At 39.3% G+C, this 63,632-nt stretch overlaps 5 protein-coding genes across 7 annotated transcripts; 2 read left to right on the top strand and 3 right to left on the bottom strand.

Moving 5' to 3' along the window:
* Positions 1 to 3,497: 3,497 nt before the first annotated feature.
* Positions 3,498 to 11,368, bottom strand: pgap4 (post-GPI attachment to proteins GalNAc transferase 4). 2 transcript variants are annotated; one of them, XM_085409144.1, is made up of 2 exons: positions 11,237 to 11,368; positions 3,498 to 7,712 (listed from the first exon to the last, which is right to left on the bottom strand). In XM_085409144.1, exon 2 carries the CDS (start codon positions 7,464 to 7,466, stop codon positions 6,261 to 6,263), a length of 1,206 nt encoding a protein of 401 aa, XP_085265270.1. In that variant the 5' UTR covers positions 7,467 to 7,712; positions 11,237 to 11,368; the 3' UTR covers positions 3,498 to 6,260. The 2 variants fall into 2 exon arrangements, with proteins under 2 accessions (XP_085265270.1, XP_085265269.1); XM_085409143.1 differs by having other exon boundaries at positions 11,231 to 11,363.
* Positions 11,369 to 18,306: 6,938 nt separating this feature from the next.
* On the top strand, positions 18,307 to 23,398 carry LOC146667424 (myelin and lymphocyte protein-like). The gene is made up of 4 exons (XM_085409151.1): positions 18,307 to 18,574; positions 19,732 to 19,899; positions 20,823 to 20,966; positions 22,141 to 23,398. The coding sequence occupies exons 1-4, from the start codon at positions 18,485 to 18,487 to the stop codon at positions 22,213 to 22,215; spliced, it is 477 nt and encodes a 158-aa protein (XP_085265277.1). The 5' UTR covers positions 18,307 to 18,484; the 3' UTR covers positions 22,216 to 23,398.
* A 3,515-nt stretch (positions 23,399 to 26,913) lies between these two features.
* Positions 26,914 to 33,575, bottom strand: LOC146667423 (galectin-related protein-like). The gene is made up of 6 exons (XM_085409150.1): positions 33,470 to 33,575; positions 32,375 to 32,422; positions 31,308 to 31,391; positions 29,278 to 29,366; positions 28,295 to 28,478; positions 26,914 to 28,042 (listed from the first exon to the last, which is right to left on the bottom strand). Exons 2-6 carry the CDS (start codon positions 32,414 to 32,416, stop codon positions 27,899 to 27,901), a joined length of 543 nt encoding a protein of 180 aa, XP_085265276.1. The 5' UTR covers positions 32,417 to 32,422; positions 33,470 to 33,575; the 3' UTR covers positions 26,914 to 27,898.
* A 1,400-nt stretch (positions 33,576 to 34,975) lies between these two features.
* Positions 34,976 to 44,816, bottom strand: LOC146667422 (equilibrative nucleoside transporter 2-like). Of its 2 annotated transcripts, none has more exons than XM_085409097.1 (13): positions 44,576 to 44,816; positions 43,171 to 43,244; positions 42,979 to 43,060; positions 42,425 to 42,561; positions 41,349 to 41,488; positions 40,922 to 41,056; positions 40,684 to 40,781; positions 40,448 to 40,517; positions 40,222 to 40,313; positions 39,754 to 39,859; positions 39,451 to 39,536; positions 38,638 to 38,834; positions 34,976 to 35,694 (listed from the first exon to the last, which is right to left on the bottom strand). In XM_085409097.1, the coding sequence occupies exons 2-13, from the start codon at positions 43,200 to 43,202 to the stop codon at positions 35,583 to 35,585; spliced, it is 1,287 nt and encodes a 428-aa protein (XP_085265223.1). In that variant the 5' UTR covers positions 43,203 to 43,244; positions 44,576 to 44,816; the 3' UTR covers positions 34,976 to 35,582. The 2 variants fall into 2 exon arrangements, with proteins under 2 accessions (XP_085265223.1, XP_085265222.1); XM_085409096.1 differs by having other exon boundaries at positions 43,171 to 43,222; positions 44,576 to 44,812.
* A 3,004-nt stretch (positions 44,817 to 47,820) lies between these two features.
* Positions 47,821 to 63,428, top strand: LOC146667421 (E3 ubiquitin-protein ligase pellino homolog 1-like). The gene is made up of 7 exons (XM_085409095.1): positions 47,821 to 48,021; positions 55,260 to 55,420; positions 59,896 to 60,025; positions 60,357 to 60,458; positions 61,518 to 61,715; positions 61,798 to 61,986; positions 62,317 to 63,428. Exons 2-7 carry the CDS (start codon positions 55,335 to 55,337, stop codon positions 62,893 to 62,895), a joined length of 1,284 nt encoding a protein of 427 aa, XP_085265221.1. The 5' UTR covers positions 47,821 to 48,021; positions 55,260 to 55,334; the 3' UTR covers positions 62,896 to 63,428.
* Positions 63,429 to 63,632: the final 204 nt, after the last annotated feature.

The following is a 63,632-nucleotide window of genomic DNA, read 5'->3' as shown; positions in this document are numbered from 1 at the left end:
CAGAAAGTAACCACTTTAGCGACTGCAGGAGTTCTCGCAGACGAGTATATGCTCACCCATAAGTCCTCTTTTCTGGTTAAAGAGAAGTCACAGTTTAGTGCTGTGCAGCAGGCTCGCACTGTTAAACCCTTGGGCTCTAAAGAGAGTCGAGAGTGTTTCCACTGTCATAAACTGGGACATGTCATTGCGGACTGTTTGGCCCTGAAACGCAAAACAGTGAATTCTCAGCAACCCAAAGGTGTTGCCTTTGTGAAAGCAGCGTTCCATCCTGAGGTGCTTGATTGTGGTGGTAAGGTGCCAGACCCTTGTTGATCCATTTATCTTTGATGGTTTTGTATCGCTAACTGATAAATTCACTGATCTAAAATCGGTGCGCATACTGACACCGGAGGGTCTCAGACCTTAATCCTTTCTAGTGCTTTACCTTTCTCAGCAGACAGTGCGTGCGGATTTAATGTTGTGCTGCGTGGAATAGAGATGGGTTATGCTCCCAGACCCGTTCACCAGGTCTATATCAAGTCAGAACTCGTTACGGGATTTTTCCCCGTCGCAGTATGCCCAACCTTACCCATAGAGGGGGTGGCCATGTTGCTAGGAAATTATAATGCGGGCGGATTAGTGCGTCCTAGTCTGGAGGTGCTGGATAAGCCCCTCAGTTGTGATGCCCCAGATGTTTCTGTGACCCTAAAGCTGTACCCAGCCTGTGTGGTTACTCGTGCCCAAGCCTGTAAAGATGGTGACGTTACCCGCGCTGATTCTGTGTTGATGACCTCATTTTCTTAGGAGGGTGCCGCGTTACCTGACGACAACAATGTTTTGTCTTCCCCAGACTTGGTGAATCCTGAGGAGCCTGGTCCATCTGTAAAAGATATTCCACTGCCTTTGACCAGAGAAAACCTGTCGACAGCTCAGATAGCTGGCGAATCATTAAAGCCATGTTTTAAGCATGTGGTAAGTGCTGAGCAAGCCAACCATGAGCAACAAGCCTATTCCATAGAGCAAAATGTGCTAATGTGTCAATAGTACCCACCTGGTGCAGGAAGTGTGGACTGGGGTCAGGCCAATGCTCTGGCTAAGCAGCTCATTGCCGTTTCACAAAGAAAAACGAAACACACTTATGATAAGGCTTCTCTAAAAAGACACCTCAGAGTAAGTGATAAAGTACTTGTCTTACTTATTTTACTCACTTACTTATTTTTACTTGGTTACCTTAAAAGTACAAAATCCCTGCTATGCCACACTTCTGTGTTAACTGCACCCGACTTGATGCAACCATGCAAGTTAGAAATTGACGCCAGTGCTGTTGGGGCTGGAGCAGTACTGTTGCAAAAAGACTTGCAGGGATTGGACCACCCCATTTGTTATTTCCACTGCAAATTTAATCAGCATCTGTTAAGTTACTCCACCACTGAAAAGGAGACATTGGCCCTGTTGCTAGCTCTTCAGCACTTCCATGTGTACTTGGGGTCTGGCACATTGTAGCGTACACTGATCATAATCCACTTGTATTTCTTGCCCGAATGTTTAACCACAATCAAAGGCTCATGCGATGGGCCTTGCTGCCACAAGAGTACAATTTGGAGATTCGGCATATAAAAGGATCAGAACCTGTACTAGCTGATGGCCTCTCCCGGCTGTGAGTATGACTTGTTTTGTTGTCTGTCACGAATATTGAAATCTGTGTATACAAAACATAGTCTTGTATTTTAAGGGGAGGGGTGTTACGGCCCTGGGCCTTGGAGAGAGTGAGACTACCCTTTTGTGCTTATGCAAATCTAAGTGTGCCAGACCTCGCGGACGATTGGCTGCCTGGAGATCCCATGACCACTCCATGACCAATTGACTGGCTGATTGTCTGCACCTGGGAGTATAAAAGGCTGAAGATCCTTCACACTAGGGGGGAAACTGCTGGTCTGAAGTGAACATGCAGTGGCCTCCTCGTCTGCTTTGCATGTTAAACCTGTTTGCTGTGTTGCTCTTTGTTTAAACCTGATATACAGCTCAACTTAGTTTCATTAGAGTTTTGTGATCCTGGCTTGCCTTAGTTACCCTTAGCTTTTATTTTGTGTGCCGCCAGCCTGCTTTAGTTGACCCTTAGCTTTTACGCCTGACTGTTTCGTTTGTTCTTTATGTAATAACTATATGCCCAGTGGTCTGTTGAACAGCCCTGTCGGTTTTCTGTTTAAAGTTTGACATTAAAACCTTTTACTTTACTCAGTTTTGTGTGGGGGGGCTTGTGTACGTTACTCCTCCCCTGACACCTAGCAGAGGGGGTCGTAACACAGTACTCTTGCTGCATTAGAAAAAAAGAGGCTTTCTCTTTGCAACCCTTCCTTGCATGACGTACTTGTTGCATGGGGCTTGTTCAGTATTTTTCCAACTGTGCTGTCATGATAACTGATGCCTGCAGAGTCTGAGATCTAGCTCTTCTTCATTGCCTCTGATTCTCTGTGATTATCGACCTTTGGGCATTTCATCTTGGGTCTCCCTCCTTCTCCTGCTGAGGTGGAGACAATTTGTCAAGATGTGTGGCTTCAGGTCTTTGGTACTCTTGGGGGATGCGGATGGCCCAGATCTCATACATACACATCATCTCTCTCACTCACTCACTCACACACAAAACACAAGGAGATTGTTGATTTGTATATTTGTATTTCTATTTGTACTCTATCCATTATTATATTTTCTTCTTTTTTCCTATTTGTCTTCAATTTCTTTGTGCTTGTTACTTGTGCGTGTTAAGAGAGGGTGTGAATAAAGTAAGGCAGTAAGACAAAGCAATGATTGTTATGCCTGAGCAGTATATTAGCTATGCTCAGCAGAGGACCAGAGCCAGGAGGCACACCACAGTGCTCCAGACCTCTCAGCTCATTTTGTTCAGAGCACAGAGAGAGGGGATGAAATTGAAAGTTTGGATGACCTGGAGTTTAAACGCTTTAATCAGACACCAGCAACAGATCACAGGATAAAGGGAAGTACAGGAAAAACTATGAACGCTCAAGAAAAGGTGGCTGAAGGCGAGTGATAAGGAAAGAACCCCACTAAATGGCATGGACACTGTTTTTGTTCATCACCACTGCTAGAGGTGGAGGGACGCAGTGCAGAGGTGACATCAGATGACAGCACAAGACATCCTGCCTGCCGAGAGTTCATGGACGATGTAATCATGATGACTTCATCAATCCAATTGATGAATCTGACAAAAAACACCTTCAGCATCCAAAGGTCAGAGATTCTAACCCAAGAACAAGGGATCCGATGTTTTGGGAAGAATTATGAGAGCTCTCTGAAGGACACTGCTAATCTCGGGGACACCAAAGCTCAGCTAAGCACCTGGCTCATGGCAACAGCTTGGATGGTTCAGCTTCAATGTTTGTCTCACCGTGTGCAATGAAGTCCAGAACTCCCCATCTTTAAAACCCCATCCAGCACCTTATTGGGTTTATCCTGAACAGTAACAAAGATGGTGCTTGAATACAAACACCCAGAGAGACAAGTAACTCAAAACTCAAAAGATTTATTGTATTAATTGTAAAATCAGTAAAAGAATCACAGTGAAAACAAGACATGTGAAAATCCAAATCAGAAGTGAAAATTGAAATACAATTTTTCAGCTTACTAGAGTAAAAATATCAGTGCTTGAAAACAAAAAACAAACAGCAGAAGTAGTTAAATGTATCACTCAGTTCAGGTCATTCAATAATTCTGACCAACATCCATACAGAAGAGAAGCATTAAAGAGAAAATCCTTTAAATCTCACACAATTTTAACTCAAATTAAATATTTATGACAGTGAACAGTCACATCAATATTGATGATTTAGAAATGAAATACATCCAGTGTATATATGAGAAAGCCAAATAACCCAAATAAAAACCGAAGCAGTCAGCTCTGATAACTTCTCTTGTACAGCCACAGCTAAAGTGAACATCTATCTTCTTTTAAACAAAATATTAATAATTTTTCCAAATCAATGATTTGATTTTAATGATTTTCTTTTATTTAAAACTGATATTCTGTCATATTTTAATTTATGTTCTAAATGTGTGTGGTGTGTATTAATTAATTAATAAGTGTTCTTTATAGGTAAAGAAAAAAATCAGACCAGTAATCATAGATAATGGCATTTACTCAAACCAGTCACAAATAAAATATAACGCTTGTAGATAAATCCGGTTTGTCACTTAGCCCTTTACCAAATAAATTATCTCCTGTCAACACAAAATAATATAATTAAGACATTTTGTGCTTTCTAATATTTCAGTCCTTAATGAATTGCTAACATTCACTCAAATTTAGAAAAAAAAAATCTAACAAAAAACGAAGATTAAAATAAGGCAAATTTGTGATGTATGTGATGTGATGTGTACATTTGGCAAATTTCTCATTTTCCCGTTTCTGGCCAAGATTCACTTTGATACTCTCTAACGAGCTTGCAGCCAGTCAGTAAAACAGAATTTCGGTGTTTTTAGGAAGAGCAGGCGGTTTTTGTTTCAGAATCAGCAGGAAGGAGTGTTTGCTCAACCAGCTCAGCATTGGATTACAAAACAGAAAGCGTTTCTGTCTACTGAATGAACTCATGGGCAGTGTGTCAACAAGTACTGTGCACTTCAGTGATAAATGTGCTCTTATCAGTGTAAGCCTTATAGGAGCCACATGCAAAAGGTTAATAGCAGTAACTAAGAAATCCGATGCTGACGGGGATCAAGGAGACCAGCAAACGTCTAATTCGGCTGTCTCTCACCCTTTACCCTCCCCTGTTGCTTGTCATGTGTTTCTTTGGTGTATTAAGAGTTTTTTCATGTGCAGAGGTGGGTTTTTTTTCTGTTCTCAAACTGATCTCCCTGTTGGAGGTCAGTCTGGGGGGGGGGGGGGGGGGGGGGGGGGGGAGTTATTTTTTTCTCCTTATCTTTCCTCATGTGGTGCATTTTCCATTGTTATACCTCTCTGACCCGTCTTCCCCATGTGATGTTTTTTGTAATGTATGTATGGTCGGAGGGTAAGATGGCGCCACCATTGCATGCAATAGGTCGGAGGCCTTATGAAATTTCCCCTTGTGGGACTAATAAAGGTATATCAAATCAAATCAAAGAGCAGGCCTGAGCTGAAACCAAAATTTTAGACTGTTCATTGTGAGTGAACCGCCACTAGTGTACATTCTGTTACATCACTAAACCTGTTAAATTAAAACAAAGAAATCCACACGCAAACCAGGAATGTCGTCCTCAGACATTAGTCTTTCATGAGCCAGGGCTCATGTTTCATCACCACATGCAAATACACACACAGGCATAACTAGAGAAAGAAAGCGAGTGTGAGACAACTGAAAAGAAAATCTGCAGCAAACAGCAATTAGAGCTGACTTCTGAATGCTCGTACCATTTTGGAGGAAAATCCCAGGTGGCAAAATACGGATATGTTTAGCTTTTATACAATATTAAAACCTATTTCAATCTAAGAGTACAACAGCCAATGGCTCTACCCACTTTCATATTTGCAAAAGGTTAATGTAAATATGTAAACACGACAGGCGACTAAATCAGCTATCGCTCTCACACACCAGTTCCACTGTAACTTAACTTTAGAAACTTTAGGCATAGTCTGGTGAATTGGTCTCTCCTTACTCTAAGGAGTTACATTTTATTTTACTGTGGTTATTGTATATAAAAAACGAATAAATCCTTTAACAGTCAAAGGACAGACAAAGGAAAAACAGGCATTCTGGCAGCATCTGGCTTCTTTTTTAAAAAGGTAAACAAAGAAGAGAACCGTTTACATTTTTTTTTTCAGAAGGGTCCCACACAGCTCAGTGAGAGTGGGTTAGATGATTTGGCAATAAAGAAGTGGCAGAGGCTTTCAAGGTATGGGTCAAAGTAACATTTTCTGCCATCTAACATTTCTATATAAAATAATTTAGGACATGCTATTTTCCTGCATTAATTTGTGTGGTTTTCAACCTCTTCTGAAGAAAAACCATCACCACCTTTTACACAATTTGTGCAGGGTGGATTAAAATAAATGTATATCAGAGAGATGGAGAACTAAAAACACATGTGCGTCTACAAGCTGGAACGTAGACATCTACTAATATATCGATCGAATCCCTTGATAGTTTTCAATGCAAATCACCAAACCAACATTCACTGAGTAATTTGTTAAGATTTCTAAAGAGTCTAGAAGATGGTAAAAAAGCAAAACCCAGGAAGGAGAAACCAGATTAAAGTGAACCTTGCAGTCAGAAGTTCTTCTTCTTCTTCTGTTAGAGGAGCTTGGGCCTGGATGGGTTAGCTCTGACTGAGGAATAAGCCCCAATGTGACTGATGAGGTTGGGTTCTACACTATGGGACCTCTGCCCAGGGACTGTCCTGGCCATTTGATACAGAACAATGTCTTTAGCATGCCCTTTGTAGCAGAATGAACTGTCTAGATACTCAGCCACCCTTAATGAGGCATTGCCAGGGAACAACATGGCTGGGGTGCAGCACTCGGTAGCTGGCGAGACGGCATACAGCTGTGGGGAAATTCTCCGGACTTCTAGAAGGTAATGCCGCCCCAACAACTCTGCAGCGGTCATAAAGTATAGAGTGAAAAAGAGGAGATGGGTAGCGGACAGGGTGAACGAGAAAGAACAAGGGTTCCAGTAAGGAAAGCTGAGGAGGAGAGCCGTTGCGCCAACCAATCCCAGCCCCACCCACTCCAGAATGCGGTATGGCTCAGGGTTCCAGTAGCGTTGTAGCCTTTCAGGATGATATAGCTTGATGTAAAGAGTGTGAAGAGCAAACCTACGTGACAACAAATCCTTTATAACAATGAAAAAGTCATTTCTTGGCAAAGCATCATCTTCTAGAACGACAATATTTTTAGGCTTCACCAGATCCCAGCCTCTGCGGAGACAAAAGACATAATCCCTCTTCTCCTTTTCAAAGGTATTAATTCGCTCCTGTATGCTCTGCTGCTCCTGAGGTGAACGCCGGACCACCCTGAAGTGGCTCTCCAGCACCTTGGCATCTTGATTTTCCTGCGGGCCACTCTCCACATCACAGACCAGCACCTCCGCGCACTTCTGCTCCCCACAGCTTCCCACAATGTTACTCAGCTGCAGCATTACCTGGAGCAGGTAGTGGTAGTCCCGTGCCTCCTTCCGCCTGGCTGTTACCACAGTGACCAGCAGTTCAGGATGTTGAGTGAAGTTGTTGAATCTGGACGTTGCTGCAGTTGAAGAGCTCTGCCAGAAGTGCAGAGCCTCCTGACCTCGATCTAGGCTTTCCCGCAGCACCACTTCACTCATAGAATCGAGGTACATGGACTTAATGAAGTAGTAAGAGTACAGCAGACGATGGCAGCACAGAGGAAATATGACACAAAATGTGATGATGGACAGGGCGAAGGCTTGAGTGACTGTGCTGGACCATCGCAGGTACTGGCTCAAGAACACTTTCCATCGAGGCATTGGGGAATTTGTCATGTGATGACAAAAAAAAAGTCAAAAAGAATCTGCTCTGGAGGATTTAGGTCAACATTTACAGTGTCCCAATATGATATAGCAGTCCACTAGCACTTACCACAGCAGTGAAACGTAATGACTGTGGCTGAATAAATGGCTGTGATCTGATAGCCTTGTGGAAAATGAGTCAGCTATTGGTTCTTCTTCTTGTCCACAGAGTGGTAAGAGTTTCAGCTCAGTCCTTGTGGTCTGTTTCTCCACTGATGTCTGTAGAGAGAGACAAGGTATTTCTCAGTTATAGTTTTCAGCTATCCTTTAGATCCTACATTAGAAAACTACTTGCTAGTGGTAGTTCATGTGGAAAGTTTGACACAAACTGGAAATGGAGCACAATAACATTCAAAGTAAAAAATTTGAAACCTTTTCAAATGTATTGCAGTGGTAAGCACAACGTTTTATTTTGAAGGCAAACATTCTCTTTTTCTAGTTTGTACCAGATTTTTGTTAAATATATTCTTTGCATATTTAATGATATAATACAAATAATGAACATGAATTTTCAAGGATAAATGTTTTCTTCTTTTTAAAAGGCATTACGTTATCAGATTATTCCATGATAAATCAGTGAGTGCATGCCATGTGAACCGCTTGGAATCAGCAATTTGTTTTTTTATGTTCGCTTATACAGTGAAGGCAAATGGTAAATGGCCTGTATTTGTATACCGCTTTACTAGTCCCTAAGGACCCCAAAGCCATCCACTCATTCACACACTGGTGATGGCAAGCTACAATGTAGCCACAGCCACCCTGGGGCGCACTGACAGAGGCGAGGCTGCCGGACACTGGCGCCACCGGGCCCTCTGACCACCACCAGTAGGCAACGGGTGAAGTGTCTTGCCCAAGGACACAACGACCAAGACTGTCGGAGCCGGGGCTCGAACCGGCAACCTTCTGATTACAAGGCAAACTCCCAACTCTTGAGCCACGATCACCCACAAGGCATGCAACATTTTACAACATTTTACAACATTTTACCATCATATCATTACTGTATGATGTATAACTATAGACTATAGACTGGTTGAAATATAGCTTGTTTTCCTCGGATCAAAAATGAGCCCAGGTTTATGGTAAAGAAGTGACTGAAGTGATTGTTTGTGAAATTGTTTGGGCGACTGTGGCTCAGGGGGTTGGGAAGCGTATCTGTAACCGGAAGGTTGCCGGTTCGATCCCCGGGCTCTCTGTCCTGGTCGTTGTGTCCTTGGGCAAGACACTTTACCCTACTGGTGTTGGCCAGAGGGGCCGATGGCGCGATATGGCAGCCTCGCCTCTGTCAATCTGACCCAGGGCAGCTGTGGCTACAACCATAGCTTGCCTCCACCAGTGTGTGAATGCGAGAGTGAATGAATAGTGCTTTGGGTGCCTTGAAAAGCGCCATATATAAATCCAATCCATTATTATTAAACCTTCAAATTCTTGTTTTGTCAGTTTGTAACGCTGGCCCATTTTTACTCCCTCCTTGCACTTTCTTAATCAAGCATTAGCAAACATGAATTTGAAAAAGATTTTATCCTTAAGGAATCACACCTAGACGTTGAGCCTGGTATAAAATATAGATGGAAAGGACATCTTTTAGACTGTTCTGACCACTTGGTGATATGACCCATTAAATCTACCCCAAAAGCGCTTTTGAAGATTTCTGAGCTGTCAGAAAACAAAGAAAACATCCATGAAATCAATGCTTGTTTCTGTTACTTCACACATACCTGGTATAAAGTTCTTATACAAATAAATAAATAACAGTCTTCTTAGATTTAGCTTATGTTATATGGAATGACCCTTAAAAATAACCCTAAATGCCAGAATGTTGACATTGCTCACACACACCTAAGTAAAGTGAGAGAGGTATTGATTATACTGAACTCCTCCTTCACTGTGGTGGTGGATACAAAACCATTAGTTAATTTAAACGTGTTAAAAATGTGAGTACCAAAATCACAGGTGGGAAGTAACAAAGTAAAAATACTTATATAGAATTTTCAGGTATCTGTACATTACTTAAGTATTTATTTTTCTGACAACTTTTTACTTTTACTCCCTATATTTTTAAACAAATTTCTGTTGTTTTGTTTTTTTCAGCACAACTCCGGAAAGACTGCCGGTACCCACAAGTTGCTGTTGTGCTACTTCAGCATCTAGCTAGCCATACAGAAGAGGAGCAACAATAAAGGTGTAACATGTTGTGGCAGGTTATTTCAAATGCAACTATAAGCTCAGCAAACATTAGCAAACGCTCAAACTGCTTGTAGCACAGTGTGTTGCTAGCTAAAGGTCCAACTGTTGTATTTCACAGAGAAAGAAAATAGCTAACTTCACTCAGAGATGGGGAAAGATAAGAAAGGCAGGAGAAGAAGAGAGGTTAGATTTAAAGATAAGGACTGCTCAGTTCAGCCGGATAAACTGGAAATTTGAAACTAACATGCAAGTCCTCATGTTTTTAAGTCAGATAGGGTCCTGACATGTGACATTGCTTTTTTTTTTTTTAAATTGTGAAACATGCTGCACAACAAACTGAGGCAGACTAACTTGCATTTACATGATTTTTAATAAGTTGCGTTTCTCTGAGTGTCATGGGTCCCTGTGTAGCTTCAGCATTGTCTTTTTAGTGTCTTTGGGTGTTTCCCTACCCCAAAGCCCGCTTTTTCTACAGTCTTGTGTTCGGGTGATTGTCACCGGCAATAGTGATAAAGGGTAAAGTAGGTTTGGGGCGGATTTCACCCAGTGATAGTGTTAGTGTACAAAATCAGGCGATCTTGATTTTTAGCGATAATATTCTTGTTTGCTCTAATAAGGTTGCTCTGCAGGTTAGTGCTGGATAAACAGGTTAGCTTGCTGTACTGTGATGGATTTAAAGTAAAGAGCAGTGTGTGACTGGTGCACAGTGGCTGCCTAGTAAAAAGTTAGTACAAGCAGTGTCCTCTCAGTGTTGAGGATGGAAATCAGCCAAGACAACTTATGAAACGTCTGCTGACATCTGGCTGAATTCAAGTGTGTACATCCACAAAGAGCAGCTGGTAGCTGATAACAGCCTGTACATTAAGAACATCTGCTGGAGCTCTCAACAGAAATTATTGTGAGTTGTGATTCTTTCCCCCACACTGAGCGATTACATCTGACTTTAGGAAATTATGATTCTAGAAATACTCCACGCATCTACGTGTTGCGATAACCCCCGTGACAAGACGGTAGCCCGAGTAAACGTTTGCTAACAGTAAGGAGCCAGCAATCAGGGAAACACTGAAATCTTCCGTAAAGGAAGTGTGGCTCACATAATATGCGCGTTCACGTCGCTATTTTTAGATAATAAACTATATCGCGCTTTAGTATTTACAAACTCCGCGCGTGTGCCAACAAAGCCGTGGACGCCAGTAAAGTAGAAATAAACTCAAGAAATGTTACTGTGCTTTTTTCGCTGTGGTCGCTTTATTTTTTAAAAGTGAATAACAGATGACACCATACGGCAAGAAACACGGTCTGTGTTTAAACAGCGCTCTCTCTAAGCTCTGGGTAACACCACGGATCAGTCAAAGTTAGTAAAAACACCCAACACAGGATTGTTTGCGCTTAACGTGCCAGATTAAATTCTGTTGCTCGCGCCGTCCCAGCGCTGTGAAATACGGATCAAAGATCACGTTACGCCGCGTGAACCATCCGAGAATGAGGAGGGCCTCAATTCAGACATTCTGAGAGAAAACACGGCAGACAAATAAATAAACAACACTTACACTTACTTGCGGTCGATTTCCGTTCCTCGCTAACATGACCGAACATCACAGCAACCTCCCCTAAGATACGGCAAGTGACCCGCAGTAAAATACCGTATTACTGAGAACACAGTCGCAGAGGTGCATACTGCTCCTGATCAGCAGGTGGCGCCACCTGACACAAGAAATGCATACAGGAGGGGTCTTTTTTTCTGTTCTCACTAATGAAAGCTACCTTCCGCTTCTCCCTTTTTCACGACAGCAGAAAACTCTCAAAAACATTTTAAACACTTATCAGGGACACAGAGTTGAGTGTGATAATCATAATACTGCACACAATAAACACTGCAAAAGGAACAGCTCAGCCATAAGTGACACACATACACACAAACATACAAACAAACATATTTCATCCACTATTCAATGATTTAACAACATAAACTGAATCAGATTAAAACATACATGAACATCTTCACTTTTCTGCACTCCTTCCTGTTAAAGAGTAAACAAATTTCTTCTATACCACCAAAAGTTATTTATCATCTATTATCAAAGATTCCTTTATTGTCACCGTACAGGGAAACTGGCACAAGGTTTACATTTCAGAAGACTATTAGCTGAGTCTGCTGAAATGACACGTGGTGGAAGAACTTTTAAAAACCCTTACTTTAAGAAAAGTCGCAATGAAACAGTAATAAAACACGCTGCTATGCAAAAAGTGTAAAAAGTAAGAATATTTTTTCTGCAGAGAAATGTTTGCCATCAGTGTTAAATTGATTAATAGTACTGATGCATGTGTTTAAGGTTGAGCTCATTTAAAAACTTTATATTCTGTTTAATAAATATATATATATTTATATATATATATAAAGTATCATATTCTATAAATGGTGTATTTTTAGTGGTTGCCCTGTGAGGACCACAAGTCTAAAGAAAAATAATTTTTTAAAAACCCCTAAAAACAGTTATTCATGAGCTCAGAAACACAAGCCTTGAGTGTGTGACATGGTTAACTGTCAATCTGCAGGGGATTAAAAATATTAATGAATAATAAAGATCGACTGTTGGCAAACAACTGTTACACCTGCACTTGGTCAACTTAGTAAATGGACTGGTTCTTATATGGCAGTTTTTTACTCCACCTGAGTACTCTAAGCATTGCCTCAATCATGCCTCAACCACATGCCTCACTCATCCATTCATGCAAGCACATTTTTCTATGCTTAAGTGTTTTCTATCTAACATTCACACATTTATACTCTGATGGATGCGTTAGAGACAACTTTGGTCCAGCATCTTGCCGATGGATATTTGGCATCTACACTGGAGCAGCGTGGGACTGAACCACCAAGTTTCCCATTAGTTCTTACCTACCTAATGAGCTACAGGTAGCCACTTACAAGTTTTGTTAGCCTGGGCATGAGAAGAGCTGCCATCTCATCAAGACTTGCTAGTGTAGTGTTATTAGCAATTTACTTCACACTTCCATCCTCTTTACACTACACATGTTGCCCAAGGTGGTTAGTAAGAAATTATTTGAACTTATGTCTACCTACAGATTTGGCAAGTGCTGCTAGGTTATTTGTCAAGAAGCAGTTGAGGTAAACAGTAGGTAAATGATTTGTTAACAGTTTGTTAACCTTTAATGTTTATTCCTATGTGTTCAGTGACAGATTCTGTATGTAAGTCTCAGCTGACAGAGATCCACCAGCTTACAGGAAAAAGAGTGAGGTAACACCAGCATAGTGACGCTTTGCTCATTATGCCATGGCATGCTAGACACTGCCAAGCCTAGCCTAGGAAAGATTCCCTTAATGACTCCACACCTGTAAGACACATGCTGGGCTGCTTTACTGGTTTTTAACAGCCTGGAAATGAAAACCTACTGTTTAAACGCAATATTGCAAAAGAGCTTTCAAGGAAGGAGGAGGTCCAAGTCACTGACTCACAAAACTATCAGGTTTACAGACTAAAAACTGTGATCTCATTTCTTTTGGGAAGGGCCAATCCCTGATTGTGATCAAATGTGCCACTCCTTAAATCCAGTTAAACTACATAAAGATGAAGGGATCAAGGAACGCAAAAAACAAATTTTTCAAACGGTGTTGCAGTTAATCTCAGCAGGGAATGAAATCCTGCTAGCTACTATGACCTCCACAAATAGTGACTGAATTTTCATTTAAAATCAGCAAGAAAAAGAATCATTGAGAGATGCAAGAATCTTAGAAAGAGAACGGTCTTTCACTGCAGAAGGATGGACTCCAGTTTAAAGGCAGTTTCATGTTCATTCTGTTCAAACACTGCTTTGTACAGGAAGCCAATTCTACCAAACTTAATGTAGACATAGGGATTGCCTATTGTTTAAGTATTTACTGGATTTTATTATTTATCTCCTGCATCGTGACAGACAAACAAACTATCCACAGTGGATTCTGCATCTCGATGACTGGACTATGCAAGAATTTTAGTTTAATTACAAATTTTCTAACTACGTGTTGAATATGAATAGAGAAAGACAGTCAGCTGTCGGGCCACAGGTCTACCTAGTGTTTTGGTTGCTGGCCTGCTTCTGTGGGGGTTGTGGTCTGGGGTGGCTCGGGCCTCTCAGTTGCATGGTGGGCACTCCGCTGGCTGTGAGGCAGTTCTTGGGGCTGGGGGTCTGGGGCCCCATCCTTGGCTTGTGCTGGGGTTGCCGGCCTGTCTGCTGCCTCTGGTTCCCTGGCACTCCTGCCCTTGGCTGTGGGAGCTCTGTCCAGCTTCCCTCTCCCCCTGCTGGGGTGGACGCACATGTGTCATTGGGATGTGTGGCCTCAGGTTTTCAATGCTTTTATGGGGTCGTGGATGCTGGGGCCTCCAAGAGATGCTGCTATGACTTAGAAAGTAGCTGCTTATTTTTATTATTTCTTTCTAACTAGCATAAAAAACATTCGCTAATGTAGATTAGATCACAAAAATCTCAGAGATTTTCAGAACTTTCAGAGATACAAGTCTGGTGTTATATTGGTAATTGCCAGCCAAGAAGCTGATGCACTTTATTATATTTATTGGGTAAATATTTTTATTGATATTCTGGTCTTCAGTGTTAGTTTACAGTCCAGCTTCAGTAAAAGCAAGTCAAATTCACATTTACTGTCAATTGCCAACATTGACAGGTAAGAGTAGACCACATTCACCTTTAATATTGCTTTGGATCAGTTTATGCTTTTTATTAGGTTGCAAATTCTATTTCTTTGTTACATTTAGTTAAAAGAAACAGGTAAGATAGGACATGTAGCCAAAGTCAACAAAACGTTATAAAGCTTCTGTCTTCCCTGCATTCATTGATGATGATTTCACAAAACGAATGTAGATCCCCAACCTGCTGTTAAAGTAATTACCGTAAGATTATATTTTTCTTCATTTCTAGCTGAGTATGTTTATGTGTGATTGTCAGTACAAAGGTTTGTGTCACGGCTGGCGGGGTGAGCCGTGCGGTGTTGGAGGAAAAGGAGGACCCAAAATGCGGCAGTGACTGATGATTCGAGTGACGTTTATTTACAAGTGGTGGAGTGGCAAAAACAGGCAGTGAGGCATGACAAAACAACTGAAGAAACCTAAACTGGGAGAACTAAATGACAAACCCGAGAGCATACAAAAGGGGTGCAGGGCAGCGAGCCGCAGAGACAGGACCGAAAACAGACGAGCCAACGACGAACACAGACCGACACCCACTATATATACACACACAAGGTAATCGGGTAATCGAACACAGGAGGGAAGAACAGCTGATCTGAATACACATGATGACTGGAGGACACAAGCTGAACACAATGACAACAGACACAGACCTTCAGAATAGAACAGGAAATCCAAAACACGAACCTTCAAAGTACAGCAGGAAACAGGTAGGGCTGATAAAACACTAAACTTCAGGTTCAACCCTAAACTAATACAAAATCAGAATAAACACAAGGCACAAAAATGACCCAGGACCATGACAGTTTGAGGAGAATGAAGGAAGAGAGGACAAAGAAATTGTATGATAGCAGGAAGAGCCAGGTGAGCAAATTTGCACATAGTTAAATGGAAAAACAATTATTTTTGACATAATTCACATAGATTTTATGGATGCTTTGTGTGATTTCCAATAGCATATGATACAAATGGTAGCACTTAACATTTAAAAGTTTGGACTTAGAATCTCCCCTGGTTTCTGTGTTCACCAGCTTTGACTATCCAAAATGGTACTCTGGTAATTTGGGGGATTTTATATTTTTGGAAGCAGAATTCAATCTTGTACACAAGCTTCAACTGACAGAGGTCCATTAATTTACAGGAGGAAGAGTCAGGTAACACCACTGTGGTGACACTTATTATGTTATGACATGCCATGACAAACCCAGCCAACCCAGCCTCCACAACTGTAAGACACCTGCTGGGCTGGTTTACTGGTTATTACAAAAACTCAGTTCTCATATTGTGGCTCAGACTACTGTACAGTGTATCAACTGTGCTGACAAAGAAAACTTTGAAAAATCTCTTTGGATTGGTCGCCCTTGATTATTGTAAAATCAGCTACATTCATCACCGCCCCGTTGTCCTCCACCCCAGATCATTTTGGAGGCTAAAACAGTTATCCTGGCTCTTTCTTTAGTACCTGGTGGAAATGCAACTAGGTTTTCAAAAGGTTGTTGGTCCCCAGGGAAGTTTCTTTGCTGAACTCTGAATACTAGAAATAATAGCTAATTATTGGTCATTTGTACTTCTGGAGAGAAAACTGATAAATTTTTGTGGAAATGGAATCCTACTTAGCACTCAGTATTTAAAAAAAACAAAACGGAAGGTTGTTGCGTATTAATTTGAGTATAAATCAGAAGAAATATTGGATATTAATTAAGATCACTTCTGTGGGGTGATGAATTTGTTTTGGGTTGTTAGACATAACTACTGATGTTATTCATTTCACTGCTTGCCACGTTACATTCTTTTAAACTGGGATGTTAAATGGAAAATTCATTGTGTTTTGATGGCTGTTATGCTAACCCAACACTAAAGCTAAAAAAAACCCCAGATTTTAACATTTATAATGATTGCTATGAAATTTTACCTTCAAATATCAAATATCTATGTGGGGGGCATTTGTGGAATGGTACATCTGGCAACTTTCAAACAGGCAAGGAAACCACACCAAAACATGTCCAGAAGTAGCAGTATTATCCACATGCAATGTCCAATGGGAAGTGGTAGGAAGGGGCAATCCACCCTCCATGAACATGTCCCACTGAGCCAAGGGTCAGCAAACCCCAGACCCAAGCCCAGGCATACACCACAGACTGACCATGGAAAACTTTGTGTTATAGAATATTAAATACCACCTAACTCCTTATTACAATCCCGGGCATTAGGTGCAGCTTTTTTGTGTGACTAATATACTTTATTTAAATTTTTTTGTATTAGTATATATTCTTTACCTTCTTAAATATCCTTTTATAGATTCTCTCTTCCTTTCCTTTTCATATTTGTTTTTGTTCTTCTCAGTACCACAGGGACAGCACCTAATTTCATTGTACTCGTTACAGGGACAATAAAGCTATTCTGATTCTGACATACCTTCAGAAACTAGTCACTAGCCACTTTTCAAATTTGAAGTGTTTTATTAGTGCTCAAATATGGGACTTTTTTCCATATATTATTATTCATATATTTCAAATATATATATATATATATATTGAAAAATTTAAAAACTTGATATATAAATGGGCGACTGTGGCTCAGGGGGTTGGGAAGCGTATCTGTGACCGGAAGCTCGCCGGTTCGATCCCCGGGCTCTCTGTCCTGGTCGTTGTGTCCTTGGACAAGACACTTCACCTACCGCCTACTGGTGTTGGCCAGAGGGGCCGATGGTGCGATATGGCAGCCTCGCCTCTGTCAGTCTGCCCCAGGGCAGCTGTGGCTACAACCATAGCTTGCCTCCACCAGTGTGTGAATGTGAGAGTGAATGAATAGTGGCATTGTAAAGCGCTTTGGGTTCCTTGAAAAGCGCTATATAAATCCAATCCATTATTCATGTTTTTAACATTTTTTATGCATATCAGTGTTAAGTGTTAAGTTGATTTAAGATGGAATGATATATATGGGTTAGTGAAAGCCTTTCACTGCAACAGAATGCTTGGTATTACACTATGAACTATATAGAAGGTTGTGTTTCCTGGCTTAATTTTAATTGTTCTCTTTCTGCCAACAAATTATTTCAAAATGCTTTGACCTGTATTGCAATTTTATAGAATCAGGAACAGCTGCAAGGTTCTGTCATGGTGACTACAAGTACAAGGAACTTCATTTGGAGAATCATTAAAGAATTTCGGTTTCTGCTTGACCAATTATTGTTTGTTTTGTTGTTGTTGTTTCTTTTCTTGGGTTTCTTGGCTTTACTTACGAAGAGTGTTGTCTCCACCAGGAGTAGGTTAGATAGTGTGACAGGTGCAGGAAACCGGATCCACCACGTCAATTATCAGAGGTGTTTGCGCAACAGCTCACTTACCCAAATGACCAAGCTTGCCACCTTTACGTTTCCATGGAACTGTTGTTTACAGTGGGTAGTGTGAAAAGCTGCAAGCTCACAAACGGAACTGAGTTCAGCTGGCAGCACATAAAAAATGTCTTCATATGTCTTTATTTCCATTCATGCAAACTGCTGCTGGAGACCTCTGCATTACTCTGCCAAATCGAGCCCTGCACTCACAAATTTAAATGTGGCCCAAATATTTTGTCCCACCTAGTTGTTGCCTAGGTCTGCACGCGTGGTGCACATGCTAAAATCAACAATCTGAAGCAAACGTATTCTGAGAATGACGGGGAAGTGAAGTACTCCTTTATTAACTGTTAAGAGACGCTCATGCATCCTTCTGCCAAGTTTATGACGTTCTGGAACTGAATTTGCGTCAAAAAAAAAAAATTGAAGAGGAAAATGTAAATAAATAAAAAGTCCAGCAGAGCTATTGCTATTGTCGCTCTTGAGTTTTTTGTTATTTGATGTTCTTGAAAGCGGAGCTGCTGCCCGTTGTCATGGTGATAAATGAGCCAGTGTCCAAACACTGCCGTCTGTCCCGCACTGATGATCCATCAAAGGCATCTCCATATTCGTTAAATTCGCTCTGACTACGCCCCAATTACCGGGCGTGTCTGCACTGTGCTGATGGAGATTCCGTTTTTTTTGCAGCCTGCTCCACCTGCTTTTCAACCGTAGCGGGTTTGAATCCGATTTAGTCTAACAGCAGCAGCAGCAGCAGCAGCAGGATGGCCTCCAACACTAGGACTATGGCAAACCTTCCCAGCGGGGTCGGAATATGTGCCACCCTCCCCGACATCCTGTACCTCCCAGAACTGGTAAGAAACGGCGATTGTAGGAACTTTTCTCTGTCACACAGTTTTTACTCACAAAACATGCAGAAACTTTCTTATCCAGAGATGTTCAGATGGAAAGCCCTTAAAAAATAATTTAAAAAAAAGAAAAGAAAGAAAATAACTTTTAACCATTTTCTACTTTTTATTTCAGTGACGGTTTTTGTTTTCTGAAACAGAAGGACAAAATTGTTTCATTTCTGGTTAACCTGTGGTTCAAAATATATTTATATAGTAGGTATAGTGTAAAAGTAAGTTACAAATAAGGTTAAACTTCTCACTTTCTCTTCACAGCAGTAGTAAGAGGAGCTGATTTACAGCCACTTTGCAGAGAACGTGGTTCCAAACGTTTTTGTGCTCTCCTGTGCCTAATTTTAAGTTGGCTTCACCCTACTGATAACTGAAGTTTATAGGATGCTGACTGAGGGTTAATGATGTGGGTGTGTTAGGAGTAGGATAATCTTCCTACATGAGCAATATTACAATTAATTATATTCCAGTGAATATGTCATGAGCCAAACATCACAATAGGCGGAGGACAGACCGAGCAGGTTGGATTCCTATGATTGATTGATTGATTGGTAATTTATTTCAACATGTGAACAATATACAAGTACATTTAGAAAAGAAATGAGAGAAAAAAAATATACTATACAAATTACATACAAAAAAACATTCTGATTAATTTACATGTTGAAAGGGATGATGACTCTGTGCAGTGGAGGAAAACAGATATGAAAAGAAAAAATGTTTTCATAAGCCACGTTTAGCTTAAGAAAATGTCAGCAGTGGAGGAATGTCGCAGGTGTTTTCACATGAATGTGTGTGAACAGGTGGAGTTCAGACAGTGATGACATACGGTGGAGGAGGGTCAGGCTCCCTGAATAATGCAGTCTGTCAATCATTAAAGGTGTAGAGTAAACGAAGGCAGTCACGCCTGTGCTGCATGCTCAAGTAGAAGTACAGGTTCTACAAATAACTGCAACACACGTTGTGGAAACATATAATTTCCTTAAACTAAAGCTTTATGATCGTCCCAGATCTAACTGAGGCTGTCATTTAGGGGCTTCTAAGCCCGTGTGGAGATTTTTCACATGTTCCAGCTCTTCTCATGTGTACATGATGTATACATGTTGTTGCAGGTTTTTGGTGGTCTGGTGTGGATCTTGGTGGCATGCACACTGGTAGTGCCAGAAAATCCTCAGGGCTGGGTCATGTTTGTCTCTGTCTTCTGCTTTGTGATGACTTTTATCTGGATGGTGGTGTTCGCCTGTGGGAGACATCATAATAAAGCCAGCTGGGCAGCAGCAGTAAGTCCTCCACAAATCATATCGCACACACTTACTTGTCCTTGCTGCTTGGCAGCTGTCTGATTGTTGAACTTTTATCTCTATTTTTGTTATAAAAGTAGTTATAAAGCATCTTGAGGCTATTGTTCTTGATTTGGTGCTATATAAATAAAACTGACTTAAAGTGTGTTTCATTCCTGTTTATGTAGCTCTATCATACCTGTCTTGACTCCAGTAGCAGGAAGTACCCCTGGCAGATAGAGGATCCAACTTATACGCAATAGAAATTGACCAGCTTGAAGTCCTACCTCGTTGTTTTGTCTGTTATAAACTGTAGTATAATACAGCGAACAATATTAATATGGTTGCTTCAGAGAAACACGGATCGTTCTAATTGCAAATAGATGCAGTTAAATGATGGTAGATATACAGCATCTACCTTCATCATCAACCCTGACACATGCCTCACTTTAGAGGTAAAAAAGAGACAGGAAACAGAGATTTTGGCAGAGTTTTAAGGAAAACGCACCCTTCCTTATAATTCTATATAATATACATATAGTACATATAATTTTATATAAACCACAATTAAATGTTACAATTTAAGCCACTTTACTTTTCCTTCTTGAGCTTGTGTCCATTATATATCATTGTTCTGAACTTTTCTTCTGCCGTGGTTAAATGACAAGCATCAGTGCAAGATTGCTTTGACAATCTTCTTCGGTTGCTTTCCGTGGTGCTCTGACACCTGATATTTAAGAATTTGCAGCTACAAAACAAGTTTTTTGATGCAAACACACACAACACAATAGCTTTACATGCCAGTGTTTGACAGGATTTTGCAACTATATGTGTGTTTTGACTCTATGCCAATGCAGGCAGTCACCACTTTGAAGACATCACCACATAACAATGTCTCGCTCTTTTTCTTCCTACTCTGTCAGGACTTTTTGTATCATGGCATTGCTGCATTCTTCTACCTCAGTGCTTCAGTGGCGTTGGCCAAAGTGACGCTGGATCTGAGCGGAAAACAGAGCAACAACACAACTACAGGACCACGCAACTACAAGTTGGACGTCTCTGCAGTGGTGAGTCAGGCTGTTGTTACTTGGGTGACACAAAGAAATGAATGATTATAAAGCTAATGAAATAAAGCCCACAGAGAATTACACACTGGTTGCAGTTTTCTTTCAGAGTTGGCTCTCAGTGAGTTGAAATAGTGATACAAGAGGTAGTCGTATTTCAGTGAGGCAAACATAAAAATACCAAATAGTTTTTATTGCATTAATTCTTTCAGGCATCATTTTTAATTTTACTTTAAATGTACTGATTTTTTTACTTTACTTTGTAGATGTTCCGTTTTTGTTTTGAGGTATTTAACCTATTTTAGATCATGTTCTGATTAGTTGTTTTCTTTGGATCTTTTAATAAGAAAAAATAGGAAGAATCAGAAGAAATCAAGTCAGTAGAATATTTGCACAGATCTTCATGAATTTCTGTCTGTCGTGGATGTAATATTTGATCAACTCCATAGCCCTAACTTAAAAAAAAACATAGGAGGCTATCATTACCTAGTAAAATGATTCCAAAATACTAAAATAACTTTGAAATCTCACCTGCTTTACTTCTGCAGTCTTCTGCTGTGTAAGTATCGACTCGCTTAGTAGACATTTTTGTCGCTAGTGGTTTTCTATCCATTTGTAATTGTTTTGTGTCTATTTGCATTAATGTTCTATGTCTTTGTAGTCATTATATTCTATTATTTCTTGTTAATTAACTTGTTTTTTGTCTTTATACTAAGCTAGGCTAAAGTGGTTTTAATCTAGATGTTAAGTCTCAACAAAAAAGAGAGTGTTTGGCACATTGTCAAACAACGGCTTTGAAACTGAAGCCAGCCTATTTTTTAAAATATGAAACTACTTAAGAATAAACTTTTAGTGCACTCAAGGTGGTGAAGTGGAGACTATTCTAAAACCTCTTTCTCCAGGGCAAATATTTCATTGCAGCAGCAGCAGCAGCAGATCTGCTTTAACATTTAGCTCTATCATACAAGATTTACTCTCAACAAATGACTTCTAATCAAAGATGGATATTATGAACAATTTAGCTTCAGTAATGCCTGGAGGAAATGTTATATGTTGCTGTTAACATTGCTTAAAATCTGATACTGTGTTGGTTTGGATTTTTTTAAGGCTTTAAGTTTCAGTGGTTCAAAGATCATTTAAGGTGTTGATGACCTCCTGATGTTCTCTGTCTTTGCAGGTTTTCTCATATGTAGCCACTCTTCTCTACTTCGTCCACACAATCCTGTCTGCCATCCGATGGAAATCTTTCTAGAAGCTTTCTCCCTATAAACCTCATGAGCAGAACTGAATTTCATTTTGTACATACGGAAATGCTGATATGACGGGGGTTTGGTGATGGAGACTGTCAAGTTACTGATCTGGCGTTTCCCTCTGCTAAATGAAAGACGATCTGGGTCTCACTGTGCCTCACACTGCCTCATGTCTACTGTTAACTTCCAGAATACCATTCCACAGTATCACTACTTACAGCCACAAGATTAAAACCAGGGGCCACACAGTGTGTAGGAACTGGATATTTGTGAATGTGCTGGGATGCCAAGCACTGGAATGCGAAAGGTGGATCCTTTGCACTCCTTATCCCAGGAATAATGGGGTCTGAGATTAACACCTTAGATTAGTTTCAGATTTCATTTGCCATTTTAAATAGTTCTCATTTTGCAAACATTTTTAAGTTGACAAAGTGTTCCAATAAAACCCTGCTTTGTAGTAAAATAATCAATGCTACGTATATGTCAGTAGTTTTAATGTTGTGGCTGTTTTGGTAAATGGTAAATGGCCTGTATTTGTATAGCGCTTTACTTAGTCCCTAAGGACCCCAAAGCGTTCACAATCACTACTCAAGCTCTCATTATATAGAAATGTCAGAGCGCCAAAATAAAGAATAACCAGGATAGGAACAGAATGATTGTATAGCCAGACATAAAAAGATTTATCATTGCCCTGCAAAACTGAGCAAGCCAGCTTACTTAGAAAGACTGAGGGACTAGAGAGACAAGCTTAGCGTCACTTTTATTTGCTGATATCAGAACACTTGATATCATTTGGCGAGGAGTGAACTCATCACTTGAATGATCATTCTGCTACACTCCATGAAAATAATATTTGACATATTTAGTTTAAATTAATGTGATAATTAATTTATCAGTGATTAATTTCAGGTTCCCATGGCTCCTTTACTCCTTTTCTTCTCATCATTATTATTTGGATAACTTTGTCCTTTAATGAAAACCTTTCGATTAATATTATTGTTCTGCTCTCAGCTGACTAAAGAAAGGAGCGGGTGGGGAAACATTTATATTTTTGTAGGTTTATTCACACTTTCTTTGAAATTAAATAAATTTGGGGGTTTTTCATGAAATACATGAAATATGTGAAGTGTTTCTGTATGCTATATTACCAGATTTTGTAAGGTGAATACAATACATTCAGACAGAGATTGTGGTTTGTTGAATAGTTATGCTACGTGTTGAGTGCTTACAAATTTTATGCCAAGGAGTCCAGACCAAGTCTGCTGTGACACACACAAAAGGTGATTTTGAGCACTTGTTTTTGTATCAGTTTGTGAACAGATTTTTTCAACATAATGCAGTTCATGCAGTGTGAATATGTGGTATATAGAAACAGTATCCATTACATCACCAACTTTGAGCTTTGAAACTTTGAACTAGGACTGTAGTCGCGATTTTAATGTAAACATGGGGAACCAACCTTAAGAAGGGTCAAAAACTAGTTCCAGAGAAGAAGTTTAGCTAAATACAAAATAATTTGTCAATAATTTATTAATGAATAAAGAAAATCTGTTCTGTTCAATCAAATTTCATTTATATAGTGCAACATGATAACAACAGTTGTCTCAAGGTGATTTATATTTTAGGGTAAAAACTCTACAATAATATAGAGAAAACAGAAACCCCCAAAATCAGATGACCCCCTACGACAGGGGTGGGGAAGCTTTTTTATATGAAGGGCCATTTAAATGTTTATATATTTCTCAGAGGGACATACTATTATGAACACATACCTAGGGATCCAAAAAGAAAGACCAAAAAAGCTACATGAGGTTTCAGCTCGCCAACACACCTCACAGCAGCCGGAGGTGAGTGCAACAACACAAGCTTGACACAGGGGTCGAGGGGACACGGGAGAGAGGGAGACAGAGACAAGACTAAGACACACAAAGGACAAGGGAGACTTAAACACAAGTTAGAACATAATACAAAAAAGGCACAAAACTCAAAATGCTGGTTCAAGATGAACCAGAACTATGACGTAACCAACTGCAAAAAAGATAATGATGAGATTCATTTAAGATAAGATAAGATAAGATAACCTTTATTAGTCCCACGTGTGGGAAATTGTGTTACAGCAGTGGACAATCCAAAGTTACATGGAAAATTAGAAAAAAGAAAAACACTGGAATAAGATTTCAATAGATACTGTATACAACTGTACACAATAGAATAGAATAGAATAAAATAATATATACAATCGAATAAAATAGAATAAAATAGAATACAAATGCTATATACAATTGAGTATAATACAACGATGCCAGAAAAGAGTATTGCACTTCATTTGCACTTAATTTGAGATTACAGAGCACAAAAACTGCTACTGTTCTGAAGTGCATTACTATTTAACTATTGATTACTGAATTGGCCAAATGGTTACATTCTTGGGATTTACATGTAAACAGAACAGCTAGAAAGAGACACAACACGAGATAGAAATGGATAGCAGCCATGAATATTTCACGTAGCAGAAGCTTGTTGCTTTTCTTTTCTGTTTTTAACCACAGTAGCATTTTACTGCTAGAGCAGCAGAACAGCATGAAGCAGAAGCATTAATGATTTATATCAGTTAAATAACAACAATAGCATTTGTCCTGAAAAGCAACTGATAACTATATTTTAATCACTCGAGCAATTTCTTCTGACATAAACACATAAACAACAAGATCCTTATAGCGTTATTTCCCGCTGTTATAAAGCGTTGAATTCATTTGACAGCTGTACAAACTTAATCAAATTTTTAAAAAGTAGTGTGGATGAGTCATGTCCAGATATTTTAGCTCTGGACATGACTGAGCTAAAATAACCACTACTCTTTTTATTCTGACCAGCAGTGAAGAGTTTAAATCAGCGAAAACATGAAAGCAGGTTTTATAGAAGTACAGCAGAGTGCAAATACAGAACACGGTGCCTCATACACAAGATGTGTTTCCATCACTTCAGAGATGCATGTTTACATTGGCATATTAATTTCATGGAAAACTCCCATGATCATAACCAGTATTTATTTAAAACTTAATCCTAAACCTCACAAGTTCATCCTCATGGGGACTTGCTTCATGTCAAGAAAATATAAGTACACATGGAGCCATACTGGCAGTGTGGCAGGTCAGTGAACTGTAGCTGTGATGGATAATTGATGAGAAGGCAGGAGGTGATAATAGCAGAGTATTTCCATGAAACTGAAGACGAGAGAAGCCCTGGGATGATGCAGTCTGTCTAAATGACTATGACATCCTAATCTCAGACAACAAACAGTTGATAAGCATTATGGACAAAGATACTTCATGTCTGTGCCTCTTTTGTGGATAGTCTTGATGTTGTAGACAGCAGTGATCCTCCAACTTTGTGTCACCATTTTGGATATATAACAACCCCCAAAATGGGCCCTACAGTGGTTAAAATGCACATTAGTTTAGGCACAAAGAAAACTTCTTGTCCTTCTGTGCTTGATACTGTCGACCATAATATCCTATTAGAGCGATTAGAACATGCTGTAGGTATTACAGGTACTGTGATGCAGTGGTTTGTGTCATATCTACCTAATAGACTCCAGTTTGTTCATGTAAATGGAGAGTCCTCTTCACACACTGAGGTTAATTATGGAGTTCCTCAGGGTTCAGTGCTAGGACCAATTCTGTTTACATTATACATGCTTCCCTCAGGCAGTATCATCAGAAGGCATAGCATACATTTTCTTTGCACTTCAGATGATATCTAACTTAATCTATCCATGAAGCCAGATAATACACACCAACTAGTTATGAAGCAGGAATGTCTTAAAGACATAAAGACCTCTATCTTTCTGTTTCTAAATTCAGATAAAACAGAGGTTATTTTCCTCGGCCCTAAAAACCTTAGAAATATGGTCGTAACCAGATACGCGCTCTGGATGGCATTTCTTTGGCCTCCAGTAACACTGTGAGGACTCTTGGAGTCATTTTTGACCAGGACTGCTTTCTTCCATTTGACAATATCTCTAAAATTAGAAATATCCTGTCTTAGAGTGATGCTGAAAAATTTGTTCATGCTTTCGTTACTTCCAGTCTGGACTACTGTAATTCATTTTTTTAGGATGTCCTAAAAACTCCCTGAAAAGCCTTTCAGTTGATCCAAAATGCTGCAGCAAAAAATACCAACAGGTATGTTTTTTCTTTCTGTTTATCCAACTTTTTATTGCTTTGTTTTGTTATATCCTCCTGAGAACCAAGGAAAAAGATTCTTCCGATTTAACTTTTTTTTTGTAATTTCCCGTGTCTTTGGGGTCACCCAAACACATGAGATATCATTGGAAAGCCCAGGATGTCCTTTATTTACTACATTGGGCTGGTTCTCAGGAAGATTTATCATTTCATGTTAACCTGTACCGTTGCCTCATGTATACCAATATCCTCTGCAGCCACCTTATGGTGAAACTGCTGTACTACAGCTAAGGCCTACACTTATTCACATTGGCGTCAATAAAAGCAAAACTGATAACAGCCCTAAAACGCGAATACACACAATGCACCTGATTCTATTATTAGCTTAAAAAAATAAAAGATAAAGATAAAAAATAAAAGAACAATAAAAGTCAGTCATTAATTGTTACTATCTTACAGTTAACTTTAAGATTTAATAAAAGGCAATAACGTATACATTTTAAATATTTATTAACCAGTTTAAGAAATATATGTTGTAATCTAATAATCTACAAACAGAAGATTTTCAAAAGTGCTCAAGTTATAAGTATTGATAAATGCATTAATTACCAAAAAATACAAAAATTTAACAAAACCAAAAGTATTTTTGTAGCAAGTAAAATTCCAGTTAGGACAAACAGGTATTTATATAATAAAGCCTCCACTTACAGACTGTTAATACATGCACTGATACACTGAACTAGAAACTGATGTTGTGATATATGTTGATGAAAAGAGACTGTCACGGCTGGCGGGGTGAGCCGTGTGGTGTAGGAGGAAAATGACCCAAAATGCAGGCAGTTGACTGGTGATGAGAGTGATGTTTTATTTACAGAAGTGGAGCGACTGAACAGGTAGTGAGAAAAGACAAATGACTGAAAAAAACCTAGACTGGGAAAACTAAATGACAAACCTAAGCATGAAACGGGGAGCGGAGAATGCAGAGAGACGTAGATACACCGAGAAACACAGCTGACACTAATGGACATGATGAGAAGCAGACCTACAAAGTAAAACCGGAAACACACAGACTGTTTTGCAACAAAAACGCAGGGACCTGAACGGAGCACAGAGGGGAGACACAGGTAGGGATAATAACACGACAACCAACCCAAAGAATTAATACAGAATCAGAATAAACACCAAACACAAGATGAACCCAAAAAGAAACACAAAACGCTGGGTCAACGACCCAGGATCATGACAGAGACCCATAACTCTACAGTCCATTCATGTGGAATCTGAATTTATTAAAGTTTTAACTTTCATTTAAACTAACATTTGTTTGTAGAACGCACAATGCATTTCTGAACATCAGAAACTATTAATCACACACTAATATGGACATTTGTAAATCTTGTTTTGTTGTACCAGCATCATCTGGTACCAGAACGCCTGGAGTGAATACACACAGTGCAAATAACACTGAAATCCGAGACCTCCTGCTGAGCAGGGACACTGCTTAACCCAGTTTGGAGATAATGATGCTACCTTTGATCCATAAGGTATCAATGTCTTTGAGTGATGTCACTCTGTGGTGAAAATAAAACAGCTGCTGGCCATCCACAAACACACGAAATCTGCTTTGTTCACACCGAATCTCAATCTGTGAGGACAGAGGGAATGTTTAGTTAATTTTACAGTCTTTTTCTTTCAGGAGCGGTGTGCACTGAGTAGTTGCCATTCATTCGTGTACTCCTTGTTATTGCCGATCATTTTATGACACCCAAAATCACTCGGTAACAATAACATATCCATGGAATGTACTCTATTTTGCACTAACATATTCTACACATGTAATTTATATGTATAGCATAAACTCATAAATGCCATTACAGTATCAACAAGTTTATGGTACCTTGAAGGGCTGGTCTCTGATGAAGGGGAAAAAAGGAACAGCTTTGTCAACATCTCCCCAGGATCCAGACATGCAGGCTCTTCGTAGCACTTGTCTGTCCTTGAATCGAACACACATCTCCAGAGCCACATCAGGTGGAGGCTCCCTGGATGTGCCACAACCACATGTCAGGGCAATGTAGAACCTAACAGGGGGATGGATATACAGTATGAATCTGGCCACACCTTTCCTTAGATTATCACATAATAAATGAATTTTATATGCGGTGGTTTCTCAAAAGGGAATCCTACAATCAGGCATCGTTTTGGACTTGAATAATGGAGAAATCTCTGTAGGAGAGGCGATTACCATACTGATGTCACTGACTTTAAGCCCATCTTCACCCCTCAAAGTCACAGAGACCTGTTTTAAATTCTGTCTAGATAACATTTCTTCAGCATTCACTTCAAAAGTCTTTAAGGCAGCTGTCTCAAACTCAGAGCTGCTAGGGGCCACTGCTGGAATGCTTAAGTATTCAATCAGAACAAAAAAGAAAACATCCACAAATATTTCCAAAAATGTAGTTTTTTTATTTTAAATATTGTATAACAAGACAAAACTGCAGATGTAAGCACAATTGTTTTTCTCATGCTTAACTAACTCATCGGGCACTCTGCACTGGCTGCAGTGGTTATTATTATATTTACATGCTTTCATTTTCCGTTTCTCATCAGTAGCAACTCGTACTTTTTGACCCTCCTTTTTCTCCCTCCCTCGCCCTCACATGCACACAACAGGAGGGGCTGTCCCACACATTCCCCCTGCAGCACAGACTACACTGTCTATGATGCAACATTCTTAAAGGGGCTGTAACACTCTGCTCATGCTGCCTTCATATTAAATAATTTTAGAGGAATAGGTATGGAGGGAAGAAGGATCTCGTATATAATGTGGTAATACTGTGGGAAGGATGGAAAGTCAGTAATTACACAAAACATTTCTACCTATCAGGATGGGGATTCACAGTACCAATCACTATGATCCTTTTCCCCAGCTGCATTCCTCCTGGGATACGACCTCTGAAAGGAACTGCCTGCACACACAAGCATTTGCATAGAGCAACAAAATGCTGAAAAACCACAGTTAATTAAATTTGATTTAAATAATAAAGTTAAAAACTAAAAAATCAAAAGGCAAGCAAGTGGTGAGCCTAAATAATTTTGGATGAATCTAATGGAAATATATGGTACAATAAAATTACAAAAATTACTGAGAATTCAAGAATAAAGCTGAAAACGTTTAAGACAAAACAGAAAGAATACAAATGTGCTTTTTGTTGAAAAAATTAAATTCACTTCTGTAGCACCAAATCACAACAACAGTCACCTCCAGGCACTATATATTGTAGGGCAGTCACTGTGTAAATGGTAGCATAATCTGACCAGAAAAGGCTAAAGTGTTACTTTATTTCCAAAATGTTTTCTAAGTAAAGTGTAAATTGGATAAAAATAAAAATTTTACAAGATCCACTGCAAAATAAATAGAAAAATACACATTTTATATTATATTATACATCATGCATGCTTCCCTTAGGCAGTATCATCAGAAGGCATAGCATACATTTTCAGTGCTGTGCGGATGACACCCAGCTCTATCTGTCCATGAAGCCAGAAAACACACACCATTTACTTAAACTGCAGGAATGTCTTAAAGACATAAAGACCTCTAACTTTCGCTTCTAAATTCAGATTAAATTGGGGTTATTTGTACTCGGCCCTGACAATCTTAGAAATATGGTATCTAACCAGATTCAGTGCACATATTGAACATTTTCCATTTGCGCAACATCTCTAAAATTAGAAATATCCTGTCTCAGAGTGACGCTGAAAAACTAGTTCATGCATTTATTACTTCCAGGCTGGACGACTGTAATTCATTATTATCAGGATGCCCAAAAAACTCACTGAAAAGCCTTCAGCTAATCCAAAATGCTGCAGCAAGAGTCCTGACAGGGACTAGAAAGAGAGAGCATATTTCTCCTGTTTTGGCTTCCCTTCATTGGCTTCCTGTTAAATCCAGAATTGAATTCAAAATCCTGCTCCTCACATACAAGGTCTTAAATAATCAGGCCCCATCTTATCTTAATGACCTTGTAGTACCATATCACCCTATTAGAGCACTTCGCTCTCGCTCTGCAGTCCTACTTGTTGTTCCTAGAGTATTTAAAAGTAGAATGGGAGGCAGAGCCTTCAGTTTTCAGGCCCCTCTTCTGTGGAACCAGCTTCCAGTTTGGATTCAGGAGACAGACACTATCTCTACTTTCAAGATTAGGCTTAAAACTTTCCTTTTTGCTAAAGCATATAGTTAGGGCTGGACCAGGTGATCCTGAATCCTCCCTTAGTTATGCTGCAATAGACGTAGGCTGCCGGGGGATTCCCATGATGCATTGAGTTTTTCCTTTCCAGTCACCTTTCTTACTCACTGTGTATTAACAGACCTCTCTGCATTGAATCATATCTGTTATTAATCTCTGTCTCTCTTCCACAGCATGTCTTTTATCCTGTCTTCCTGCTCTCACCCCAACCGGTCGCAGCAGATGGCCGCTCCTCCCTGAGCCTGGTTCTGTCAGAGGTTTCTTCCTGTTAAAAGGGAGTTTTTCCTTCCCACTGTCGCCAAAGTGCTTGCTCATAGGGGGTCATATGATTGTTGGGTTTTTCACCGTATGTATTATTGTAGGGTCTACCTTACAATATGAAGCACTGTTGTTGTGATGTGGCGCTGTATAAATAGAATTGATTTGAACTGACATGAAATGACATGAAATTCAAATATATTGTGTTTATTTATTACACTGAAACTGATTAATAAGCTATTAATAATGTAACTGTTATTGACATGATGCACAGCTTATTTGTGATTAAAATAACAAACTTTACATTTTAAATTTCCATCAAAGATGAAATAGTTTTGTTTTATTTTGTTACTTGCAGCCTTCACATCAAAGTGTGTTTGCTTGATATTCATGTGACATTACCAGTTTTCTCTCAGTGTCTCTGTCAGGAGGGTCAGTATTTGCTTTTCTAGGCTCAGTCCCACCTCTCTGTGGTAAATTCCATTTCTGAAAGGAAGCAAAAAAAATGATTGCAACTTCACCGGAAGTGTAGATAGATAGATAGATAGATAGATAGATAGATAGATAGATAGATAGATAGATAGATAGATAGATAGATAGATAGATAGATAGATAGATAGATAGATAGATAGATAGATAGATAGATAGATAGCGTGACAATAAATACATCACAATTACATAGACAATTATTTCGGTTTACAATAGAAAGCTTGGTATTTACTTCACTCCTGCTGGCCGAATGAAGTCAAAGCATAGGTCACAGTTTGATCACGTGCCCTCAAAGCGTGAACAAGGCAGGAAGCTATTTGAGTTGAAGTTGACCTTCAAAATATAAGCTTCAGATTTGAACTCGTGCTACAAACTTCGTAATAACAAATCAGAAGCTCACTTACGAGCAATTTACATGTTCAGTTGATTTAGGTGAAATTCACAGACTTGAAAGGCAGCGGATGAATTTATTTTTCATGTTATAAGCCAGCGCAGTTTATAATTTACCAGAAAAGAATGAAGTGAGTATTTTTACAGACCGGAGCTGAATCTTCTATCACGACCATCAACCCTTCTACGCGTATTGTTAAACCAATTATTAACTTGCTCAAGAACTGATATTGGAAAAGTAAAGTTGGAATATGGGATAACCATAATATAATTTCGATATAAGACTTAAGTTGATTGTATTAGTTTTATTTTTCTTTCTTTGTGCGCGTGTGTTTATTTTTATTTAAAAAACAAGCAAACACTGGGCCTTTATTTTGGTGGCTCTAAGCGGAAGAGTCGCTTTACTTCTGCCATTTTAAAACTACCTGTACTAGAACAGGTTGATAGTTTTCAAAGCCAAGAAAGCTTAGGTTGTGTCTAAACAGCCACCTGAGAAATAGATCGAAATCAGAAACGGAAAGTAATGAAGTAGTTTGTCAGCCTGCTTCGTCTCTGTGTCCCCTCTCTGCTTCATCGTTGTGGTCACTTACCTTCCTGCCCTGCGCTGCTGTCAAACTGTGTGTTTCAGCCATGTTAACCTGAAGGGAACAAAAAGCAAAGAAATAAGCTGCAGATCCAGTTTGTCTGCTGGTCGCTGAATGAACAGTGACGCAAAGCTTAATCTCAGCACACACACACACACACACACACATTTTTGATAATCAGCTGCCCTGCATGCCTTCCTGTTTCTAACAAGTGCGCTCATTGTGAGGCTACAACTTAAGGCAAAATAAAATAAATCCGCTTCAAGCACAGCAAATTAAATACAATATGTCTTATTTACTTCAAAAGCTTCAAGTTTACAAGTCTCATATTTTTCATACTGCCAAGAATTCTCGAAAAAAGTGCCTGAAAGAATGCAGTCAATTTATTTACCTTCATGTCTGAGGATAAAGTGCAGAGTTCACGCAAAAGCTCAGCGGGAGAAGATACATTTGTTCGGTGGTGTGCCGTGTCAGCTGTCCACTGAATATTTATATTATTAAATATAATATTTAGATTTAATATTTAACATTTGATGAAAAGTTACAAATATTTTACTAAATGTTGTAAAAAATTACTCGAAAAAATATGTTTTTGTAAGGTTTTGAGCTAAATGTGGAAAAATGTTGCCGTTAATTTCAGCATGTTTCACTTTACAAACGGCGCCCCATGAAATGTTTCTTAAACCAGGTAATCAAACTTGGTCTGCATTTCTATATTTGTTAATACAATGCAGAATATAGATATGCAGAGTAAAACAACTCAAGTGCACAGAAGAAATCACGATTTAAAAAACAAACAATAAAACTGATTTGACTTTGAGCTGTAAATCTATTCGTCCATCACTCAGTAATTCTCAAATTGAGAGCATCATTAAAAATAAAGACAAACAACAAATATTTTTACTGTTTTTCAAGGGGAATATATTTTTGAAGCTCTACAGTAGGACAGTGCATGAGGCCAAATACAAACAGAACCACTAGACTTATCTTAATTGTTACTACCTTTAGATACACAATAGTTTTTAATCGGATACAATCAGTGTTCCTATCCCATTTGAGATATCAAGATATAAAGAATAGACTCAATCCATAAATACTCACAGTGTCTGCAGCCGAGCTGTGGAGCTTATTTTTACCTGTCTGTGGGCCTGAAATTGCATTTCTAATGTGGTTTAGAGAATACTGAAACACTTCTTGTTGTGACTTTTCTGAAGTCACAAATGAAGAATCAAAGAATGGGAGGAAGCAGAGGACATGGAGTCACAGGAATGGGCTGAGCTGCAGGAAACGGGAAATGCAAGCAGCCTTAGAACAAGAGGCTACAGTGCACTCGCTGCATACCGTGTTCTACATGCTGGGCACCACATGAAAGCATCTGTTGGTAGCTACAGTTTCTTCTGATTACACTAAACAGATACTTATCAGTGATTTGCTGTAATAACAGAAACAAAGCTAGCAGGGATATTCACATGTGAAGAAGCTCCACCCCTTCTAACCAGAATGAAAATGTGATACTGTGCATATGTTAGTGTATGAATTGAAGGAATGACATACAACCAGAACAGTACAAAGCAACAGCAGGAAAAGCTACAACCTAAATAAAATGTGGGTTTATGAGATTTTCAAATCAGTACATGCTGTTTTGACTGACACATTTTATGCAGCATCCAAACTGTTTTGGAAAATGACAAAATGGCTACAGTGACGTTTAAAACTACAGATAATGAATGCAACAACATTTCAGACATCTTCACAGAAACAAAATGACTATAAAGAGATGAAAAATGCGCACAAGTTATTAAAACGCAGAGAGAAAATCGGTACAAAGAGAAACAAAATAATACACAGTCTATAAGGTAATTTGGTAAAGTGAATGCTATCAAGTGGGTTTTCCTTCAGCACATATCAGTGTTTGTTGTTGCAGTATTCTAGAACCTTAGCATCCACCAGGTCTCTAGAAATCCATCTAGTGTTAGGGTTCAGTTAACACAGTAAATGGGCCTTTCTACTACAAGGCTCATTCCTCAGTCACACACTTTCATACAGTGCTTTCATCTATGCATAAACACTTTTTCCCCACACACACAGTCAAACCCTGATGGATGCATGAGGGGCAGAGAAGGTTATGTATCTTGCATACACATGGACTGTAGGAGCTGGGGATTGATTGGTTGTGGCTGTAGAGTTTGAGAGTTAACATACATCCCATCATCCATCTTGTTCCACTTAATGAATTCAGGGTATTCACAGGGAGAACATCCAAACTTCAGAGGGTGGAGTTTTCTGTGAAGCAACAGTGCTAACCACCTCACCACCGTGGTTCCCTACGCCAGTACGTTTTTTTATAGAATTTCCCTATTTAAAAAATTCCACCCATCCATCCATTTAGACAGGTTGGATCACATAAGTTGGATGAGGCCTGTAATCAGAGTAATTGACAGAGTAATGCCCCAACTATGACTAATACCACTAAGGCAGGATGGGATGTACTGAACTGCCAGGTCATGCAAATATACAAAAACTGGACTCACTGATACTTTGACATTTTGATACAAAGGCAAATATATCAATTTGTAAAAACTGTGACATAAAACAAGAATGGGAAACCATTTTGAACAAGCCTTTATTAAAAGTTTGAACATACATAAAAAAAAAAACATTTATTGCAACGTATAAAAATTACAAAAACAGAAATAAGCAGTGAAAAAGTTTATAGTTCATTTAATTTAAGTTTTTTTTTTAAACTGTCTTCAGGTAAAAAACATTAATATTTTTAAAAAAACACTGAAAAACTGAGAGATAAATACAGTCGTGTAAAGAAAAGATATAAAAGGTCCCATTAATTAATATTTTAAAAAAAAACAAGAGAGAAATGATTTATTTTAGCTGCATTGATCAATGTCTCTCAAATGAATTGCCCTTTCCAATGAAGTATTCAATGTGACACAAATCACGTAAAATAATGCCAGCACCTACCTGAGACTGAAATACTTACTCTGTATTACAAAGAGTAAAACATTCATTTAGAAATCCTGCATGGCTTACTTTAAAATGCCAGTGCAACAAATGGACAGCTCAGTACTTTATATAGAGTTGTCGTTGTGTCTCATATAAGATATAACATATAACTAAGAACAGGATAAGCATCAAGTGCTTTTACACTTTTCATAACAATATGTCATCAAATGTCAGATATACAGTTTTCCTACTACCTTTAAACCAGTTTTCCTAGTAGGAATGAGAACGATGCTCCCACAGCCAAACCCAGGACCAAGAAGAAGGTCATCAAAGAGCCAGCTGTCTCGCAATCCTTACACCGCACCAACCTGAAGGAGACGAAAACACACAGTTACAACACTATCCAGTACAGTGAACACAACACACAGAGAAGTCGATTCATCTTTTTCATTTATTCTTCAACAAAAACACATGAAAGTTTTTCACAAACCATCAGTACAAGTGAAGTGCTTGTGTCTTCATGTTGCCTGTATTACTTTGGTTTACTTCCTGTTTTATTTTGAAGGTTTAAAACCTCATGTGGCTTTCTGTTTCCTCCCTGTTGCCTTTCTCTTCCCTCTCTTGTTAATGCCTGATAAAGTTCAGTGTTGGTCTCCTTTTTTCCCCTGTGTTTAGTCTGTTTTTGTTGTATTCATTGTTGAAAGTTTTTTGTCATTTGGGATGTGTTTTCTCTCAATTATTGTGCAGCAGTTTGTTATTTTTTAGTTATTAGTTAAAGTACCTTATTTACTTCCTATAAATGTATCCTAGTTTGCTTTTTGTTCTGCAGTAGGGCTGGTGGAGGGTTTCAGGGATCCCTGAACACACAAACTCCCTGAGCGGACACTTGGACCACTGTGAGCAACAGCAGACGTGTGCACTGTGGTCACGCAGGCATCGAATCCATCCAAGTTACATGGTTTAATAAAGTAATCAAATTACAGCATTTACATTTATGTTAGACTACTTTTAATTAAGTGCTTTAGCCCCACTTACAATGAAAATTAAAAAAAAAATCTTGTTCATGACCTGTGTAGTATGCGAACACAATTGGAAGTAAAAATAACTTGAACTCCAACTTTGAAAACACAACTTTCTTTCTTTCTTTCTTTTTTATAAAGCTGTGACTTGTATTATGAGTCTGTGGTCTGGGAGAGAGTCCTGTAACTCTGTCTGCAAAATACAGTATATAATGACCAATGTTGGGCAATTAATTATATAGTTACTTCTTCAAAAAAGTAACTGAGTTTTGCAAACAGCAAATTTTTTTGCAGCTGTTTACCTAAAAATGCAGCCAAGGCGTTTTTTAAATAAACACTTCAAACTTTCTACAGAACAATCAGCTGTTCTGCATCAAATCTGAATCCACACAAATTATTTGTGCCACTCCAAAAAATAATTTCTGTCCACTATGAGATGAAGGAGAACAACAGCCTGATACCTGCAGGCCTGACAGCAGGAGATGTATCACTGCTGTAACACCTGTAACATTCAGCAGTCGCCTCGTTGTTCTGACACACACAATAAAACTACTGACTACACTACACACTAACTACACACTAACTACACAAGATTTGCGCTAAACGTCGCAATACACCGCCGTCACCCCTAAAACTTTCCCCCTTCCTAAACAACTGTTGCCATATCATTTTTTCATTGGTTGACACGGTACATTTTTCGACCAATAGGAAAGGGTTTGTTTTTTTTTTTGTCTTTGCTCACAGGCTTTCGAGTGTTTTCCTTATAAAACGTCGTTTTTACCGTTTCTTCCCGCAGTAAATATAAACAACGACAGTATTCAGGAAGAAAACCAAACATTGCAGATATTTTTTTATCATAACTCTGGTTTTATGTGGCCGATCAACACAATTTAAAAACTGGTATAAAGTCCACACTTTTTCCACCAATTGTTCCGTCTGTCCTGCTCACATCTCCAAAGATTGTACATGTTGTCATGACCGTGGCTTCACTCCACATCAGCCACGCCGCTTTGCTAGCTAAAACACCGGTGTCAGCACATAAGGACGCTGTCATAGCCTGTCAACAACGTTGATTAGCTGCGTATATACGAATGTGAATCACATTATTGGCTGGACTATGGGATAAGGTGGCATCGTTCTAATCCCATACTCTGTCAGTGCGCCGCAGGGCAGCTGTGGCTACAATGTAGCTTGACATCACCAGTATGTGAATGTGTGTCTGAATAGGTGGATGACTGAATGTAGTGTAAAGCGCTTTGGTGGTACTTAGGGACTAAGTAAAGCGTTATACAAATACAGGCCATTTACCATTTACCATATGGGAGCAGCCAGTCACTTACTAACACTGCAAAACAGAATTGTTAAAGTTTTAATTTTAATTTCAATTCCGGTTAAATTTTTTTCTTTTTTGTGCACAACACAGATTTTCTGTGCGCAGAGACCGTGTCAGCAGTGCGCACGTGCGCAGCTTAGAGGGAACTTTCCCTGACCCTGTTCAAAATTCACACCAAAAGATTTTGCAGTTGCACCATCCAGCCACTAGGTGCCACAAGACATTCTTCTTCTTCTTGGGTTTTGTTCAGCCAGAAAATTGTGCTGAATGTCTTTGTTTTGTTCCACTGAAGTCTGTGACTTGAATGACATGTTTCACAAGAAACACAGGAATGGTGTGCATGTGTCAGTGGGTGTAGTGTTCTCAGTCAGTGGTAACATACATATAAGGTGCCATATAAAGTAGGCGGTCTGCACCTTTGGCAGATTTATTTCTTTATTTCGGCTGAAATAAATCCCATGTTACATTTTATGTGTAGCTCATGTGCCCAACATGTGGGGACTCGGAGCTGTGACTGGCTTCTTCTGTCTGTAATTCTTGAGTTTGTTAAAGTGAAGCAAGGATTCAGTTTTCACCTACTTTCAGGTACAAACGCTTAATTTAATTTAAATATTCAAACAAATCAAATAAAACTCCAATGGAAATTTTCTCATTCTTATTTTTTATTTTAGATTACTGTTTTATAGAGAGATTTTCTTCTCACTCTCACACAGTAAAAGTCCCTCACTATGCACCTGTGGCACTTTGACCTTATGCTGCTGCTGTAACACAATCACGTTCCTCGTGGGATCAGTAAAGTATTGATTTATCTTGTGCTTCAAGCTCCATCACATCTGCCTCATTGTAATCAAGTTGTGGAAGTTTTCACGTGTTAGCACACAAACTAAGTCACATCATTAAAGAGCAGTTTATATCCTATAGAGGGATTTTTTTTAAATTGGGGTCTGTTGAGGACTCACTGTGGAGCGTAGGCCATGCAGAGGCTTGCCAGGTATCCATTCGAGAAGGCGAACAGAGCCATGATGACGACAAAGGCACAGTCGTGGCGGAAGACGGCGGTTAGTTTAGAGTCCTGGACATTACATAACATGACCAGAGGGATGAAGACCAGGCGAGAAAACACGACGGCAGGAAACCAACGACTCTCCTTCGACGGCTGCACAAAAACATACAGAAATCAGTCGCTGAAGTTATCTGTAACATCGCAACTTCAAAGTCAGATTACGTGTAACATAATGACTCAATGAGTGCTGTGTGGATTTCAGCTATCAGTCCTCTGGAGTCAGTAGACACGCCTGCATTTCCAAATCACATGATTTAAGATGATCTAGCAGCAAGACGCAGCCTCACTGAGTCTCAGTTTCAACTTGTGTCAAAAGTCTGGACTTTAAACTATAAAGTTTGTGGATTTCATCTGTTATTGTTTCACATCACAATAACCATGCAACAAAATAACCGTGCTTATATTGTCTATAATGTGGACACATGTAACTGTAAATAACTAATAACTAATAACGATGCTATCAAACTATTTAAGTAATATATTTAGACTATGGACACTGTAAAAATTCCAATACTAAAACAACATTTCTTTTTATTGTTTTCATAATCAAAATGGTATTTATTGAAATCCTTCAGTAAAGGCCGTTTTCCACAGGAATCCTTTGAAGTGGAAAAAAACACCTCCAGTCCTCACGAAACAATATTCGATTGGTTTGTTGATTTCTATCTTAGAAACAAAAATGTTTGAAGAAAGCAGGCTGCAGACTCACCCACTGGACGATGTATGGGGTTGTGCGACCGGCCAAGTCCATGACATTGAAAACAATGAAACAGCAGACACAGGTGAACACATTGTCTGTTAGGAAGAGGAAGCAGAGGGTGGACTATAAGGAAGAATTCATCGGTGAGCGAGGAATTTTTGCAGAAAGTTTTCAATGGCCTGAGGGTTTCTCTTTCTCTTTAACTTGGTTAGACCATTACACAAACTTGTGCTGAACACATAACCTGCTCTGGAGTCATATGGTCAACCAGATGCTTCTGTAGTCTGCAGTAATGCTGTAATGATGTCTTACCCCATTCAGCATTGTCGTAGACAGTCCTTACTCGCACTGTGATGACAGGAAACACCGACAGGGTAACAGCAAAGACACACGTCACGCACAGAGCCATCAGCCAGATCTGAGAAACACAGGAAGGTGTTAGTCAGTGATTCCAGTAAGGAGGCATTTGGGAACGCGTGTGAAGATAAGCTCCAGGACTACACGAGGAACATTTTTCATCTGAGGTTAGCAAAAGTGTATCAGCTCTTTGATAGAAGACTTTGTACAACCTCTCAGAGCCAGCTTCCACTATTACATTAGACTGCGCCATCATAACAATTTTGGGTTGTTAGATTTGGAGCCGCGGACCAGTATGTCTCTATGTAGGCAAAAGTCTAAACAGTTTAAAACATGTTACTGTGATCAACAGAGGAGGTTTGAGGGGTTTAGTCAATGCTAGCAGAAGAAGTTTAAAAAATGGACACCAAAGCTAACGTTCACCTTCTTAAAGACAGCCAGGACTGAGGAATGTTCCTGATTCTCCTCTTGCTTACTGAGCTTCCCGTTTGCCTCCAGGTCCTTTTTATTTTTTTCTTTGAAAGGAAAAATCAAAAGAATCAGTTGTAAGCCTCATTAACACTGAACGTAGCTCGGCTAACATGTCAGCTATCTAACATAACGCTGAAAGAAATCATATTTTTATTCATTATACTTAATGAGAACCAACCTGTGCTCTCAAGGAAGACCTCCTCCACTTTATCAGGCTGATGTCTGTTCAGATAGAAATCAGCAAACTTCTGCAGAGGAGTCAACATTTTCAGAAGACTGTAATGTGGCTTTTCTTCCACTGACATGATTCAATTCATTTTTTTAGTTAATATATGACACAGATTTTTCAGTTCAGTTCAAAACAGTCATTTTCATGTCCTTTTGTGATAGTGATTTTATGTGGCGTCTCCATACCAGGCGTGGCAGCAGCAGGTAGCATACCAGAGTCCCCAGAGTAGCCACACAGGGTGTTATGAAGTATCCCAGTGCAGCCGAGCTTTGATCTGATTTACCTGCAGGCAAACAGCTTCATTTACACCTCCAAACTCCAGTAATTTTACATTTTTTACAGTGTGATACTGGTATATTTAAATTACTAACGATGAAATAAAAAAATAAATACATTTTGCCTGTGAGGAGGATCAATGCTTACCTAAAATAGAGAAGAGCATGGCTAAGGCGGCAAAGATCCCAGCGAGGCCCTGACCACTCATGAACAGAGTGCTGTAACGAGGGGGTAAGAGGCCCACCATACCGAAGAGACTGCCCTGCAGCACTGCTCCGCACACTGCACTCACACAAGGTACATGATTAGTTAGACTATAATTATAGTCTACATATATATACATACACATATATATATACACATATATATACTTAGACTATAATTCTTGGCATATTTTTGATAAAGACAATAAGCCTGAAAAGTATTTACAATTTAATGTTTGAACTACGTTGTGATTTGCCAGTGCCAAATGTAACATTTAGGGATCTGATACAAACATTTTACAGCTGCTACATAGTTCATCTGTAGCTGTAAAAATGTTACTGCAGTCATGGGATCGTTTGAGTGAACCTACTGTTGATGAACCAGATGGTTGCCATAGTAATGGAAAAGAAGTTGTCCGGCTCCATGGGGACCTTGACCAAAGCAGCAGTGAGAGAGAAAAGGAGGAAGATGCCGACCAGGCTGAAGGGCACACGAACACGCTCCCTCACGCTGCACAGAGACATGTCTTCATTACCATCAGATAACAGAGGAGATAATCAGACTCTTTAGTTTTCAGGTAAACCTGGTCCTGTCCTGTCCACTAAGGACAGCTTGGTTCAACTTTTATTAACATTGACATCATATTTCTGTCAGTACCAGCCAGCTATGCTTACAGACTATTGCAGTAATTCCTAACAACATTACAGAGATTTGGAGCAGATGTGCTCGTTCATTCAGTCAGTTTAAAGAAAAAAACATTAACATTACTACTACTGCTACTGCTTAAAGCAAAACAAATACAAATAAATACATTAATCATATAATTAACTCTAATTCAAAAACTCAATGAATGTAAATTCTTTGTTGTTACTGTCCCACCCATCTGCAACAGCGCACCTGGAACGCTAACATCATGGAGGGAGGGTCAAGGGTCAAGTCTGGAAGAATTTGCGGCAGCATCTATTCTGTGTTTGTAATAGTCCACTATGAAAAAGTGCAATGAAAAATCTGAAAAGCTGATGACCAAAATGCTTTCCCTCACTGTGTCTTGGATTTCACTGTAGTTACAGTCAGTGTAATACTTGCTGGAAAGCATTTATTAAAATGAACATGTTATGTTGCCATTGCATGAGAAACTAGGGTCACTCATAACATTTCAGTAAATTTATGTTTCTGGATCTATTTATTTCTTATCTTTATCCTTTTACAAAGTTAGGAAATTAGATTGCATCTTTGTATTATGGTTATGATGTTGTCTTACACATAAAGAGTGATACATGGCCTCTTCTTCAAAGTAATAACTACAGCTTATTTATTTCACTTTGGTATCAGAGGATACCTGAAGCCAAAGTGTCAGAGATTTAAAAACTTTAAAGGTCTTGTTCTTGTGACTCAAACTTAATCTAGAAGAGCCATTCAAGCAGTTTTAGTGCTCTTAACACTCACCGCTGATACAGGAAAGAGTTGAGAAGGGTAAACAGCAGCTGTGGCAGTTGGGAAAGCAAAGCCATCCAGCTGTCATAGCTATAGTCTTTGGGAGAAGTTCCTGATGTGCCAGTTGAGTTGAGACGTTCATTGAAATACTTAAAGAGGAAGATTAAAAAAAGCAATTTACTATAAAAGGACATACTGTACATGCTATAAGATTCAAGTAACAGAATAAACACAGAAAGAACAAGAATGATTTGAATCCCTGTGCAAAATTGCAGACATGTTTTTTTTAACTTATTTTCTTCTCAGTAGTGTATCATGAAAATCCTAAATAAGAATAAAATACAAGCAGTTTTTAAGTAAAATCATCATTATTTCATTATTTTAATAATAAAATCATTTAATTAAAATGTATACATTGAAACAAACTGACCTGCCTACCTACACAATCCATTTTCAAAGTTAACAGTGCTAACATGTGATACAGGGATAGACGATAGTCAAGATGGTCTCAATTTAGAGTAAAGAATCTGCTGCTAAAAATGTGGAAAATGACGTGAACATGAAACCTTAGATGCTGTGATGAAAAAATTCCAGGGCAGCAGAGTTCCTAGACCGAGCACAAAGATAATCAGGGCCACAGCCTGTCCGCTGTGAAAACAAAATACAAGTGAGAAGAAGCGCCAACCAGTGTAAAAGAATCCTCCAATGTAAAGGAGGATTCTTTTAGATGTGTGTATATCTCTAGGAATCAGACTCACCGGTCAACAGGTGCACTCTTTTCATTCGACATCCTGATAGTTTGTCACGTCTCTGCGGATGTCAATAGAAGACCCTTAATAATGATTAAAATTATGTGTTTCCATCACATGTACTGACTGAGTAAATGCTCTGTTGACTGCAGGAACAGAAACTTTTTTTTGTTCTTGTTTCTTTTGTACAACCATTTAAAAATACTAGTATAACTCAAATGAGAGAACAGTCAGGTGTCACAATAAGTTGCCCCACAAATTATTTGTGACTGTAAAAATTTGTTTGTCTGCCACAAGACAGAGGAGAACACCACAGGGATAAAAGTGATCTCCTGCCAAAAACTGATTTCCCGTATTTGACAAAAACGGATTGCTCATATTTAAAATGCTATAAATAAGTTGTTGGTCTATAATATGTAAAACATGTGTCAAAATTGACCCTCGTGAATGACATCAAGTAATCATGGGCCACAAACAACATCCCTGTAACAATCAAGTGGACAAAAAGGACCGGATTGGTTATAATGTAAGTACAATAACACAGAGTTATAAGGATACTTGACAAACAGGTAATTTATAAATTTTATATATAACCCTGTTGTAAACCTTGTTCACTGAAGTCTATTTACCAACATACGTAAAGATATTACACATAAAAAACACACGGAAACATTGGAAATCAGTTTTTGGCAGGCAACACTTTTTGGCACAACATCTGTCCGCACTATTGGGGCTGAACCACGTGTTAATGATGGAGGGGTGGGGGGTAACGCTATGCAATATGTTCAGTTTGAGAATTTATATTTCGTGTTAACTGTAGTTAAAGGTGTTAATGCTATCTTATTTTAATAAACAACACTGTCATATGCAAAACTAGGGTGGCAAGACATCATTGTAGTGTGGCACATGCCACCCCATGCCGCAGGGTTTGTCCATCCGAGACTGGCTGTGAGACATCGACTTGCGTCATTAATATGGTTTAACGTCACATCTCCACATGTTGTCTTATCACATTATTCTACTTTATTTCTTAATCTACTGAAAGGAACATAATACATGTTCAACGGATTAAAGCATATTGCTGTTTTTTTTAAATATCTGTAACAACTGCCTGACTAAAGAAACTTTAGAGGATGGATCATTAAAGTGATATTAACTTTGAATAAATATATGTGTCTCGTTATTCTAGCGACGGAAGCTGCGTTTGAGTTTAATTAACCCCAACTTTAATTGTTTTGATGAATTTAAATTTACCCAGCAAGTTAAAAGACGAGTAACCGATACATTAAGTAGTAACAAGTACACGTGTTCCGATTCTTTATGCGATATAAACCAAACCGACAATTAACATCCAAAAGCCAAACGCTGTGTTGAAGCAAGCTAATAAAAACAAAGCACTCGAGTCGGAGCTGACCTGCGAGTCGAACAACGTCTTCTTCTGGGTATCCCTGGATGGATGAATGAAAACGCGGTGAAGAAGATGGTTGTGGGAAAACGTGCCGCCAAAAGCGTTAGAACAAGGAAATGATGAAATGAAACATGATGCGTCGGAACTTCGAATTAGTTCGAGTGCTTCCCCCGCTTCCAACCCACTCAAGGATTGTGCTAATTACTCTAAGGATTGTAACATACAGTCCTATTAAGCATTCAAATTAAGTTGTTCTTCTTTTAACTAGAACTTGGCAGAGATGATGAGCCCCTTAGATGGGTGAGAAACCAGAAGAGACAAATATGGAATGACATTTATGTTACAACAAATGCACGAGCAAATAATAATAATAATAATAATAATAATAATCTGAGCAAATAATTGCATTTCACTGGCGGAATTAAATTCCTCGCGCGTAAATTCAATAACCCGCGCGCGTATGAAGTTATGTGGAGGCGGAGCCCAAAGTAGGACGGGGTCCTTATATGATAGCTGGACACTTTAGGTTACTTGGTTAATCTGAGTTACTCTTATGCAGCTATGAAGTGCTCTTTTAAACCGTATTTGTTTACAGTTTGAAAAATAAAGTTTGCAAAATTAATTATTAACAGTTATTGTTTGCTGTACAGCAGTGGAAATACGCATAACTGTCACTGGATTACTTTAATGTTGAAGAACCAGAGGATTCTATGGCAGGTTTTAAAGCATCTGCAGTGCTGTCCCATTAATCTGCTGTACAGTATTGCACAGCTTCTATGATTTAAAAAAAAAAAAAAAAACAACTCACAACGAGGACCAGGAAAGGAAGAGTGGATCAGAATCTGGCAATTATACATTTGGCCAAAATCCAGACAGTTAAACCATCCAGCAGAAAGTTGCTCAGTCTGCATCAACAGTGAATTTTGGAGGTGGGAACATGATGGTGTCTGTTTTTCAGTATTTCAGCAGCAGTAGGCTACAGTCACACTTCAAATAATTAAAGGATGAATGGAAAAACATACCAAGACATTCTTGATAAAAATCTGCTGCTAGATGATGCCATGGTGCCCTAAGTTCATCCCAAAATGTGTTATGTTTTTAAAGAAAGTGCTGTCAAGAGAAATTGAACCGCACAGTTGAGTTGGTTAGAAATATGCTGTATAATATTATATAATAAGCTAAAGTCATTGATATCCAGTTATTTAAAAAGCAATAGCTATTATTCATTTACTACTCCTGCATGAGGTTTGTGTAATCAAAGAAAACATCAGTCATGCTATCCTTATGTGATTTTCACAGCACCACAATGTTCTTAGAGGATGCTTAAAAAGAACAAATTGTCTGTCAGTTGTTTAAATAGAATTGGAAAAGGCAGAAGAAGACGAAAGTAAAGATCAAAGCTGCTGATGACACCCACCACACTCATGTCATCGGTGAACTTGATGATGTGTCTCTAACTGTGCATTGCTGCACAGTCGTCAGTCAGCAGTGAACAGCAGTGGGCTGAGCACACAGCCCTGAGGGGCTCCAGTGCTCAGTGTAGTGGTGTTGAGATGCTGTTACCGATCCGAACTGTCTGAGGTCTCTCCGACAGAAAGTCCAGGAGTGGGGTTCGACTTCCTCACCAACACATCATTCTGAGCGTCAAACCGTGCAGAAGTTGTTCAGTGCATCTGGTATGGAGGCGTCACCATGGCAGGCAGGTGTCGTCTTCCTGTAGTTAGTGATGGCATGGATGCCGTGCCACATGCGCTTTGTGTTGCAGGGTTGACTTGAGCATATAGCTATATATGCTATAACAATTTAAAGCATATAAAATTCATAACTGAAGATTATCAGTGTTGTCTTCAATCAGATGATTTAGACCTTGACAGGTTGAACTGTGACATCAGAGTTTAATCTTCCTGCATATAAGAAACGTTGAATTCAGTCTCAGTTAGTAATGTCTGACATGACTGTTAGTGTATGCTATTGTTCCTGTTGTTTAGGAAACTGTTTCCACCTTGGGATCCTAAATACAAAATAGGCTGTAAAAATCAGATCCAATACTCTCAGTAAAGGAACATGGCTCATTTTCCAGGAACTAAGATCACTTCAAAGTTGGACAGTGCTCTTCTTCCATTACAAGCACAGCACAGCGTTTTACCTTAACCAGCCTTGTTACAGCTGTTCTGTTTATCCAGCACTTGTTTTTTTTTTTTATCTGTTGTCTGTCTCTGTGTGTTAACCTGCCTCAAACTGGTATAAGAAAATAGACGGGCCGATGTTTTAGGTATAATATCTGATTTAAATTGTGTTGTGACATGACTGGAAAAAATACTAATAAAAAAAAAAATCAACACTATTTACATTTAAAAAAAACAAACCCCCAAACAACAACTACCAAGATAACTTTTTAAAGTATATTTAGGAACAGGATGAAGCTTGTAGGAACTCTACATCGTTGGGGACGGTTAATCAAAATAAACCAGTTGGTAACTCACTCCTGTCTTCCAAAAGTTTACGCAGCAGCCTAAGGTACCAAAACGTATAACTGACACGTCGGCGTTTAAACAGACATTATTAACATTTTAAATACATATTATCCCAGCTTACGATTAAGGTCCCTGGAATGTACTTGACACGTATTTTGCTCACTACCGACTTCTTGGCTTTAAATATATTATTTCATGCGCAGGAGGTTTTATGCTTGTGTGCTGTCATCTGTGCTGTGTGGTTTACATTCTTCTTACAGTTACAGTTACAGTTACATTTCCTGTCTTTCATATATATATATTTTAATTGATTGTTACCAAACCATTGCCCTCAGGATTAATAAGTATTCAGATTCTGATTCAGAGTTTGATTTTAATTTAGCTGAATGACCTAATGTGAGGAAACATTTGACTAATTTGAGAGGATGTCTTATTGGGGTAACAGCTGCAGTAAGTCATAAACCTAAAATCATAGTTGTTTGTGCACAGCTACACACGCAGACCGCAGAGAAAACCGGAAGTACAGGTTTTGTATTTTCATAATAAAACAAGTGTTAATGGTGCAACCATCTCAAATAACCAGGTTCTCTTAATTAACTATGAGTAAACTAAAAACTAAAAGTAGACGTTCAAGTTTATAAGACATACTACTGGCATTTACTTCAGCTTGAAAACAATTTGGCATTTGAGTAAGTATTGAGTATTTTGGTATTCAAGTAAGTTAAGTTGTTTTACTCTGAAATGTTAACCGGAAATCAGTAGCCTTGATAGCTAAGAGGCGCAGTTGAGTTTGAAAACGGTTAAGCCAGCATTCGCTCAGTGTTGTTTTGTTAGGAACAAAATCGATAAAAAGTCGCCGAACTCCTGGTAAACATTTAAGTAACTGTGACATTTATGGTCTAAAACGGCTAACAGCGTTTGTTCCTGGAACAAAGACATCCGGGACATGAGACTGCTTTAAGACGAACTGTAACTTCGGTGAGTTAATTGTCTAAGGAGTTGATTCTTTTCGTCATCGTTAGCGCCACTAACGCCGCCTTAGTCCTCTGTAGTTAGTGGTAACCTTATGCTAAATAAGTACCTAATGAACTAACACATTCTCTGCTTTTTCTCAAGTTTTACGATCGAAAAATGCTAACTAGCTACGAGTTACCGTAATGACGTTATATAGGGCAACAACAGTATACCAATCTCTTAGACAATTCAAGATTTAGGTTGAAAGCGCCATAGGTTTAGGTTGATAAGCGTCTTTTTTTTTTTTCACTGACAAAATCCCAAACACAAGTTGTTTTTTTGGGGGGGGGGAGATTGTGTGAGTTTTGGAAAACGTAAATCAAATTTTATCGACGCTTTTATGGTCGTATATGGTATTAAATTTCGTAATAAATTACGGTGACACGTCCTTTTCGTAGTAACTTGTGAAGTGTCCTGTGTGTATGTGTGTCATAAACGGCTCTGAAGTGTCTGCTGACTCCACTAACATAGCTTCTTTTCTGTAATAGTGTGTCGTACTGTTTTGTCCACAATAGAGTGGCCACAAATAGAACTCCAGATATTTAATTAAAATGTACACACAGCATTGCTATATTCTGCAGCTCATTGAATTCAGGATTTGAAGTTATTATTCATATTAGGTAAAACATATAGTGTGTGTATATTTAGTGTCTTAAACAGGGCTCTGTCCGTGGTGGTACTCCGTCCTGTCCTGTAGCCCAGCTGGCCTTCTTTGTCCTGGCCACACAGACTCATTAGCATTCACCATCCTACCAGAGCATCCATCTGTCCCCACAGACGATGCTTTTGTTCCCCATTTTAATGTTAAAACTTTGCCCTTTTTGTCCAACTGTCCCCTCATATTAAAAGCCTACAGATGTGTCAGCCCATCTCCAAAGACGAATGTTGATCTAAAGCCTGGAAAGTTTTAGGAGTTCTAGGTGAGAGTTGCACCAGAGGATAAACAGAAGTGATGCTTACAGTTTACGTAAATTGAGATATTTCATTGTCAGAATATCACAATTTATAGCTGATTTACATACGTTAACGTTTCTGTGGCTGTTGTTCAAACTGGTATTCACAAACAAAAGGGCAGAAAAATTATGATATTAATCCTGAGGGCGAATCTGTGGGAGAACTCTGAAATGCTAAAGATGGTAGTTGTCCCAACTTTGTCACCAGAGAGCCAATTAACACCCAGATAATGAAACAGAAAGTCTTTGACTTTTTACCACTGGAGTGAGGAGATCTCTGAAAATGTTGACTTTTTTTTGGCCGGTCCCCACTTTTTCACACCCCTCTTAGGTATCTGCAGAACATGCCTGCTCGTGTTCTGCAGGCTCATCTGCGGTATGTGTGTGGAGTGGGAGGTATTTCTTCTTCAGAGGTTATGTGGAATCATCACAGAATGGTATAGGTCTTGTACCTTGTAGCTGGTCTGGTTTGGTAAACATCCAACACCTCCGCCCCCACCCCCCTGTTATTTCTTTAATATTACTGTACATGAGTTTATCCTGTTGTGTCATTCTTTTGCTAACTAACTTGTATAGTACCCACAACTCTTGGCTGACATTTCCTTTGAGCTTTAGATTAGAATAACTTAATCTTTTATTTCAACTCAATAATAGTTACAGATCACAGCGTTTTAGAAATACTGGTTGGATGTTCCAAGTAAACTCATAATTTTCTAGCATAGTTCATAAATTTAAAATAGATTTCTTTTAAGAGTTTCATCATGTACATGTAAGCCATAGAAGGGCTCCAACTCTCATAGCCATGATAGTTCTTTGCACTTTAGGATTGTCTTAATCCTAATAATGGTTTTATCCCATGCTGGCGTTCTGGCTTGGCTAAATAAGTGTGAGCCATCCTGAATGGTATTCCAGTGAATATTCTGCAGTTTTGTGTACTGTAAACACCTTACTTTCACAGTAATGAAACAATATAGTGGTCAGATAGAGGTACCCGTTTGTGTCAGGTGTTATTCTGCTGTCTTTATAGTCTGTTTTTTTTTTTTTTCATAGTGGATAAAGAAAAAAAGTGACTAACAGCTCAATGTACAGTGCTGTGGAAAAGTATTTTCCCTGTTTCTGATGTCTTTCTTTTTTATTTTTGGAACATCATTTATTATATGATGTAAAGTAATATTAAACATAGATGGCATGAGAATTACAAATTGCAATTTTTAAATCATGATTTTATTTATTAATGGGGAAAAAGGCTATTTAGACATACCTGGCCCAATCTGAAAGTGAATTTCCCCTGAACCTGCTGGTGTGGCACTTTTGACACCAAGAACTGCAAATGTTTGCAAGGGTGTTTCACATCACTGTAGAGGAAGTGTTGTTAGTTCATACCGAGATGAAATGGAATGTTAACTTTCCAAAAAGTTCCTTTTGCCTCCTCAGTCTACGGGCTATTTTCTGAAAAGCTTTGGTTATCATTAAGATGGTTTTTTTGGCAAATGTGACATTACCCTTTTGTACTTGTACTCTCCTATGGATTTTATTTTTTTGTGGCCAGCAGTTCTTTAGATGATGTTTCTTCTTTGACCTCCTGGGATGAGTTGTCAATGAATTTTTTTAGTGTTTTTGGTAGGCCTGGTACTCCTGGGAAGGTTCCCCACTGTTGGAAGTTTTTGTTTGTTTGTGGGAAATGGCTTACACCATGGATCAATGGAGTCTCAAAGCCTTAGAAATGGTTGGTAAACCTTTTCTGGCTGGTGGATGTCAGTGACTGTGTTTGTTTCTTTAGACTGTGAGATGTGTTGCGTTTTGAAGTCTTTTCAGTCTACTCCACTTTGTAGGACAGATTCTATTTAAGTGATATCTTGATTTAACAGATCTGGCAGTAATCTGGCCCACGTGTGACTAGTGAAATTGAGCTTGACTTTCCAAAAAAAGTGTGTTTAAAAATTAAGAAGGCAGCAGACAATGTAGTTTGCAGTCAGGTATTCAGCTGATACCCATCCGCTTAAGTTAATTAATTATGGTACTCTAAAAATTTGTACTCTTTTATAAGAGGCTGATGTTGATAACCTAAAGTAACAGCGCTTCCATCAAATGACATCAAGGCTGAATCGTCACCATGCCAGTGGTGAGAAATGGCAGCCCAAACTAGGTCGCGTGACTCCATTTGAGCTTTGTGTTGTTGAGGCTGATTACAAATTGAGAGATGGGTCACAAAGGCGGGATACAGTGAGTTGCAGTATGAACATAGCATCTATGTCACAAGAGGGAAAAGACGCACATGAGAAAGAGGAGTGAAGTCACTTTAGAACTCAACCTTGTTATCTGGTGTCAATTTACAGATAGTGACTGTGTCTCTTCAACCCTGCATTTCACTGAAATAAACTTTGGACATTTTTGAGGGCATTGGATAGTCACGGGGACATCGCTTTGTTGTAAATGCACTGAAATCACATTACCTCTTAAGCTTTCCAGTCAGCTGCAAGGAGATCCTACAAGGTTTATCTTTAATTTTAGCCATAGGATGTTTTTCAAATGAAGTCAGAAATTGAAAGCTTTGTGTCTATATAATTCTTATAGCAATGAACTTGGAATCAGTGTGTAATGTAAAATAATTATTACAATGTTACAGATTTGTTCAGAATAATTTTTAATGTTGATAATTTTTCTGCTTCACAACATAATTCCTTTTGCAAGTGCGGCATTTTGAAGAAGTGACATATTTTGATGTACTTATTAGTAGGAAGCAACAGATTAATTCAGTTCATTTAATGCATTTTCCTTTTAATGTAAACCTGAGATAGATCCATACAGTAGGACATTTGGTGATAGTATGCAGAAGATCAGTTATTCTAAGTGATTAACCTTATGTGTCCAGACAGGAATGGCCTGTGATGAAGATGATGTGAATCACACGCTATGAACTGAGGCTACGTCCACACGTACACGGGTATTTTTGAAAACTGAGATTTTTCTTTTTCGTTTTAAAAAATAATCCCGTCCACACGTAAACGCAGAAATGAAGGAAAATGCTGCTAGGAACATGCCAAAGCAACAGGTGGCGCTAGATTCCTAACCGTGCAGAAATGTTGGCCAATCAGAAGTCTAGAAGCCTCGGTGGGGAAAAAGTAAACAAAGCTGGGGCATAGAAGCAGAACCGAGTCGTATGTGTGGAGGGACAGTAACTGTGTGTATATGTAAGCATTTAAACACTGCAGAGAGTAGAATTAACAGTATTGTAGAAATTCATTTAACCAAAACAATAACGTGGTGCACAGTGTGACGTCAAAAAAGGCGCACACCTTTGACGCTGCGTTTTCTCAGTTTTCTCAGTTTTTCTCGTCCACACGTAAATGCAAAAACTGAGTTTTCGAAAATATCCACCCTGGCAGGAGATTTTAAAAATCTCAGTTTTCAGTGACTGAAAACGCCGTTTACGTGTGGATGGAAGGTGCAAACGCATAGAGAAATCTGCGTTTTCAAAATTCCCGGGTACGTGTGGACGTAGCCTGAGTCAGCAGATGCAGCAGGTGTTACAGATCTAAAGTTTAAGGGTCAGAATTTTTTATTCAATATAAAACACAAGTTACGGCTGCATCATTAAATATACTGGTCTGTGGTATCTTCAGTTGACCCTGTCCTTGTCCACAACTGAGATTCAGCCATAGCTAGTGTCAGCCTTCAGCGGTGTATTTAAAGATAGGCAGGTGGCGTACTACACATTCATCATTATCACTATCATTAAAGCTCTAGTTGATAATTAATTGTAGATGTAGAAACGTACAGGTGCTTGTGTTTATCCTGGATTAGCAGGTCCTGGCCCTGTTGAATGATATTTGCAACTAAGAATCGGTAAATAACACCATTTACGGATGTATATATTTTTTTAATATTTTTGTTTAATTATTATTATTAATAATAATACTTTATTATTTATTTATGTAAAATTGTTTTAGATTATCTTATCTAACAGTATTTAAAGTAGGTTGATTATTAAAAATTGCTTTAGTGAAAATACACAAGGTAACTGTTTTGTCTTAAAGTTCATGCATTCTTAAATTGTAAAGTTGAAGAGCATGAGGACACCTGAGTGGGGGAAACAACTCAAAAAGCTCTGATACTGCAGAAAACACATGAAAGGCTTCTGAGTGTGAAGTATGTGCTAAAATGAAAGGCTGACGGGAAGCAAGAAATGGCACAGCTTTTCAGTGCATGCTAACACAGAATAGCGCTTATCGCCATCAGCATATCTTCATCTAGAAGCGAAATGCCACATCCTAACAGCTTTTAATACATTTTCTGCTAAGTTGCTTTGATACCAGCTTATCTTGATAGTGTCTTGATATACTCCTTGTTTCCCGTCACTTAGCTGTATCATGCGTTTATCTGTGGTATTAAGAGGAAACATGCTGTAAAGGCTTCAGTTTGTCCTGCCTGTAATAACGATTATGTTGGATGATGTTTGCCAAACTTAACTGTTACTCCTTCTACCTTCTTTCTTCTTGTGCTCTGAGGCCTGATCTGAACTTATTGGCTGTAGACAATTCTGCTTTGTAATGGACTTCTAAATATAAATATTGGTGAACGTTACAGAAATTTTAGTGTTTTGTTCATAAGCTTAAAAGGTCAAGAACAGTCTTCTCCACTAAACATTCAGTTAATCATTTTAGTCTATACCACAAATATGTAACCAGTTTCCCCCACAACCAAAAGATCAGGGTTTAACAGCCATTTGTATGCTTTACTGGGTGCAGAGAGAACAATCATGGAAGAGGAGCAGCTTCAGCTTCACTATAAGCTATGGTGTCACCTACACTACTACTGTATTGTGGGAAAAATGGAAGCTGAATCTTCTAAAACCTTTAATCTGCACACTCAGGTGTATTTTTTACATTCTCCACTCATTCAATATTTGTATTGTTACTTTTATGGAGAAAACTGTTCAATGCAGTGAGACAGATGTCAGTTCTGGATGGGGTGTAACAAAGATGCATCATAAATTAATGTCTTAATAACTGAGCTGGTCAGGTAAAATGTCAAAGATGAGTTTAATGTAGCAGGATTGTACTTATTTTCTCAACACGGAGTTGTTTTTTCCCTGTTCTGAAAAATGTGATTATAGGAAAACACTGTCATGGCCAGTCGGCTTGCATAGCACAACGTTTACTGGTCCATCAGCTGTGCTGAACGTGTCCTTCTTAGCCTGTTACTATAGCCAACACTCATTGATAGTTTTTCTTCCTTAAATCCTTAAAAGTTGAGTGAAGAAATATTTTTTTTTTAAAAACAGCCCTTTTAAAAAAAAAAAAATGCATTTTTTTTTAAAGCGTTGCTTAAAATGGGGGGCAGGGATAGCTCAGTAGGTAAAGTGGTCACCCCATGATCGGAAGGTCGGCGGTTCGAATCCACTTAACGGCTACCCTGAGGTACCCCTGAGCAAGGTACCGTCCCTACACACTGCTCCCCGGGCGCCTGCTTAGTGGGCTGCCCACTGCTTCACTGAGTGAATGGGTCAAATGCAGAGAAAAACAAGTAATTTCCCCATGGGGATCAATAAAGTATCCATTATTATTATTATTATTATTATTATTATTAAAATGGTATTTTCAGAATATTAGCAATGCTGAACAAAGAGCGGAATTATACCTGAATCTGTGACGGTGATCTGCCACACTTTTTCCATAAGCTGGAATATTAACTCTAGGGATTGCACTCAAAGAAAAAAATTGGGGGTCCTTCAACATACCCACATCTGTGTGACAACCAGTCGAGATCAGTGCAGTATTTGTCATAATTGTGTAACACGCAGATTTAGATGATCATGATGTGTCCTCTTTGGCCTTTTGACATCAGAGCTGGCATTCTGAATACAGGCTCAGCTTGTTAAGTGTTTTCTGTTCTTCTGTTTTTTGTTTATTTCATAGTACAAAAGAACATAACATCAGTCCTGGCGTGTTTCTAAGTGAGTCAGCCTTCACAGATAAAATGGACCCTGCATTACCCCAACAACACTCAGTAGATTTGAATGGATACATTGTGCGCCACTGTTGCTCCCAGTACAAAGACACTGGGTGTATTGTAGCAATGAATAGGATTGTGTTGAAGCCTTTGTGTGTTTATATGAATGCCTAAATGTTTTTAAAGTGAATATTCAGTGATGTATGTTTTTCATTATTTTTCTTTAAAACCGAATCATGAAAACTTTTGATGATTTTATATCCAAGAATATAAACCTTGGTCTGATTGTGTCTGCAGGTGGCGGGCTGTGTGCCTCTTTCAGTAGAGAATCTCTGATGGTACTCAGCCTGCCTTTTTCAGAAACCTGCACAGATGTTTTCGCTGGGTCAGGAAAACATCTCCACCCACCTTATGTCTACCAAAGGACCTGTCAAATATGGGGAGCTCATCGTTCTGGGGTAAGCGGTTAATTACTGAGTTCACATACATTCATAAGTCATCAAAGCAGAACTTCTTCAGACCATTTTTTTTCTTTAAAATCCTTTTTAAAACTGTTGAATGTGTAGGAAATAAGCAGCTTTTGATCAATGTTGTACCTTCCAGGAGGAGGGAACAAAATCCTATTATTTTACCCACAGGCACACATGCAGGCAAGAAATCAACGATGGTGAAAACACAGTGTTTGGCTTAACAAGAGGAAACCCTTTCTTACATTTTTTTTAACAGGGGGATTTAGCTGTAAGGAGGGATTCCATTTGAGTTCTGTTGTCTCAATATCAAACTTAAAAGGCATACAGTAACCAAACATGCATAATAAATATGAATTTTTTCCGCCAGTGGAGATGGTTAATACAGCAGTCCCAGTCATGGTAAGCTGAAGAACAACTGACATGGCAGGAATCAACATCTGCGTATTTGCTTTTTGTCAAAGGGAAAAGTGGTTAATGCAGACACTGTGTACGCACACTCATTCTAAACCCACAGACCACACAGGCAAACTCTCTCTAAACCCACAGAGTAAAAGCCCTTCAGGTGGAAAGATGGGGTACTGTCATCACCCTGCCAGGCGGGTGGTGTGGGCACCTAAGTTTGTGAATGCGATAACTCGAGATCAAAGCAGCATAGGAGCTTCAAATTGATACCAGAGGCACATCTACAAAAAATCTGGGACAAGTTTGAATCTCAGTGACCTCAATCTCAAGGTCAGAGTAAGCTTTCTGAAAATGTTGTGAATATGATAACTTGAGAACAAGGCGACGTAGGTTTTTGAAATTGATACTAGAAAGTTGTTCTATACAGTGGATGTAGAAAAAGGAGTTAAATTCATAACTGATAGGAGACTTTAATGCGGTCTAAAACTAAATGTTTTAATAAATGTCACAACCACTCATTTACATGTAAAGGACTCTGGCCTCCTCCCGCAAGCCAAAGACGTCTAATGTTAGCTTACTGTTTTATTTTTAATTGGGTTTAGGCATGAATGTGATTGTCATTAATGACAGTAAAATCCTGGAAAAGGAAGACGGGATACATCCTTAGTTTTGTTTGCACTTATAAAAAAAGTTTAGTGCCTGCAAGCTGCAATCACTTATACAACTTTCTTCAATATTTTATCTATATTTTTTATAAATATCATAATCACAAACTTCCATGATATATCATGATAAACTTTTGAGGCCATCTGAACCATTTCTAGACCGTATCTTATAGATATGTTCCTGGAAACTTGTGTGCTCGGGGTGGCTAGTGTTTGGTAAAAGTCTCTTTAAAATCCCTTTTAATTTCTAAAATGTACGTAGTAATTCTAAACCAAACGATAAAACAGCTGGATATTGCAGACATATTTTTGATGTCATCAAAACCATTTTTGGAGTTTGATAACCGATCCTTAAACCTGGTTGTAACATTCAACTTCTTTAGCTGTAGTATAAAGGACAAATTGTGCTGTTGTTGATCTAAAAGGGCCTGGCAGTCTTTGTTTGTGTGCCTTGAAGTTTATAAGCGTCACTGTTTTAGGTAAGAAATTGACTGAACTTGGGTAGGTTTAAGCAAGTCTCTTTATTTTAATGTGCCTTGTAGTGTGAGAAATTCAGTTGGGTGCTGCATAACTAAAGTGTGTTGGGAAACTCAACCGCAGCCATTAAATGCTGCCGACTTCCTGACTAAAGGCCATTCACTGTGCACACAAGAGTGAGCCTGCGGTTCAGGGAGGTCGGGTCAGGAACGTGGTGGCTGCTGTGGTTTTAGCCCTTTTGTTTGCTTTTGTATTATTGTGACCACACGTGGAATTAAACAGTCTGGATTGCCCTGAGGCTGGCAATTACACTAGTCATAAGATTTAATTAGAAAGATCCACATAGTTTGTGAAAACATACCTTGTAGTGTGGTTCATAGAGTGGAGCCACAGCGGAACTGGGGTGGCTAGTGTTTGTCTAAGAAAAAGGTGGCTGGTACTTCATCTCAAACGCAGGAAGTTTGCATTAAGCAGTGAAAGAATGGCTTGTCTCAACTGTTTACTTGACCTGCAGCTAACAGCAGCCTGACTCTGAAGATAACTTCAGTTAAACTGACTCTTATTGGAGCCCCCATAACATTCAGGATTGTGTTTTCAAATGTTAAACACATCAGGACGACAGCGGTGCTGTCATTGTTTTGTGTTTTTTGTTAATTTTCAAAACATGATAGTTTGCTTTTAAAAAACAGACACATTTAATGGTATCCTAATGGCTCAGTTGGATAACCTATAAATCTCTCAACCGCAGCATCCTGCTTTTAATTCTGGACTGAAACCGTAGTTACTTTTTGCTCCCTCCCTCAAAGCTTCCTGTCTGCAGTGAAAGCTGTGGAAGGAATGTTTGGGCAATATCTCTGTTCGTCTTTTTACCTACACTACAGAGAAACTGCCTCGGTGTGTTTAGCCAACACAAACTAGCAGAGAAAACTGAAAGTGAAGCTGCTAGGGTTGTCAGGCATAAATTTCTCTTAGGTGGTTCCTTGTTGTTGGTGAGGCTGCAACAGTTTCTCTGGGAAATTCAGAGAAGTTTCGTTTTATTTGTTTTTCTATTGGATGCAGACCTGGGACCTGCAGGTTTAGCTAACAGCTCTGAGTTTGTTAACCATGAGTTGAGGGACGCTTTGGGTCTTCTTTTCCAAAAAGTGAGTTAACTTCAACTCCAACTCACTTTACTGAGAACTTTCACACTCATAAGGTTGAAACAGCAGTTGCGTTACAGATGTATATCAGCTCAGAATAAAAACTATAGTCTTCATCTTTCTAACTCTGTGACTCTGGCTGACCGTCTAAGAGGAGCATTTTTGTCCAGTTTCCTCGTACTGCAAACCTAACTGTGTGTCACTTTATCAAACGCTGTTTAAATAAAGCTTTAGCCATAGAACACACCAATCAATGAATCAATTGTCATGTTGCAATCGGTCACACGGAAAGATAGCTGTCATCTTGGAGATGATGTGAAGAGTCTGAAGACTTAAACTGTATAAAATGTATTTCAAAGAGAGCTTTAATTGCAGCTGCAGAGTCCGTCTTCTGAATATGAGTTCACTTGCAAAGCAGGATGGATCCAAAACTGATCACTGATTTAGACCACGTCAGCCCCAGTTCCAGGCAGGCTAAGATTGGATCAGATTAGACATAGTTACGTTGGCGAACATTAAAGCAGAGATTTTAAGAAATTGGAGTAAAAAAATTTTTTTGGATTACATTTTTTACTGAATACGTCTGTGTAGGTCTTCAATCATCCTGGGGTTGAGGCGCCTGACAAGGGATTTTAAAAAAAACGCGTTATAGGTGGCAGACAGTTGGTGTTGTAAGCCACCTGGTCTGTTCATCTGTCTTCTCAGTCTAAAATGTGAACATCGGTGTCCTCGAAGGAGTGACCTTTTATCTAGTAGATGCGAATGTACAGCTGAGTCTCGTCCTGTCGAGGTGGCGCATCTATGTTGTGCTGTGCGTTTATGGAGGAGCTGTTTGGTTTCTCCAGTGTAGAGGTCTGAGCACTCCTCACTGCACTACACAGCACACATTACATTGTTTAGTTTGTGTGTGGGAGTCTCATCCTTGGGATGAACCAGTTTTTGTCTGAGGGTGTGGTGGCGTTTGAAGCCATGCTTGGAGAAAATTCTCTGATAAACCTGCTACATAAGGGACGGCAATGTTGTTCTGTTTGTCATTTGGTTTCTCCCTAGTTGGTGTCTGACCTTCTTTCCTGTGTATCTTTGACTGATTTAATGAAGGCTCAGTTGGGATAACCATGTTTAAATCTTTAAAGCGTTTTTTAAATCTGTGTTTTCCTAAAAATAAATAATAATAAAAAATTATATGGAACTTTTATTGAGACAGTGGCCTAAGTTAATTACAACTGCTCGTTTCTTCCTTCCTATGATTAGCACTGACACGTTACTGAAGCTCAGCAGGTCGAGCAGGTCCTCTAATAGTCTGAAGGTGTGTGGTTTGATCCCTGGTTGCGCCAGTCTGCATACCAGATATCCTTACTAACCCCAAGCTGCTCTTTGATACATCCATCAGAGTGTAAATGTTAGAAAGCACTGAAGCATACAAAAAAGTGCTTGTGCAAATGAGTGAACAAGGCATGTTGAATAAAGCACTTCGAGTGCTCAGGTAGACTTGAAATATCCTCAGTCTAGTGGATTAAAATGGAGGCACTGCTCTCTCCATTCCCAGGTTGATTCCTAATATTTGGAGCACCACTGACCCTTTGTTTCCTTACTCACTGCTTAACTCTAGATGAACATACTCTAAGTTGATTTAAATGCTGAGCTGCCAGGAGATGATTTTCTGATTTGCCATTGTCTTTGGTTCATTCATTCATAATAATGTATTATTAAAATTAAAATGCCTTTTTGAAATGCAGCTGAACATAAAGCAGTTTTGCTCATCGTTATCCTCTGTGTTCAGGTGTAATGGGTCTCTACCCTATGGAGACAAGGGGAGGCGGAAAAGCCGCTTCGCTTTGTGTCGCAGAAATAAGGCCAACGGTGTGAAACCGAGCACTGTCCACATGTCATGCACACCTCAAGCTGCCAAGGTGAGAGTTCAACACAAATGAAAGTGGCACATTTCTGGTGTATTTTAATCTAAATATGACGAGTGTGAGGAAACTACAATGAATATGGAACGCATATTTAACTCTTTTAATCAGTTCTATCTTAAAGGTCTGCAGGTTAAATATGATGCTCTAAATGGAACATGCCCTTAATAGGATTTAACTAAAACATCTTGAATTTGTTACCAGTTTCAAAATACTCTTCCTGACATGCTTCCATCAGTATTAACATCCCCGCGATTGCTGTAGAAGAAATTCTTTCATGTCTTAAACACACTAACAGAGCTTCTTCTTTCATGTTTGTTTTGTTAAGGCCGTCAGCAACAAGGAGCAGCACAGTATTTCATACACGCTGTCTCGCGCACAGACAGTGGTGGTGGAGTACACTCATGACAGCAACACAGACATGTTCCAGGTGTGTACTTTGAAAAGCATACACCCTACATGGATATTCAACCTTGTGATTTTCAGTATTATCCTTTTTCAAATCAAATCACTTTTCTTGTCACATCACATGTGCAGGTACATTGGTACAGTATATGTGAGTGAAATTCTTGTGTGCGAGCTTCACAAGCAACAGAGTTGTGCAAAATACAATAATGTAAACAAGCAAAATACAAGAATGGCTACATCTGAAACTAATAATATATGTACAATATATAATAGTATATGCATTTCTGGATGTGTATACTAAATATTTTTCTGTGTGTGTGTGTGTGTGTGTGTGTGTATACACATATTTTACAAATTAAATAGAGTAAACAATAAAATAAAATATATAAAATATACAGAGTTGAGACGTGCAAAACAGCGGCATTACTGTACAGTATGGAGTGCATAATGTTGAAGTTCCAGTAGTGAAGCTGAGGTGTCTATGACGTGTTCAGCAGTCTGATGGCCTGATGGAAGAAGCTGTCTCTCAGTCTGCTGGTACGGGACCGGATGCTGCAGAACCTCCTTCCTGATGGAAGCAGTCTGAACAGTTTATGGCTGGGGTGACTGGAGTCCTTGATGATCCTCCCCGCTTTCCTCAGGCACCGCTTCCTGTAGATGTCTTGGAGGGAGGGAAGCTCACCTCCAATTATCCGTTCAGAGCACCGCACTACTCGCTGGAGAGCTTTGCAGTTGTAGGCGGTGCTGTTGCCATACCAGGTGGTGATGCATCCAGTGAGGATGCTCTCAATGGCACAGTGATAGAAGGTCCTGAGGATGCGGGGGCTCATGCCGAATCTTTTCAGTCTCCTGAGAAAGAAGAGGCGCTGCTGCGCCTTCTTCACTGTTTTGTTTGTGTGTACTGACCACGTAAGATCCACGTAAGATTTTTAGGTCAAAGTGAACACTGGATGAATGACATTGTTACATGTCAGTTTTCTTTATTAAAGTGGTGTCTACCACAAAATATGTTCTGTAGGTAGCATAATGAACACCACTGAAAACAAGCAAGACATGAGCACTTGTCTCTGTGTAATTACAGATTGGCCGTTCTACAGAGAGTCCCATTGACTTTGTGGTTACGGATACTGTGCCTGGAGGTCAGAACCAAGCTGACAGTCAGACACTTCAGAGCACCATCTCCCGCTTTGCCTGCCGCATCATCTGCCAAAGAAACCCACCTTACTCTGCACGAATTTACGCCGCAGGCTTTGACACGTCTAAAAACATCTTCCTTGGGGTAGAATGCACAAACTGCTCATTTCCTGTGATAACATTTCTTCAGTTTGAATGTGCTAAACATACATTTGACCTCTTCATAGGAGAAGGCAGCCAAGTGGAGAATGCAGGATGGGCAGATGGATGCACTGACGACAAATGGAGTTCTCGTGATGCATCCTCGCCACGGCTTCTGCCAGGACTCCAAACCTGGTCAATGGAGGGAAATCTCAGTTTGTGGGAATGTTTTTACACTGCGGGAGACCAGATCAGCTCAGCAGAGGGGGAATATGGTGAGCGACTCCTGTTTTCTCTCACACACCACACAAACACACACAGTTGTGTTTTCATATTCTCGTGGGGACATCTAATTGATATGCTTTCCCTAGCTGCTTACTCTAATCCTAACCTAATTGTAACCCTGACACTAAAACCACATTTTGAGACTCAAAAATGTCTTCAAACACGTGGGGGAGGGGAATTTGTCCCCATAAGGGCCGTTGGTCCCCACAAGCATAGTAAACTTACAATCTTTGGTCCCCACAAAGACATGCAAACCTGTTACACACAGACATGCGCAAGGCCCAGGTCATTAATCCCAGGTCATTAATGCCCCCTCCAAGGTGGAATCTGAGTCCAACGAGCTGGTGGATGGGTCTCTTATCGACCTGTGTGGTGCCACCCTGCTGTGGCGCACGGCCGAAGGACTGTCCCTCACTCCCACTGTCAAACACCTGGAGGCCCTACGGCAGGAGCTGAATGCCGGGCGGCCACAGTGTCCCGTGGGCTTCAACACACTGGCCTTCCCCAGCCTGCGTCGCAAGGACGTCCTGGATGAGAAGCAACCATGGGCATACCTGCGCTGCGGCCATGTGCATGGCTACCATGGCTGGGGAGGGCGCTGTGATCCTGAGGTCGAAGCAGAGTGTCAGGAGCGGGAGTGCCCCATGTGCCGTGCGAGGGGCCCTTATGTGCCACTGTGGCTTGGCTGCGAGCCGGGGTTCTACGTCGATGCGGAGTCCCCTACCCACGCCTTTGTCCCCTGTGGCCACGTTTGTTCAGAAAAAACAACTGTGTACTGGAGCCAGATCCCGCTGCCACATGGCACACATGCCTTCCATGCCGCCTGCCCATTCTGCATCCAGCCGCTGAGCAGGGAGACCGGCTGTGTCAAACTGATCTTCCAAAGCCCGCTGGATTAGGAACGACTCTTGACTCTTTATCTGAAGCCTTAATCAACAAAAGAGGGATGCAACTATTTACAGTTTGGGAATTTTCATAACTTAATTTAACTTAATTTAGTGTTTTTGTGCATTTATTGGGTTGATTCTTACCTTTTATACGGTTATATGGTTCAGGCACCAAAAAGGTGATTGTTCTTCCCCAGATACAGCTGTCTGGAAAAGCTGTGATGATCTTTAACTTACTTACACTTAATTTATTCTTTTACCTTTTTAATGTAATTTTGTCTATGAGTCAGTGCAACATTTCCCTGCATCTCTCTGTAGCTGATTACCGTCTCATACTGCATTAATGAGCTGATAACAAGATCGAGTTAAGAGTTGTGTGCAGATGTTGGTCTGGAAGCTTATTCAGGGGAAACACTGGATTTTAGATTTTTTTTTTTTTTTTTTTTTTAAACATTTTTTTCTTACCTGGAGTGTAAGACTACATTTTGATTTTTTGGGGGGGATTGTTTTTTAAACTCCAAAATCAAGTGACCTCTTTTTTTTTTTTTTTTGAATGCAAACTCTGAACCCAAGCTAGCAAAACTGTATCTGGGAAACTTTTTAAGCTGCTCTCCTGTGACTTGAAACATCTATAAGTTTATACATTTTTCAACTAAAGAGATGAATGACTTCAAATCAGCGATCATTGTTTTAACAATTTTTTTTTTACAAGCAATAAATATAGACTTCCTTACAGACCTGGGTCTGTA

The sequence above is a fragment of the Rhamphochromis longiceps genome, linkage group LG6, assembly GCF_057381845.1.
Source record: "Rhamphochromis longiceps isolate RC_006_pf linkage group LG6, R_longiceps_female_GT1.1, whole genome shotgun sequence".
In the NCBI taxonomy this organism is placed as follows: Eukaryota; Metazoa; Chordata; class Actinopteri; order Cichliformes; family Cichlidae; genus Rhamphochromis; species Rhamphochromis longiceps.
The sequence above is the reverse complement of the archived record's forward strand: the minus strand, read 5'-3'. Positions and strand labels throughout refer to the sequence as shown.

Coding starts and splice junctions, on each gene's coding strand:
- LOC146667424 (XM_085409151.1), top strand. CDS start 18,485: ATGGCCTCCAACACTAGGACTATGGCAAACCTTCCCAGCGGGGTCGGA. Junction 19,900..20,822: donor AAGCCAGCTGGGCAGCAGCA/GTAAGTCCTCCA, acceptor CTACTCTGTCAG/GACTTTTTGTATCATGGCAT. Junction 20,967..22,140: donor AGTTGGACGTCTCTGCAGTG/GTGAGTCAGGCT, acceptor CTGTCTTTGCAG/GTTTTCTCATATGTAGCCAC.
- pgap4 (XM_085409144.1), bottom strand. CDS start 7,466: ATGACAAATTCCCCAATGCCTCGATGGAAAGTGTTCTTGAGCCAGTAC.
- LOC146667423 (XM_085409150.1), bottom strand. CDS start 32,416: ATGGCTGAAACACACAGTTTGACAGCAGCGCAGGGCAGGAAG. Junction 31,392..32,374: donor CAGCAGCGCAGGGCAGGAAG/GTAAGTGACCAC, acceptor GCTTCCTTTCAG/AAATGGAATTTACCACAGAG. Junction 28,479..29,277: donor GTGAATCCCCATCCTGATAG/GTAGAAATGTTT, acceptor TCCCCCTGTTAG/GTTCTACATTGCCCTGACAT.
- LOC146667422 (XM_085409097.1), bottom strand. CDS start 43,202: ATGTCGAATGAAAAGAGTGCACCTGTTGACCG. Junction 41,057..41,348: donor AACCATCTGGTTCATCAACA/GTAGGTTCACTC, acceptor GTGTGAGTGCAG/TGTGCGGAGCAGTGCTGCAG. Junction 40,314..40,447: donor GGTCTTCCTTGAGAGCACAG/GTTGGTTCTCAT, acceptor TTCCTTTCAAAG/AAAAAAATAAAAAGGACCTG.
- LOC146667421 (XM_085409095.1), top strand. CDS start 55,335: ATGTTTTCGCTGGGTCAGGAAAACATCTCCACCCACCTTATGTCTACC. Junction 55,421..59,895: donor GGGGAGCTCATCGTTCTGGG/GTAAGCGGTTAA, acceptor CTCTGTGTTCAG/GTGTAATGGGTCTCTACCCT. Junction 60,026..60,356: donor GCACACCTCAAGCTGCCAAG/GTGAGAGTTCAA, acceptor TGTTTTGTTAAG/GCCGTCAGCAACAAGGAGCA.